Source organism: Telopea speciosissima, chromosome 3 (assembly GCF_018873765.1).
Source record: "Telopea speciosissima isolate NSW1024214 ecotype Mountain lineage chromosome 3, Tspe_v1, whole genome shotgun sequence".
In the NCBI taxonomy this organism is placed as follows: Eukaryota; Viridiplantae; Streptophyta; class Magnoliopsida; order Proteales; family Proteaceae; genus Telopea; species Telopea speciosissima.
The window spans coordinates 39,173,105-39,245,193 of record NC_057918.1 but is presented as its reverse complement, the minus strand read 5'-3'; the positions used below and the strand labels follow the sequence as shown (position 1 = coordinate 39,245,193).

The following is a 72,089-nucleotide window of genomic DNA, read 5'->3' as shown; positions in this document are numbered from 1 at the left end:
GCCAATATAGTTCAATTCAGGCTTACCTTAGGGTGTGTTTGATTGCGTAAATCTGTTGGAGCTTGTATTGATTCTGGATGGTTATCCACAAAATTATCATTTATGTATTCGTTATTGTGGAAAACAAACCGTTTGGTTATCATGATTCTACAACGTGAATCTTCCTGAAAAACTGTTTGGTTACCCTGAGTCTATCAGTTGGATTCATCCTGAATCTAGCTGAAAAACGGTTTGGTTACCCTCAATCTGTAAGTTGATAAAATTTTAGTTTTTAATTGAAATATTAGTTTTTTAATTAAATGTTAGTTTTTTATTTAAACATTAGTTTTTTGATTAAATATTAGTTTTGTATATATAGTAATACTATAGTATATGACTTGAATTCTCTCCTGATTACTCTAAGCATTGATCTACCTATACTCGTTCTTACTGCTAAAGAAACTGACTTAAGCATCAAAGAGTCCACTTCGAAGTCACCTTCGGTCCTCTCTCATGTCCCTTGTTCTTTCTCTGCAGGCCATCACAATGCCACGCCAAGGGCATCACAGTTTTTGCGAAAATAGAGCATATCCATGTTCTTGATCCATTGTGTTCATAATCATTGACTAGAGTGTTGGAAATATTCCAATCTCTAATCATCACTAGCTGGTACGCTTACCTTAATCAAATCCGTTATAATGACCATTAATTCCATCCTATATAGGATGTCTTTAGCATGGTCATCTAGCCAAGAAGGTGATGCCTTTCTATGAGAATGTACATGCTCAAGATCAGCCAGTGAAGGGGCATTCCACAATCTTGATGCGTCATTGATTTCGAAAGAGGGCTATTCATTCATGCGAGCCCAATGCCAAGCAAAGGAAAACAAAATACATAAAACAGATAGAGAACATGATAAACGCAAGGTATGGATATACGGTATCCAAAACCAAGAAGATAACACATAGTGCACTCTAATGGTTTCTTATTCAATACACACCAAATACTAAGCTCTTAGACACACTGTGAGACTTTCTTCCCCTCTCTTTTATTTCTATTACTATTTCATTTTATGATTGTAGAACAAGCTCGCAAACATGCATGGTGCAGGAGCGAATCTTCTCTACTTATTGAAGAAGAAGGAGAAGGGAAAGAAACAAATTAAGACCCACTAAATGACTACATTTTCTCCAATCGGCGGTGCCTCTCAACGGACAATCATTTTGCGAACCTACATCAACAACAATACATAAATAGGAATCATTTAGAAAAGGGAGGGAGGACTGTCCAAATGACACACCTGGATCTGTAGGTATATTTGGAACTTGTAACCATCTTAAAGGGTATTTTAGAAAATACTAAAACCTAGGAGGGTAACCAGGAAAAATTAACCTAGATAGAAAGATTAATATATAATTCTAAGTGTTGATTCTTACTTGGTAAGAGCTTCTTGGTTTGTGACCAAGTCCACCGAAGCAACAGGTTTCTTTAAGAGCTCTTCTCCTATCTTGGCAAGCTTCTTGAGGTTATCTTGGTTTGAATTATCCATGGCAGCTTCAGAATCACCCAAATTATCATATTGGATTCGAAGGTAGTTGTTATCCTTACTAATTTGGTCTTGGAAATACATGGTTGTATATAAGTCAACCATATCCGATGTTGCTGATGAGGCATAAAACACCCCACCTATCAGAGGCTACCACGTGGCCGACCCGCCTCGATCCGAGAACCGAGTTGGGCCGAGCAGGAAATGGGCCGACCCCATATCCAATAAGTCACCGACAAAGCCTGTTTTGAGCGAGCAGCCGTGGCTGAGGCCGAGATTATACGGGTCAGCCATAGACACCTAGCCGAGCTCATGGCCGAGACCAACCTCCCGAGCTCGACCTCCATTGCCGACCCCATGGGCCGACCTCGTGGCGAGCCCTCCTCCATTGAAGCTCTCATAGCCCCCACCGGGAATCTCCGAACCGTCGGCACATCCCGAGAATCACGGGATAAGGACCGAGCCACGATCCCGTAGCGACACGGAATCGTACCACACATGGACTCTTACCTTAATAAGAGTCCGACCCCGAAAAATAACTCTCCACTCCGCTCTACGCGAGAGAACCTTCCGAAAGAAGGACTCCTACCATACTAGGACTCTTCCAAACCGTCTCATCTCCTCCTTACCCTATAAATACCCGGTATGGAGCACTATTCCGCATCTTGCTTTCTACTACGCGATTCTGTTGTCGCGTTGGAGACTGACTTGAGCATCCGAGAGTCCTAGGCCGGAGCCACACCGGCCCTCTTGCGTCATTGCTTGGTTTTTGCGGGTTCATCCACGGCGAACCAAGCACCGGAGGTTTTCACACGCAATGCATTTGGCGCCGTCGGTGGGAGCGACATCGGCAAGCATCGTCGTTTCGCCAATTCCCGAGCAATAATAATGGTGCACACGAGGTCGGGACGGCATGGCTCTACTTCCCGTGCGGAGGAGCCGCAACCCGTTGTGCGAGAGAGGCGATCACCGCCCGAAGCCTCTCGGCAGGGATAAAGCAGAGACCCCTAGGGCGGTGGTGCGCAGCCCATCACGGGCACCATTCCCCCTCCGAGAGCGGGAATGGGGAGGTGCGCTAACCACGGCCGCGGCTAGCCGGGTACAGGCCGAGCCAAGTTTGGACGGGAATGGCCTACCGGCCCGCCACCCTTGCCGGAGAGTTTGGACCCGAAGCCCCGGCAAATAATCGGCGGGTTATGGATTTGCAGCTGCGGTGCTCCACACCAACGAGATGCTGCGCACCTTCATGAACCGATGGCCGAGGCGGCTGATGGGCACGCCGCGATGCTCCCTCCAGCTCGGTCCATGGCCGAAAGAAACTTGCAAGCAAAATGGTGGCCGGCGTAGGGCCGAGCCGAGTCGGGCTGCGTCCTCGCACCCGTCTCGTCGAAGACTCCACCTCCGCGCCCCGAGAGGCGCTCGGCGGGTGAACAAGAACATCGCCAAAGCCCGCGAGCAGGCGAAATTGAACCGGCCGGCTCAGTAGCAAGGAGGTCGGTATTTTACGACGGATCGGAGAGGACGAACCGCCGAGGAGATTCCGAGAACAAAGGAAAGACCCGGTTGAAAGGCGCGCACCGAGACACGGAGAAGGATCGCGTCATACTCCCCGGCGTCGAGCTCACCTCCCGAGAAGAACAACAGGGGAGCCCCAGGAGTCCAACTTCCAAGAAGAAAAAGAACAAGGAAGGATGGTGAGAACCGAGCTGACCAGAATGGCCGACTACACGGGACGACCGACCCTATCGACCCGGGCGAGGAGCCGGTTGGCCGAGCACCCGAAACCGAGCTGGAGAAGCGGCTACGAGATTTGGCCGAGCAAGTGGAGAGGTTGAAGAAACAAGCGACCCGGATGCCTACTCTTTGGTCGGGCGTCACACCGTATCCTCCCGAGATCATGATCGCGCCGCTACCCAACGGTTTCAAACCTCCCCGTTCGACCCCGATACGGCGGACGACCGACCGACAGATCACATCAACTACTTTAATGCGATGATGACCATGTACGGAGGAACCGAGATCGTCTCTTGCCGAGCCTTCCACGCATCCCTCAAGGGCGCGGCGACCTCATGGTTCTCCTGGTTGCCGTCGAATTCCATAAAAGCTTCGCTCAACTCTGTCGAGCCTTTGTCACGCGCTTCCGAGTAGTATGAAACATAAGAAGACCACGGTCAACCTCCTCGGCGTGAAGCAAAGGCCCGACGAGTCGATCCGAGCATTCGTCTCCCGCTTCAACAAGGAATCCTTGGACATCAAGGATTTGGATGAGGCCACGGCCCATACGGCTATGAGCAACGGATTGGCCGACATGGACCTTATCAAGGACTTGACCGGAAGCCGACAAAAAACCTGGCCGAGCTCTTGGAGAGGTGCAACGAGTTCGCAAATATGGCCGAGGTCCTCCAAGCCCGGAAGGGCAACGAAGGTCGTATCGACAAGAAAAGGCCGACAACAGACGATAGAAGAGAAGACAAAAGGCCAAGGACGGATCGCCGAGCTGGGTCGAATCAAGCACGCGAGCCCGACTACATGCCACCGAATGCGTCTCGAAGGAGATCTGATGCAAATACAAGATGGGGGTACATCCGCCGACCCCGACCGATGCAAGCGGGGTCATCTCGGAATCCCAACAAATATTGCCAATTCCACAAGGACACCGTTCACGACACCGAAGATTGTTATCAGTGAAAAGAGAAATCGAAGAGGCGATAAAAGCGGGCCACTTGAAGCGATATGTCAAAGGAGGCCGAGAAGATCGTGGAGGTCGGCTGCCGATGACCGAGATCAAAGAAGAGCCGAGCCTAGGGCCGAAAATAGGTGAGTTGAAAGAGACGATGACAAGGTCCGACCGAGAAGAAGGAGGGCGGATTCGGGCGAGCAATGACAAGGAGCCCCATATACACTATCCTCGGAGGGCCCGGGCAAGAGAGTACTCGAAAGGCTAAGGCAAGCGCTCGCTTCATCGGAGTAGCCGAGATGCCCGCCAAGAAACTCAAGCCGGAGGTGACGATCCCCTTCACCGGCCGACCTCGAAGGTATAAGTTTACCTCATGACGATGCTTTAGTGGTGCGGTAGAAATTGCGAACGAGGCCGTCCACCGTGTATTGGTCGATACCGCGCATCCGTGGACCTTATGTCACTAGAAGCGTGCGGCAATTTGGCTTGGCGATGATGCGCTCAAGCCCGAAGGCACCTCGCTTCACGGGTTCTGGAGCGGCGCGACCATCAAGGGCTCGATCGATCTACTAGTCACAATTGGGCAAGCTCCATGCCAGGCGGCGATCCAAGTCAAATTCATGGTGGTGCGGTCGGTAGTGGCTTTCAATGCCATACTCGGCCGTCCTTCATTGACCGCCCTCCAAGCCATCATCTCCCGACTCACTTGAAAATGAAGTTCCCCACCGAGAACGGTGTCGGCGGTCCGAGGCGTCGAAGAAGGCACGAGAGTGCTACGCTACTTCGTCAAGCAAAACAAGGGTAATGTTCGAGGAATGGCCATGTGCGTCGAGCATCTCCCGGAAGATCAGCGGGATGAGCTTATCGAGAGAAGAGGGCGACCCGTGGAAGACCTGACCCCACTTCATCTCGGCGAAGATGACCCGAAAGGTGGTCCAGCTCGGATCACTACTAAATGAAGATCAAAGGAGGCGGCTCGGAGTTTTCTTAAAGCGACGCCCGATGTCTTCGCTGGTCACGGCCCGACATGTCGAGCATACCCGGACATATAGCCGAGCACCGACTCTATGTGGATCCGGGTCGAAAACCAATCCGGCGAAAGAGAAGGAACTACGCACTTGATCGATAAACGCAATCAAAGAAGAGGTGGAGAAGCTTCGCGATCGAGGATTCATCCGAGAGGAGAAATTCCCGACCTGGTTGGCTAACGTCGTCATGGTCCCTAAACCGAGCGGGAAGTGGAGAATGTGTGTTGACTACACCGACCTCAACAAGGCTTGCCCAAAGATGAATACCCATTACCTCGGATCGACCTCTTGATCGACGCCACGGCAGTCACGAGATCGCCGAGCTTCATGGACGCGTACTTGGCTACAACCAAATCATGATGCATAAGGAGGGCGAGTCGTACCACGGCCTTCCGAACTGACCAAGAGAATTTCTGCTACAAGGTCATGCCGTTCGATCAAGAAAAACGCTTGGAGCGACATACCGGCGCCTCGTAAACTATATATTCCAGCGGGCAGATCGGAAAGAACATGGAAGTCTCGTGGGCGACATGTTGGTGAAAGTTTGAAGGCCGAGCACCACTTGGCCGACCTGGAAGAAGCCTTCGGCGTATTGAGGAAGAACCGGATGAAGCTGAATCCCGCCAAGTGTGCATTCGGGCGTAACCTCGAGAAAAATTCCCGGCTTCATGGTCTCTATCGGAGGCATCGAAGCCAATCCGGCAAAAATCGAGCCATCCAAGAGATGAGTCCTCCAAGGACGATCCGAGAAATACTGAGCCTAAACAGGACGTGTGGCGGCGTTGGCGCGATTCATGTCGAGATCCGGCGACAAGTGCCTACCGTTCTTTAAGGCCCTAAAGAATATCCGAACCCAAAAGACTTTATCTAGTCGTCCGAATGCCGAGAAGCTTTTGAAAAGTGAAGAAATATTTGGAGAACCCGCCTCTTCTCGGCCGACCTGAACCAAAAGAGGAGCTTCAATGTACTTAGCCGCCACTCCCGTAGCATCGGTGCGGTGTTGATCGAGAAGAGAGTCGAACTCAAAGGCTGATATACTATATCAGCCACGTTCTTGTTGATGCTTGACAAGGTATTCGGGTTCGAGAAGGTAGCATTCGCTCTAGTCATGGCTGCAAGGAAACTAAGGCCGTACTTCCAAGCTCATCCGATCGCGATGCGACCGACCAGCCACTCAAGAAGATATTGCAAAAACCCGGCGTTTGGGGCGGCTGATTTCCTGGGCGGTTGAGCTAAGTGAATACGATATAAGCTATCGACCGAGGACTGCGATAAAAGGACAAGCCCTTGCCGACTTCATCGCCGAATGCACGGGTTCGAACATGAGGCCGGAGAAGAAAAAGACAGTCGAGAGGTCGGGGCTACGGCCGACCCTCTTTGGACCATGAATGTCGATGGCTCAAGCAACTCCGGGAGGAAGCGGGGCGGCCTAATACTTGTAAGCCCGAAGGCTTTACGGTCCAATATGCCCTAAGGTTCAAGTTTCCGCCTCGAACAACGAGGCTGAGTATGAAGCCCTTCTAGCTTTGGACTTGAGTCGGCAAAGCTATGGGCATAAAGCGGTTGAAGGTGCGAGGAGACTCCCAACTTGTGGTCAACCAGGTCAACGGAGACTACGAGGCGAAGACGAAAGGATGATAGCATACCGGCTGAGCCCAAGATCGATCTCAGTTCGAGCACTTTGAGATGACTCGAATCACAGAAAAGAGAATGCGCGGCGGACTCCTTATCCAGGTTGGCCGAGGCCGACCTCCAATACCCGAGCAGTCGTATACATAGAAATATTGGAGAAGCCATCCTTACAAGAAGAAAACGTAAAGCACATTGAAGAGGGCGGGCCGACCTGGTTGGACCCCATTGTCAACTACTTGGAGAATGACTGCTCCAGGAACCGAGGCGAAGCAAGGAAGGTCAAGATCCGAGCTTCCAAGTACTCGATGATCGACGGAGTACTCTACAAAAGGGCAATCTCGGCCCCTCTTCTCCGATTCTCCAGGACCGAAGGGGGCCGGTATGCACTAGCCGAGGTGCATGAGGGAATATGCGGGAGTCACATGGGCGGGCGAGCTCTTGCATACAAGATACTTCGGCAAGGATTCTATTGGCCAAGAATGCAAGAAGAGGCCATGAGATACGTGAAGACGTGTGAGAAGTGCCAACTGTTCGCGCCATCCCAAGCCGACCCGCAACAATGTTAACCTCAATCGAGCCCAATCCCATTAGCTATGTGGGGAATGGACATTCTCGGAGATTTCACCCGGCATCGGAAGCAGAAAATACGTAGTAGTAGCGATCGATTACTTCACCAAGTGGGTGAGGCCGAGCCCCTTGCCACCATCACTGAGAAGAACATGGAGAGATTTTTCCGAGATAAGGTCATCTACCGGTTCGGGCTGCAAGAAAGTTCTCATCACGATAATGGCGCGTAATTCAATAACCCGGCCTTCCGAGAGTTCTGCGAGCACTTCCACATTGACTTCCGACCCATCTCGGTAGCTCATCCGCAAAGCAAATGGACAAGTAGAAGTGTCCAACCGAACATTACTCGCCGGCATTAAGAGAAGGTTGGATGAGGCAAAGGGGAGATGGGTGGAAGAACTCCCAAGCGTCCTATGGGCATATCGGACCATTGTAAGAACTCCAACCAGGGAGAGTCCATTTCGCCTCGCTTATGGGACCGAAGCCCTCGCACCGGTTGAAGTTATGGCCTCATCGTGCCGAGTGCTCAACTTCGATGAGAAGACCTATGAAGATGGGCTGAGAGCAAATCTTGACTTCCTCGATGAAGTCCGAAAATGCCCTACTCCGAACGCGGCGTACAAACAGAAGACGGCAAGCTACTATGATTCAAGAGTCAAAGAGCGGCATTTCCGTCAAGGGACCTTGTTCTCAGAAAACTCAGCGCATCAGCCCGAAGCAACAAGGAAAATTAGCACCAAATTGGGAAGGCCCGTACATAGTCTCCAAGCAAATTCGCCTAGCACGTACGCTTGAGACTCAGGGGCAGAAGGTACCGAGACCTTGGAACTCGGAAAATTTGAAGAAGTTTTTCAATAATTGAGCATGCTTGTATTCGGCTTGATTCCGACATGTGATTCAATAAAGTCTTTTCTCCAACACTTAACGTATTGGCAAGCTCCCAAGTTGAAGTCGTAAGACCGGTCCTCATAGACCAGGCCGACATCAATGATCGACCCTCATAGGTCGGCAGCCAAGTCATAAGACCGGTCCTCATAGACCAGGCCGACATCAATGATCGACCCTCGTAGGTCGGCAGCCAAGTCGTAAGCCGGTCCTCATGAGACCTGGCCGACCTCAAAGACCGACCCTCATAGGTCGGCGGCCAAGTCGTAAGACCGGTCCTCATAGACCTGGCCGACCTCAAAGACCGACCCTCATAGGTCGGCAGCCAAATCATAAGACCGGTCCTCATAGACCAGGCCAACATCAATGATCGACCATCATAGGTCAACAGCCAAGTCGTAAGACCGGTCCTCATAGGCCGGCCGACCTCAAAAGCTGACCCTCGTAGGTCGGTAGCAGTCGTAAGACCGGTCCTCATTGACCTAGCCGACCTCTCAAGGGCCGACATCCCTGTTTGGCCGAACCTAACAAAGTACAAAACTAAGCTAAGGCATTAGGCTCGGCCGGGAAGGATACTCGGCCACGAGTCCGCTTATATGATAGCCTCTCCAATTGGACCGAAGGGAAAGGCGAGTTAACCAACCAAAGCGAGGATCACATTGACCTCGGGCGTTGTATGACCGAAACCGTCGACCACATGAGGCATGGATAAAAAGAGGCGAGTTCCTAAGCACGGCTAGTGAAGCGACTCGGCGGCTTGGCCACAAACAAAAGCAGAATACGCAAGGAAAAGAATATCGAGAATCTGGCGCCGAGTTCAAATACTTAGACAAATTCAGCAAAAATAAGTTGTTTTATTCATTGTAAGTAGCGATCGACACGGTTACAAAATTGGGCGATTCGGCCCCACAAAAAAAAAAAAAAATTTTTACATCTCCGTCTCCTCGGCGTGGGACTTGGAGCGACCTCGCGTCCACGATGCTGGGCTCGCGGGAGGTCTTGGGGTCCACACCCAGGAGGGCGTCGGCGGGAGTAGGTGCCTCAAGGGACGAGCTTGGGTGACCTCGGCTCCCTCCTCATCTCCCATCTCCCCTGCGAAGGTAGTCGCATCATCATCAAAATGGGAGAGATTGAGATGCGAGTCACGCCGCCTTAATCTCGGCCAAAAGTTCAGCTCGGCTGCCTCAAAACCCTCGGCGAAGGAGGCTTCCCGATCTCATGGCAGATATCGGCGTACTCCTCCGATTGGAGATAGTCGTCGGCCCATGTCGCTCCGAGCCGTGGCCAGATCTTCCTTGGCCTTCTCCTTCACCTCGCGGCGAGCTGCGAGCCGGACCTTCTCTCTCTGCCAAGCCACCTCGGCACGAGCTCTCCACTTCGGCCTCGGCGGCGGTGAGCTTCTCTTGGGTCTCCCGACGCCTCACGAGCGGCATCCCAGGCGTCTGATAAGCCTTCTTGCCTTTGGGCGTCAAAGAATAGTTCTCGGTCGGAGCCGCTCGAAGCGGAACATGGTCTCCCGCTTTGGCGAACCCCTACAAAAAAGCATGAGAACAAAATTCAAGACAAATTACCCGAGATCATATCTAATTACTGAAAGCCGACAAGAAAACTTACCATGTTAAAATCTTGGAATAGGGTGGAGAGGAGCTCGAGAGTCGGACGGCGCCTCGAGCTTCTCCTTGTCGGTGGAAGCCGACCGGCATCAAGCCATTCTTTGGCGTGAGCGGCCGACGTCGGGCGAGTCCCGGAAAGAGGCGCCGAGTCGGCCTCACGGGGACATTAATGGCGAAGCCCTCCCGAGGATGTATCGGGAGATGTTGGTGGGAGAGGCCACGGGCGGAAGGCCGCCACTCGTCGGAGTTTACCGAGAGCTTTTGATGCTTGATATCTCTCGGCGGGCTCCTCTCGCCTTTTCGGCCTTTCCCTTTCCTCGGAGACCCGGCTGGACCCGTGTTCTTCTCGGCCTCCGGACCGACCACCGCGTTCGGCGGTCCCGGCATCATGGCCTTGCCCTTGGAGGCCTTGGAGGACTCTCCGGGGTTTCTTCTCGGCATTTTTCTTTTTCCTATCTGCGATGGTCTCGGCCCTTAGCCGAGCTGTGTCCATTGGAGGAATGTGACCACCACCGCAAGAGAAACCGAAAACATAAAAAAATGAGTCGAGAAAAGAAAAGAAAACTAAGTAAAGGGGTCGGCTCGGACAACGAGACAAGCTCGGCAAGGGTTCCTACCGGGGTCATATGCCAACTGCAAGAAACCCCTCGCCACGTATTGGAGGACATCGAAGGGCGGATGGGGATCAGGTCGAGCGAGGTCATCTCGTTCTCGGTCAGGGTAGTACCCTATTTACATAGTTCAGGTTCATCTCCTTCCACTCGGTTCGGAGAGGGCTGTTGGGAATAGAAGCAAAGAAAAACGGGCTTCCAATACTTGTTGAAGGTCGGCGTGCCGACCGAAATTTGTGGCCGCCTAGAGCCGCACTCTTCCCGATCGGCGCGAATAATACCACCCCTTCTCGGGAGACTTCTTCGAGGAAGAAGAGTGAGAGAAAAGCGCCACGCTCGCACCTCGGCCCATCTCGCGAACAAAGCGTAGAAGCCGTACGGCCAGCCAAGAGTTCGGCACCGGTGACCAAGAGACAAATGGAAGTGGTCCAAGATCTGGTCCACCAGGTGAGAGCGGGGAGCACTGAACGCATACTTGAAGGGTGTCTCGTCTGAGCCACCTCGCCGGGCCTAATGAAGCGAGGCCATCTCCCGGGGTTAGGAACTTGGAGCGAATGTCCTCGGGGATGGCGTAGGTCGTCCTCGAGATAGTCGAGGTCGGCCTCGTGATTGTGCTCGGGCAGTGCCGACACTGCCTTCCTCGGGCTTAGGGGTGTCGGTAGAGCAGCTACCGAGCCAACCCCATCTCGGACGAATCTCCCTCACTTGATTCCTCATCGGATGAGGACGACCCGGAGTTCTCGGCCCGGTGCTGCTGGTGTGGATTGGGCTGCGTGGTCAAACTCCATGGGTAACGGGGCTCGGCCACCTCGGCTGACGAAGCTCCACTACATCGGGCTGCGTCGAGAGTCGAGCCCAACAGGTCTATGGTGGGAGAACGGACGGGGAGTTCTCGGCTCGGACTCGCGCCTCTGCCGCACACGGCGAGCGATTCGCCTATAGGACTACTACCAAGCGACATCTTTGGCGGAGAAGACTTGGTTGAAGAAGAGCTGGCGGGAGCGAAGCGGCGGCCGAGTCGATCACGAACGAAGCTTGGCCGAGTCGATCACGAGCAAGCAAGCAGCGAGATCTACCGAGTTGACGGTTCCAAACTTGCCGAGAAGTCAATAACTTAGAGCGAGTGAAGAATGAATAGTTAGGAGTCGCCTATTTATAATCCTTGGGTTTTATTGATCCAACGGCCGACCGAGAGATCAACATGATCCAACGGCCCCAGATCAAAGGGCGTTTCGAATTCCCGAGCCCGCCATAATGACTCTGCTGGCGTGCACGAACACCCAACCGTCGGATGCGTGCAACGTCAAATCCGCGACAATAAATAATCTCGGCCCAACCGCAAGAATCTTCGAGAAAAGCACCCGGGAAACTTCACTCATCAACGCCGAGCCGACACCGATGAGTGGGGGGCTGTGATGAGGCATAAAACACCCCACCTATCGGAGGCTACCACGTGGCCGACCCGACCTCGATCAGAACCGAGTTGGGCCGAGCGGAAATTGGGCCGACCCCATATCCAATAAGTCACCGACAAAGCCTGTTTTGAGCGAGCTAGCCGGTGGGCGAGGCCGAGATTATACGGGTCAGCCATAGACACCTAGCCGAGCTCATGGCCGAGACCAACCTCCCGAGCTCGACCTCCATTGTTGACCCCATGGGCCGACCTCGTAGGCCGAGCCCTCCTCCATTGAAGCTCTCATAGCCCCCACCGGGATCTCCGCCACGTCGGCCACATCCCAAGAATCACGGGATAAGGACCGAGCCACGATCCCGGTAGCGACACGAATCGCACCACACATGGACTCTTACCTTAATAAGAGTCCGACCCCGAAAAATAACTCTCCACTCCGCTCTGCGAGAGAACCTTCCGAAAGAAGGACTCCTACCATACTAGGACTCTTCCAAACCGTCTCATCTCCTCCTTACCCTATAAATACCCAGGTATGGAGCACTATTCCGCATCTTGCTTTCTACTACGCAGTTATGCTGTCGCGTTGGAGACCTGACTTGAGCATCGGAGAGTCCTAGGCCGGAGCCACACCGGCCCTCTTGCGCTCATTGCTTGGTTTTTGCAGGTTCATCCACGGGCGAACCAAGCACCGGAGGTTTTCACACGCAACAGTTACATTTGAGAAAGAATCTATTAATGGATAGGAAATAATAGAATCATTCTTTTTATTCACATTGAATAACCAATCCAATAACCCCCAATCTTCCCCTTGAACTACTAGCTTCCCCTCATTCTTTACTTCTCCTGTACCAAGGGAAAGATCCAGATACTTGGTCTGCTTTGAGCACTTATTACAACTTCTTTCTCTCTTGTTGCTTTCCTGCGCCATTTCGCCAATTGCAAGCATAGTCTTATATATGAAAGAGAGAAGGAGCAAGTTCAGTACTGAAAAGAAGAAACATGCAAACATACATATATACATACATACATACATACATGACTAAAGAGATTAATTTACCAGATTATTGGCTGCCACACCTCCATCTACGACGTTGAATTCCTTTGTGGCTGATAGTGTTTTGTTCTCAAAATAATGTGGAGGAAAATACATTGGCGCTGCAGATGTGGCGCTACAGACGTTGGACATCAATGAATCATCTACCTCATTAGCTTTTGCCTGCATGCATTCAATGTGAAAATAATGAATTGTAGAAAAAACGAGAACCTAAAAAAAAGAATAGAAATCACAAACAAACAATCACAAAATTGATTGCATCGATGATGCTGATGATGAGTACCCACCCGTGAGGTGCTGAAGATGGTTGGTTGCATGAGTTTGATATCGAAACTAGTGAGAAGCACATTGGTGAGTGTCTCTCCAATCTTCCTTTCCCCCAATTCCTTCTCGATTAGTGTGCGCAGGTAGATGCCTTTGTATATGGGTTTAGTTGCTTTTTGGAGATAACTCCACCAATTACTAAAGATAATAAGATAATAAGATTAATTAAAGATAATAAGATTAATTAATAAGAACAACGAAGGGTAAAATTGTGCATTTATGCATGCCTACGTACGTACGTACCTTTCTTTTGGTGTGCTTCTGTCACCGAAAAAGATTAAGGGGTTGTGTTGAAAATAGAAGTCGTAAATGTCCTTAGCAGCAATTATTGGTTTCTTGCCTTGGGAATCATTTGGATCCGCAGTTGCGAGCATGACTGCTATGAGGCCTCCTGTGCTGGTCCCGGCGATCATGTCAAAATATTCTGAGATGCTCACATTATCACCGTCCAACTTCTGTTTAATAAATAAAAGGACCGGCGAGAAGTAATTATATTTTAGCCAAAGATAGATTTTAGAATATTGAGCTCCTCTCCTGTGTGACGCGGTGTGTAGGTGCGGCTGGGGAGGCTTGATCCACATGTCAATGCATAGGGATTTGTGCGGCGGTGTAGATCAAAGCTTCCCAGCTGCACGATGTGCTTTGGAGTGACTCAAGCATCTAAAAATTTCTAAGAATAGAGAGAGACTGTGTGTGTGTGTTTGTGGCTCTTCAATTCAACTAAGATAACGAGACATTAAAGATGTATCGGTCGGCCGCATGATCATCAAAACACAAAACAGTCTACCTGGAGCTCAAATTCAAGGAATTCTAGGATTTTCCCCGGGATGATCCCTCTCACTCCTTCGCCATCGATGCTAAGAATAGTGATCAGTTTTCCATCGGAGTAGCACCTCATGTCACACTTTCCGGCCATGAGGTGCATATGCTTTATATGGAGAAAGAAGTAAGAAACCAAGGCCAGGAAAGGAGAAACTTGAGATTACCTCTTATGTTTCTTCACTCTATTATCAGTTTAGCTCAATGAGTGATCCGGCTGAGAGAGGGGGTGTATTTATAGATTGATAAGCAAATCATATAATTAATGCAATTCGACAAATTGCAAAAGATTGCTTGCTTCTTTCCTTGGTTTCATGTGGGAATACATTTATTATCAGGAGCCGCCACGTGTCCTGGCCCAAAAAAAGGTGGGCCGACTCGGGACTAAGGGAGAACTAGATAGGCGTGAACCAAGGAGGGACTAAACAAAGACCACCCACAGGAGTGGATCAAAGACCACCCATAGGAGCGGATCGAAGCCCCAAGAGTGGACTCTCCCTAGGGCGTGAACTCCCCCATGGGTGTGGACTCCCCCCGAATGTGGACCTTGGGAAAAGATCAGCCTCCACAGACCTTGATCTAAAAGCAAGGTACCACCGCCGCCACCAACAAGACATGCACCTACATGAGGACTCTAGGCCACCACCTACCAGTCCCGTAGTCTCGACAGACTCAAACACCGAGGACCTTATCTGCCATGTAGATGAGTCTATCCATTAAGGACACCAACCCTATTGGGACACTACACCCCACGGGAAGACAACCAATCAAGGAGGAACCCTACTACCCAGGGACTCTATCAACTACGAAGGCCACTCTACATCAACTGAGACTCTCCACACTACCACATTCCACTATAAAAGGGAAGGTTCTCTACCCCATCTAGGATCATCTTGAATGCTATTCATTCATCTGTTTGCTCAAGAGATCTAACTTTGGCATCGGAGAGTCCTAGGCCGAAACCACACCGGTTCTCCATTGTCACCCTTGGTCCTTTTACAGGTTACGACACTCGAACGGACCGCCGTATGATTTCTTGGCGCAACAGATTGGCGTCGTCTGTGGGAACAATGCTAGCCATCATATCTTCTAGCTCAATCCCATACTCATTCAATGGCACCACAAAGGAAGACTGCTCTCACCACCAACAACATTGCAAGGAACGGATCACCTCCTTCAGAGTGCTCTCGTCGCAGAGCCAATGACCAAGACCATGTCTCTCTAGAGAGAGAGGTCCCAAACAATGATTAAGTTGTGGTCGTCGAGCCCAACAACGAAGTAGTGGTGGAGGTAGTACCCGACCCCAATGCCCCAGCAAATGTTGGTCAGATCAACAACCTGTGGCAACAGATCCTCGATGACCAATGACTCTTTCGAGACTACCTGAGGCAGCGTGCGACGTCCCACTGCCGTAGGATGTTGCCACCACCAAGGACAGAGCCCATCCCTCGACAAGAGCAAAACCCTAGGAGGTCCTCTCCCAGGGGTGAACCACAACCTAGGAGATCCTCTCCTAGGGGTGAAAGATCGGGGAGAGTCAGAGGATGTGCAAGTTCCATTCACCAACAAGGGGACCCTTCCTAGCATCCCAGGAGAATGGCAGACCTCCCAGTAAGGTCAGATCGTGGGGGGGCACCAACGCATAGGTCCGAGGTACCTAGCCTGGAAAGATCCATCAGAAGGTCCGTGTTCCAAGGTCGACTAGGAGGAAGTCACACACCAAGGCGGAGCCAGACCTATCAAGGTGAAAGCCCCTCACGATTATACTAGGATTCGTCGTAACGTGACCATTCACCATCCCGCTAACGCTCAAGGCGGGAGGGGACTTTAAGGAGAGGACGTGAATGAGGTCGCAGTGAACGTCCTGCCTGGCGTGAGGGACAGACACGAGAAGAGGAGAAAGACATAAGACTCTGAGATTTGGACGAGAAGCTGGAAGGGTTGAAGAAGCAGACCAAGGGCGAGACACATTCAATACCTGGGCAGCACCCCTTCTTGACAGAGATCAAGTCAGCTACATTCCCCTCCAGGTTCAGGTTACCCACCTTCGAACTCTACAGTGGTTCCGCGGACCCTAATGACCACATCAACTACTTCAATGGGATGATGACCCTGTACGGTGGATCGGACGTGGTCTCCTGTTGAGCATTCCCTGCATCCCTCAAAGGTGCAGTGTAAGTACCGTGGTCTTCGGGACGAGGGTTCCTCAGCCTTATGGCGACAAAGATTGGCTTCGATGAATAACGGCGTATCCTTTCGATATATCATCATAGGGATTGGGATCATGCTTTATAAAGAAATGGAGTCGCCACCCAGGGTTAGGGCCTAGGACCCAATGGGTGTAGCCCCATCAGGGGTTAGCGAAAAGGGCTACGTGATCCATATGGTCTGGTCAGAGATTCAGGGTAAGTAGTCAGGTTACGAGGGTGGGAAGGTGTTAGGCACCCACCTCGCCCGGATAAACCGGTCTTTCTACTAGATGCTGCTTTTCGAATATTCTCCCTTAATAATATATCTTATACTAACATGTAAGGCTAAGTTATGATGCACTAATCATGACAAAGAAAGAAAAATCATTTACTATGTACACTAAAATGAGTTACTTTAATTGTCTACATTATGCCAAAAATAATCAGAGGGAAAGAGACAGATGCCTATCTAGAAATGCAAGAAATAAATGAAAGCACACCGAGGGCAAAATATGTGATGTCCCACGGCTCAGGTGGAGACGGACGATCGGCTTGTCTCTCTCTTATCGGACAGAATGAGGCTATATGAGATGAGTTTTGTCACTCAGACTTCGGGCAGAGTAACGGCTATATAAGAGATTCTCGTTATCTGTATACAGACAGAATAACGGTTGTGAAGGGGGTTTTTCGTTATCCGTACACTGACGAGATAACAATACCCAAGAGCATAATCGCTCTATGCTTGGATGGGTAACCGAAGGATCTACCCACGTAGAAGAACTCCACTCACTCATATACTCACGAGGGAAAGACGGAGGAAAAGAGGGTGAAAAAGGGGCAAAACAAGCCCTGGAGGGTCTCCTTACCCGAGAAAAGCTTGAGAAATGAGGGAGGGAGACCCTCCTATTTATAGGGAGGGGTCCCCTCTCTCTCCTGGCCAGATAAGTCCTCCAAGGCTCCGTGGGGGACTTTTCCACCGCGCCGTGGGTGACGTCACCAAGCTGATGTCACACCCCCTCGTGGCGCCGTGGAAATCTGGTACACATCCCCACAGTGTCGTGGGAAGGAGCCTACAGTGCTGTGGAAGGAGCCCACAGCGCCGTGGGAAGGAGTCCACGGCGCCGTGGTGGGGGAGGGTGAGCAGTATCTCCTTTAGCATTTGGTAAAAGGGTCTTATAAGTCATTTTAGGGATGTTAGGGTGATTTGATTTAGATGTAGGGACAAGAGTCCTTCTTGAGAGAGATACCGATCTCTGTCCGTGTCCTGTTGTCATCATCGCCGGGGGGTGACAAAATTCAGTGTCTACTTGCAGCTACTTCATGGTTCTTCAGACTACGATCGAGGTCGATAGGTTTGTTCGCAGAGCTGTGCGAGCAATTTGTCACCCGCTTCCAGAGCAGCGTCAAATAGAAGAAGACCACGGTCAATCTACTGAACGTGGTACAGAACCCTGGGGAGTCACTCAGGGAGTACGTCAGTAGGTTCACCAAGGAGTCCTTGGAGGTTGAAGACCTAGACGACTAGACCCAACATGCAGCCCTAGCTGGGGGTATCAGGGACTTGGACTTGATCAAGGACCTAACACGTCATGAGACCAGGACTATGAAGGAGCTTCTGGAGCGGTGTAATGAGTTCGCCAACATGGCCGAGGTACTACAGGCTAGGAAGAAGGTGATTGTGGCCAAGCCACAAGACAACAAGAGGTCAGCGCCAGATGACCGTAAATAAAGTAAGAGGTTGAGGACTGAACATCGACAAGAGAAGGGTGATTGCCCATTAGGAAGGACTAACCGCAGTCCAGAGAGGAGTGAGAGAGAAAGCAGCCCTGAGTTCACACCACTGAATACCACCAGGTCTCAGATCCTTATGCTGATCCAAGACCGTGACCTACTCCGTTGGCCACGAGCCATGCTAGCAGGACCTGAGAAGCATAACCCTAACAAGTACTGCCTCTTCCACAAAGAGAACGAGCATAATACAGAAGAATGCTATCAACTGAAGAGGGAGATAGAGCAATTTGTAAGGGTAGGGAGCTTGAACAAGTACATAAAAGGAAGACGTGATGGCCATTCGGGTCAAGGAGATAGTGGCCGTGACCGAGAGAGAAAAGATCTAAAGAGAGAAGAAAGAAGGACGGATCGAGAGAGAGACCTCCCAGAAGAAAGGAGAGATGTAGTGGAGCCTAGTGGCACCAAGGGACCTCCCATCCTCACCATACTTGGAGAACCGAGGCAAGAGTCCACCAAGAAGGCCAAGGCCCATGCCAGGTTAGTGGGAATAGCGAAGAAGCCAAGCAAGGTAGCCAAGTCCGAAATAGTGATCTCGTTCTCGGATGAAGACTTGGAAGGATTAAGCTTTCCACATGAGGATGCCCTAGTAGTACAAGTGGAGGTAGCGAACCGACCTGTACATAGGGTGTTGATAGATACAGGGGCATCTGTAGATGTACTCTCCCTGGAAGCCTACCGACAATTCGGGATCAGAGACAATCAACTTAAGCCAGAGCCTACCTACCTCCATGGATTCTCAAGCTCTATCGCCTCCATCAGAGGTACCATAGGCTACCCGTCACCTTTGGAGAGCACCCTCAGCAAGTGACCATCATGGTGAACTTCATGGTCATCCGTGGTCTTTAAATCCGTGGTCTCCTTCAATAGCCTCTTAAGGCGACCATCTCTGATAGCCCTTAGAGGAGTCGTATCACCGCTCCATCTGAAGATGAAGTTCCCCATCGAGAATGGGTTAGGTGAGGTCCGTGGAGATCAGAAGAAACTCCGAAAGTACTGCAGGACCTTCATCAAGAAGAACAATGGCAACACCTGCGGGATGGCACTCTGCATAGAGAACCTGGTCAGTGACTAGAGAGATGAACTGACAGAGAGAAGAGGAAGGCCAGTTGAAGACCTCATCCCTGGCCGCTCAGCAAGGATGACCCTTCCAAGGTCGTACAGGTTGGCTCACTGTTGAGCAAGGAGCAGAAGGATGAGCTTGGACACCTCCTCCAAGCTAACATGGATGTCTTTGCATGGTCGACCTCTGACATGCCAAGCATACCATGGTCCATAGCAGAGCATCGGCTACATGTAGACCCAACCAGGAATCCTATCCAACAGAAGCGGCGTAACTTTGCCCTTGATCGACAAACAGCTATCAAGGAAGAGGTCGAGAAACTGAGCCAGTCTGGGTTCATCAGAGAAGAAAAGTTCCCAACCTGGCTCGCGAACGTGGTCATGGTTCCGCAGCCCAACGGGAAGTGGAGGATGTGCGTCGATTATACAGACCTAAACAAGGCATGCCCAAAGGATGAGTACCCATTGCCCAGGATAGACCTGTTGATCGATGCTACTGCTGGCCATGAGATGCTGAGTTTCATGGACGCCTACTCAGGATAAAATCAGATCCTCATGCATGAGGAAGATGAGTCCTACACCGCGTTCCGGATGGACAAGGAGAACTACTGCTACCGCGTCATGTCATTCGGGCTAAAGAACGCAGGAGCCACCTACCAGAGGATGGTCAACAAGATGTTCAAGGAACTGATCGGACACAACATGGAGGTGTACATAGATGATATGCTCGTAAAAAGCATCCAAGCCCACCAACACCTGAGTGACTTAGAGGAAGCATTCACGGTACTGAGAAGGAGCCAGATGTGGCTAAACCGCACACAAAGTGCGCCTTTGGTGTAACGTCAGGGAAGTTCCTAGGGTTAATGGTCTCAGTATGTGGAATAGAAGCCAACCCATCCAAGATCAAGGCCATCCAAGAGATGGCACCACCTCGGACGGTCAGGGAAGTGTAGAGGTTGAATGAAAGGGTCGCAGCCCTTTCAAGGTTCGTGTCACGATTGGGAGATAAATGCCTACCGTTCTTCAAGACATTGAAGAACCTCCGAAGTCTTAAAGATTTAACATGGACAGAGGAGTGCCAAAGCGCGTTTGAGGCATTGAAGGAGTACTTGGAGAGTCCACCACTGCTTAGGCGATCAGAGCCCAATGAAGAACTGCAGCTTTACCTAGCCGCCACCCCTGTCGCAATAAGCACTGTACTACTGAAGGAAGAAGGCAAGGTCCAGAGGCCCATCTACTATATCAGCTATGTTCTGATCGATGCAGAGACCAGGTACACAAAGATAAAAAAGGTAGCCTACGCGCTGGTAATCGCAGCTAGGAAGCTGCGATCATACTTCCAAGCCCATACTGTCACAGTACTCACTGACCTACCACTGAAGAAAGTACTCCACAAACCAGACATCTCCGGACGATTGATAGCTTGGGTGGTAGAGTTGAGTGAGCATGATATCAGGTTCAAACCTCGAACAGTCATCAAGGGTCAAGCCTTGGCGGACTTCGTTGCCGAATGCACCCTATCTGAGATCGAACCAGAAGCAGAAGAACCAAAGGAGCATGATCGAGGATCGTGGGAGATATTCGTGGATGGTTCGAGTAATGCAGTAGGAAGTGGGGCTGGCTTCATACTCACTAGCCCCAAGGGATTCTGAATCCAGTATGCTCTCTGATTCACCTTCCAAGCATCCAACAATAAAGCAGAGTACGAAACACTACTAGCTGGACTTTGGGTAGCCAAGGCCATTCAAGTAACGCACCTATCCATCTGGAGTGACTCCCAGCTTGTAGTGAATCTAGTGAATGGAGAGTATGAGGTGAAGGACGAGCGAATAGCGTCATATCTAGCATGTGCTCGAGCGTTGATCAGGGAGTTCATGAAGTTTGAGATGGTTCGGGTTCCTAAGATCGAGAATGCCACCACTGATGCCCTATCCAGGCTAGCCAATGATGAGCTCTGAAATTTGGCCAATGCAGTCTACATCGAGATCTTACATGAGCCAACGTACTAGGAGAAGCAGGTTAATGAGATTGAAGACGGGCATAGCTGGATGGATCCTATACTCAACTACCTACAGAATGACGCCTTACCAGAAGACAAGGACGAAGTAAGGAAGATCAGGATGAGAGCTGCAAAGTACACCGTCCTGGATGGAGTACTATACAAAAGGGGGGTCACAGCACCACTACTCCAATGCCTAGGACCTAAGGGAGCTGAGTACGCCCTAGCAGAGGTCCATGAGGGGATATGCGGAAGCCACATGGGGGGACGAGCCCTAGCCTACAAAGTCCATCGCCAGGGGCTCTACTGGCCACGAATGCAAGAGGAAGCAATACAGTATGCCAAGAAGTGTGAGCAATGTCAGTTGTTCGCCCCAGTACCCCATCTACTTGCCACCAAACTGACATCGATCCTCAATCCCATAACCTTTGCCATGTAGGGAATGGACATCCTAGGCGACTTCACGGCAGCACCCAGGAACAGGAAGTACTTGATCGTCGCTATTGACTACTTCACCTAATGGGTCTAAGCTAAGCCATTGGCCAAAATAACAGAGAATGAAATGGAGAAGTTCGTCCACGACGACGTCATCTACAGGTTCGGGGTACCAAAGATCCTAGTCTTAGACAATGGAAAGCAATTCAACAACCCTAAATTCAGAGCATTCTATCAGAGCTATAGCATTGACTATCGGCCTGTCTCGGTAGCATACCCACAGGCCAATGGTCAGGTTGTCACGCACCCATTTCAGATAAGGAATATAATATAATATAAGAGGTGACTAGGACAACGCGTGTCATCTCATTAAGCTGCCAGGATCACTGACACAGTGTCCCAACGTATAGTCATAATCAATATTAAAGTAATATAATATTAGAGTGTGGAAAGGGAATATTACATTCCAAACAATCAATAGTTTTGCGGAAGTGTATAAAATTGAATAGTTACAAGATGTTCAAAGGCTAAATGATAAATACTGTAATTAATACATTTTCCATGACCATCTAACAACTATCAACAAGGGTATAACAGTAAATATTTATACATGGGCTTTAAGCCCTAAAATAATCAAAAAAGGGACCAAGTCCCAGCCATCATTATGCCCTGTAGGCAACATCATTTCGAGGACATCGATCACAGTGCTCCTCCACCACTTGCATCATAATCTAAAAAGTGTGTACACGAGGGGGTTAGCTCCACTGAGCCAGTGAGGGGATGGGGATGCTTAAACACGCAATTCATATAGTCCAATGATGCATGCACATGTTAATTCTATTTTTCCACCTATCACACAACTAAGTCAGAGGTATATGCTACTGTGATAACTCGGAAGACATTGTGGGTCACTTATCTTATTGCCACAATGAATCCTCAATTGTCACCAAGGGACCTACGTCGGTCGAAGCCATCAAAACCACCTAGTGGCAGACCCCGATAACCATTACTACCATGACTGGCCTCTCCCACCTCCTCAGAATCTGGAGTTCTTGTTACCCAACGCCTAAACCCCTGTTGGTAAGGGTCGTAGCATAAGGGTGCATAAATCCTAGCCACAGATATACTACATGCAAGTCCTATCGTCCAGAGAGGTATTCTAGGCGCATCAACTTTTTATTTGGTTTAGCACCCGGGTACCAGCACGGCACAGCGCATACAGTTCAATATGAAATTCAATCAAAGATATTATATATATAATCTGAGGCTCCGGCACCGGCATTCACCGACACTGTAACCCAATAAGAAATGGAAAGTAACCACAATATCATCATATCAATCATTTAATAAAGTATGCAAATGCACAAACATGCTTAATAAATTATACTAATAGCATGATACATAATGCAAATATTAGTAACAAGCCCAAACAACCAAACCCACTCACAGTATATGTTAAGCCCCGATGTTTCAAGTTGTCGTCGCGATTAAGTAACACGTCACAAGATGGGAATTTAAACCTAAAGAAAGAGTGAGAATAAGGTTAAATAAGTAAAGGGAAGGATCCCCAAAAGGTCCCCCACAAATTACCTAAGTTGTAGACTTTAAAGGTAGGGTGGTTTTATGGGTGGTTTCATGCCCAAACCTAAAACCACATGTAAATCCAACCTTAATAGGGGCTTAGGAAGGGTTCTGCTAGGTGCGGTTTTATGGGTGGTTTCTCAGGATATATGAAGCCGCACCTCAAACCAATTTTAACCGAGAGGTTCTTAAGAGGATGGTCTCAGGCTGGTTGCAGGGGCGGTTTCTCATAGGTTCTAAAACCGCAGGTAAAACCACATGTCTCCAAACCCCAAAATCAAAGGATTCTTCGCAAAGGCTTCCATTTTCAAGTAAATTGGAGGAAAAAAAAATACCAAGAGAGCTTCCTCCTTGGCACATTAGGGTCCTAAGACCTCATTAGGCCTATGCATCCCAAGGATTCAATAAAGGAAAGCAAGGAGAACCTCATTTAGGGCATAATAAGGTAGAAACCCTAGGTCTTTCCATTGGGATGGGATTGGGAGCTTTGAGGTTAGCCAAAGGAGTAAGATAGCTCCACCATGATCATGGCCATGAGTTCACATCGATCATTGGGTCTCAAAATAAATCCTAGACCGATTCTCTCCCATCTCCCAACCCCAAAACCCAAAATAAAGAAGGAAGAAGGCCTTAAAGGCTTACCTACCTCAAGGAAGTGGTACCCACGTTGATGCTCTAAGAAGCAAGATCCTCAAGCCCCCTATCAAGCTCCTCCACCCCTCTTCTCCCTTCTCTCCTTCCTCCACGTTTTAGGTTTGGTGAGAATAGTAAAGAGAAGTAAATGCCTTTAGTTCTAAATAGGCAAATGTGACTTTAGGACCCGTTTGGTTGGGTAACATTAGAATAGAAGCTCATTTTTAGTTCATCAAGTCAAATGGGCCTAATGGGCTAAATGGGTCGACCCACTATTTTCAAATAGAAAAGAACCCACTTAGGGATGGGTCCATCCACCATGGGATTATAAGCCCATCACATGATCCCTTAAATAAGTGGGACCCATAATTGAAGTATTTCCTATTCAAGCATAATAGCTCAGGTGGTTCAAACCCCGACCCGTACTTCGAGGACACCGAAGGGAGGGGTAAGTAATTAAATGAAAGGTTAGAACCTACATCTCCCTTGTTATGGTTTGTCACCCATGACCCCGAACAGTCTCCCCACGACAGTGCCAAGCTCATCACTGAACGAGGTGTCCAAGTGAGGCGACGCTCTGGGGTACACTCTCCGGTACTCTTCACTTCCCGGACTAGTACTTGGAGGAAAATCAACGAAGTCGCCATCAACGAATTTCCCCCACCATCGGTTGAGGAATCTGTCCTCCCCAAGCAAGCTCGTACTGTGGTCAATGATTTTATAGCTGGGTTTGACCACCAGTGAGAACAGCTCACTAGCATACATGGCAGCGGTAACTACACGTCACGGGAAAGAAATAATAATTAATTATAATCCCGGGTGTAGGTGTAACACAGGTAGAGGTGACAAACAGAACATTGCTAGAAGGGGTCAAGAAAAGGCTAAAAGGAGCCAAAGGGAAGTGGGTCGAGGAGCTACCAAGTGTTCTGTGGGCGTACAGAACCACAGTAAGAACACCCACAGGGGAGAGCCTATTCTGCCTAGCATATGGCACTGAGGCACTGGCACCAGTAGAGGTCCTCGCCATGTCCCACAGAGTACTACACTTCAACGAGCGTACCTATGTTGACGGACTACGGGCGAACCTAGACTTCATAGATGAGGTCCATGAGAAGGCACTCCTAAGAAACGTGGCATATCAGCAGCGAACAACCAAGCACTATAATGCCAGAGTAAGAGAAAGGCTCTTCCATCAGGGATACCTCATCCTAAGAAGGGCAAGCGCATTACAACCACGGAAGGAAGGAAAGTTGTCTGCCAACTGGGAAGGACAGTACATAGTTTCCAAGCAGATACGTCCAGGGACCTACCGCTTGAAAACTCCGGGGGGCAAGAAGGTAGATCGTACCTGAAACTCAAAACATCTGAAGAAGTACTACCAATAAGAGTAGCAGTAGCAGTAGCATAGTCGGCCATAAGCCATGGTACACAGTAAGACCCATTACACTTTTCAAGGATAATTTGAAATTTTATTTGAGATTTGAAGATTTGATTTTGGGTACACTTGCCTACTCCTACCCATCGATCGGATCACCTCCACAACACCATAGTCTATGGACCACCAAGGCGCAATGCCACCAAGGTCCGTTGACCACCAAGGCGCAATGCGACCAAGGTTCGTAGACCACCAAGGCGCAATGCCACCAAGGTCTGCTGACCACCAAGGCACAAATGCCACCAAGGTCCGTAGACCACCAAGGCACGATGCCACCAAGGTCCGTAGACTACCAAGGCGCAATGCCACCAAGGTCCGTAGACCACCAAGGCACAATGCCACCAAGGTCTGTAGACCACCAAGGTCCGTCGACCACCAAGGCACAATGCCACCAAGGTCCATAGACCACCAAGACATAAGGCCACCGAGGTCCCTAGGGGCAATGCCACCTAGGTTCGTGGACCACCAGCGTTCACAGATCACCAAAGTCCGAGAACTATCAAGGCTCAAGGCCACTAAGGTTGAACGACTACCAAGGCCTATCGGCCATATACGAGTGACGAAGAGCAATACACAAAGGAGCGTGGATCCAACCACAGAAATCCAAAAAGAAGCCTATAGGAGAAGAAAACCTCATAAAGGCAGACCTCATCCACTCGGTGGGAGAAGGCACGATTGACTCCCCAGGGGCGCAAAGCACAGCCTCGGAAGGTATATGGAATTCACGACGAAGTGACGCCAAGTCCAAAGTAGTCATGATACTAAGGATATGAGCCGACTTACTCCTAGGGTGTGCAACAGAAGTCGCCGCCTTAGAGGTGCGGGGGTCCCTACTCGGATCAGAATCACTAGAAACCTCCTCCTCCCCATCACTGGTAGTAGGGGAAGGCAATGAGGGGAGATGGTCCGCAGGAGAAGACGACCCCAAAGAAGACTCCCAGAGGACCCAATCACAATAGTGGTAGGGTCAGAGTCGCTAGACGGTGACATGAATCAACAGTAAAGCAAGCTACTTACTCAGGACAGTAGTCTCCCAAAGTCAAGCGGAAGATACAACAGGAAGGATGTCAATCTGCAACCATCAACGAGTGGACCCGTCAGGAAGGGTACCCAAAAAAAAAAAAAAAAAGGAATATACATACCAAGTACGAACAGGCGTGGATCGACAACGAGAGCGCATCGAAGGACACCCGAATGGGAGCGCCTCGAAGGACTCCCAAGCAGGAGCGGATCGATGATGGGAGTGGAAGGACGCCCAAGCAGGAGCAGATCTAAAGATGCCCCAAACAAGAGTAGATCGACGAAGGGAACGGATCGAGCCCAACAGGAGCGAATGGAAGGATGCCCGAGGAGGAGCGGATCAAAGGATGCCCGAGTAGGAGCGGATCGAGCCCGACCAGGAGTGCGGTGGATCGAAATAGGTGCAAACCCAGAGCATAGCCCCGGCCACAGTCTTGGGCACGAAATCAAAGCACAAGTAAAGAACCAAAGATCAAGACACGAGCACAGCACAATGATGTGACCAAGTGAGCACGAGGCCAGCTAGCAAAACAACCAAAGGCATAAGCAAGCCAACAAAGGGCCAAGGCCAATGAAGGATCACACTATTCTTGGCCACCTAAAGGCAAACACATGGGGGGCACCAAAAAGCAAATGCCAAGTGCAAGGAAGGGAGAAGATTCCAAGAAAGAAAAGTGAAAAGCGAAAAAGCAAGAGAAAGAAGGAAAAAAAAAAAAAAAAAAAAGACAAAAGGTGTTAGAGGGGAGGTTTGAACCCATAACTTCTCCCACTCTACCAAATGATTTACAAGTACAACCTTCGACAAGAAGGAATTCGTAGTAAACCCCCTAGGAGGGCAAAAAATGCAAAATCTACTCTCTTGGGTATTCTGACCTAAGAGAGTGGAGGCCAAATGATGAACCCAAATTCACACGGACCAATCAGGAGCCACCACGTGTCCTAGCCCCAAAAAGGTGGACTGGCTCGGGACCAGGGGAGAACCAGACAGGCGTGAACCAACGAGGGACTCGACGAAGACCACCCACAGAAGTGGATCGAAGACCACCCGCAGGAGTGGATCGAAGACCACCCATAGGAGTGGATCGAAGACCACCTATAGGAGCGGATCAAAGCCCCAAGAGTGGACTCTCCCTTGGGCGTGAACTCCCCTATGGGTGCAGACTCCCCCCGAATGAGGACCTCGGGAATAGATCAGCCTCCACAGACCTTGATCTAAAAGCAAGGTACCACCGCCGCCACCAACAAGACATGCACCAACATGAGGACTCTAGGCCACTGCCTACTACTCCCGTTGTCTCGATGGACTCAAACACCAAGGACCTTATCTGCCATGTAGATGAGTCTATCCATTAAGGACACCAACCCTACTGGGACACTACATCCCACGCGAAGACAACTAATCAAGGAGGAACCCTGCTACCCAGGGACTCTATCAACTATGAAGGCCACTCTACATCAACTGGGACTCTCCACACTGCCACATTCCACTATAAAAGGGAAGGTACTCTACCCCATCTAGGATCATCTTGAATGTTATTCATTCATCTGTTTGCTCAGGAGATCTAACTTTGGCATCGGAGAGTCCTAGGCCGGAACCACACCGGTTCTCCATTGTCACCCTTGGTCCTTTTGCAGGTTACGACACTCGAAGGGACCGCCGGACGATTTCTTGATGCAACAGCAGGTAACACATGAAACACAAGGAACCTTTTCCTTGAGTTATTTAATGTAGAAAGAGAGAGAAGAAAGCGGGTGTTAATGTACAGATGTAAATGAATAGCCAAAATCCATTTTCGTATTCGTGTTTGTATCCGTTTAGCACTTTCCGAATCCCTCCGAAAGCTAAATGGATGCGGATATGGATAGACTACAGCTATTTGAAAAGCAATATTTACATGTAAACGGATAAAATATCCAATCCGTATTCGTGTCCATATCCGTTTAGCACTATTCAAATCTGTCCGAAAGCTATTCGGATGCGAATGCGGATATAGCACTATCCGAACGGAATACGATCCGTTTACATTCCTATTTTAATGTTACATCCATTATTGATTCAGGGAACCTTCAATTTCCTTGAGTGAATTTGTTGTTTTGGGGGGTGACACCATAGTTTGAAAACTAGGTTTTGATTCAGAAGAATCGACTTATTGAGTCAAAAAAATTATAAAACTTCTTGATGACTTACCCAATCTTAGGAAATGATTAGACTCGGTCCTAGTTATACTGGAAATCCATTGACTCGTATTTTTGTCTTAATCATAAACTCGTTGAGTTTAGTTCTTTTGGCCCGTAATGTGTAGAGATTCAGGTAAAGATCACCAAATTTAAGAATTTTTATCCTCTCAATTTGCCTGCCCGTACTTGACGTCAAGTACATCTAATAGAGAGAGGTGGACCCCATGTGGACCCTAACTAGGGTAGTGTGTTCGAGAAGGGGATAGGATAGTCATTTCCGCCCCCTCTATTAAATGTACTTGATGTCAAGTACAGGCAGGCAAATTGAGAGGATAAAGAACCCAAATTTAACAAGAGATAGGAAGGATTATTCCAAGAGTATATGGGTAAGGAGATGCCAAAACTAATTAGGTTATCTGTGCAAAAACAATATTTTCCAACTGCATGAAACTCGTGTGATTTCTACCAAAAAAAGATGAAACCTGTGGGATTTCATCACCCTTTACATCTTAATTTCTTTACCGTTAGATTTGAAAAAGATATTGTTCCTGTTTCCACCAGCTTTAGTGATGTCTTAATTTGGACCGGACAACTATAACAATTGGGATAATTATCTGCAGTGAGGGCCACACAGGGTACGCTCAGACATGGGGGTGGGCAAAGGGTGAGTAAAATGAAACCCTCCCCACTTTAGTGATGTCTTAATTTGGACCGGACAAATATAATAATTGGGATAAAGATATCTGCATTGAGGGCCACACAGGGACACATGGGGGGTGGGCGAAATGAAACCCTCCCTCTGTTGGCTAAACAACGGTCCAGGGATCAAACCATGGTTCCCTAGGGAGACCAAGATATTTATCTTTAGGGTTTTGCACGCCCTGGGTTAGCCCATGGTGTCCCATGGGTGCCCCATTTTAATTTTAGGGTTTCCCATGGTCGCCCATGGGAACCCTGGTGCATCCCTATTAGGGTTTCTCCTTCCCTATTGCATTCCATAAAATTAATTATCACAATAGGGACGGAGAAACTCGTCTCTAGTCCATCACATGGCAAGAGGGATCCATCCCATACTCGAATGCGCAGCGGAAAATAATCGATTCGAGTTTCTTTCGCATCCCATAAATATTAATAATCAATGAACAGAAGGAATTAATAAAGAACTGCTAACCTGGTGAGCCTCAAGTGTTGCTCCTCCAATAGACAGTGGTTCTTCCTTCAATGAGCACTCCAAGCAAACAGATCTGAACCTCCAATGGTGCTACCAAGGTTCTACACGCCAATCCCAGATGCCCTCAAACTCCTCAGCATAGATCTAGGGTTTCACAAACCCTAACTCTCAAACACAGGTGAGAGAAGCAAGAAGAAGAAGAGAGATCACAAGAGGGAGAGAGAGAAACCAAAAATATAGGAGAGAGAGTGTCTGCTCCAAAAACGTGGAGAGCTCCCTTCTGCGTATTTTTGGTCCCCTATTTATAATAATAGGGTTTAATTAAATCCTAGATAGATTTAATAGAGCCCTAGTGAGAGTCTGACTCTCTCTCTCTCAGTCTGGCAGTTCTGTTTAAACTCAAAGTGCTACACAGGTGAAGAAGCAGAATCTAATAGGGAAAGTATTAATTAGATTCTTTATTTAATTATTAATGAATAATTACAATTAGCACCAAATCCATTAATTAAATAAAGAGCCAATTAAATTAGAAAATTCCAAATAACTCCCTATATGATAACAATTTATCATATACAACCCCCCCCACTAATCAACACCATCATTATGGAATCTAGGGCATGTACACATGTACTGCCAAACCCCAATCCATAGTACATGTCCATATAAGAGCGTCTGTGCATCCGATCGGGTCCCACAAAACTCGATAAAACACTTTATTTGAAATAACTATAAATAATGTATCATTTTATGTAAAATAAATTTTGCAAAACCATTTTCAAAACGGTACTGGATCCAGATTCTGATCCGACCATGCATAGACAGTCTCTATCTTGGTGTTCCCCAATCGGGCAGTGGTGACCGTGTTGGATAACTCCTTCACTCACAAAGTGTTCACTCATTCCCAGAACACCGGCTTTGACTCGCTTGAGTCTCAGTCATTGATGAACCAAAGAATGCGATCACACTTTGCAGTGATAGGGTTCCCTCAGGTACAGGGTGTCGGTGACACATGTCTATCCCTTCCTACATCTGGCAGTAATACATGAGGGAATCGACAAAGTAGATTCTTCGCCAATGCACACATCAAACATGTGAGCACTCGCATTCGTACCCTGACATCACATGTCTAGGCATACCCAATGCGACGACCATATGATAAGGGTGCCCAACCCAAACCCTAGTCGTGACTACCATTTTAAGTATAACTTACGGACACATAATGCTCAAAAAGTTTATATCGCATGTGACAATATTAAACTAAAATGTATAAATGTTCAATACAAAGGTGAACCGGGTTGAACCGGACCGAACCGGGTTTGATGGACACACACTTGTCCAACAATCTCCCACTTGTACATCAAAGCCAATTCCCCATATATTTTAAACCCATGCCCTCCATGTGTTTCTCAAACACTCTTGGTGACAAACCCTTTGTCATGGCATTAGACACATTTTCAGTTGTGTCCACTTTGGAGATACTCACGTCACTCTGCTGGATAATCTCTCTAATGAGGTGATACTTCCGCTACACGTGCTTGTTCCTCTGATGAGCCCTAGGCTCCTTAGCTTGTGCAATGGCCCCTCTGTTGTCACATAACAGGGGAATAGGGCCCTTGACAAGATCAGGGACTACTCCAGAAATGTTAGGAACTTCCTAACCCAAACACCTTATTAGCCGCAACACATGATGCAAGGTGTTCATAAAAATAGGGATCGGCTGTAGATTTCTATTTTGTACTCCTCTATACAATGGCACCTCCACTCATTAAACTCATAATGACTCACAATACCTACTGCATAGCAGAGGTCCAGCCTCGTGCGCAATATAGCATACGTTAGACTTCCTACTGCTGAGGCATAGGGAATTCTCTTCATCTCTTCAATGTCCGTCTGAGACTGAGGACATCGAGATCTGGAAAGACTCACTCCATGTCTGAAGGGAACACTTCCCCTCTTGGAGTTCTCCATACTAAATCTGGCCAAGACTTTGTCTATATAGGTAGCTTGTGACAAGCCTAGCATCCTTTTCTGGCGATCTCTTACGAGTTTGATCCCAAGGATATAGCTAGCTTCACCAAGGTCTTTCATCGAAAACGTTGTGGATAACCACTATTTTACTGATGAAAGGAATCCTACATCGTTACCAATCAGCAATATGTCATCTACGTATAAAAAAAGAAAACATACTGCCCTCCCACTAATCTTCTTGTAAACGCATAGTTCATCCATGTTTTGATCAAAACCAAATGATTTGATTGATTGATCAAACTTGATGTTCCAGCTCCTGGAAGCCTGCTTCAGCCCATAAATGGACCTCTGCAATTTGCACACCTTTCTTTCTTCCTCCAAGGAAGAGAACCCCTCTGGCTGTTCCATGTAGATTTTCTCTTCAAGGAACCCATTTAGAAATGCAGTCTGCACATCCATCTGCCAGATCTCATAATCAAAGTGTGCTATGATAGCCAATAAAATCCTGATGGATTTCATCATCGCTATTGGTGAAAAGGTTTCCTCATAGTCTATACCCTCTTTCTGGGTATAACCCTTTGCCACCAGTCTCGCTTTGAATCTCTCGACCTTTCCATCTGCGCCCTTCTTCCTCTTGAAGATCCATTTACATCCAATCGGCTTGACGCCAAGTGGTGGATCGACTAGAGTCCAGACCTTGTTGGAATGCATCGAATAGATTTCAGAGCACATTGCTTCCAGCCACCTAGTGGCATCAACATCCTTTGGAGCCTCAGAGTATGTCTTCGGATCATCATCCGATTCAACCGATACCATGTGGAACTCTTCCACTGTTTCCTCTTCGGTTAGAAGAGTTAGCCTGGTGGGTGGTCTAATAGTCCTCCCACTGTGTCGAGGTTCCTCAGGTGTTGGTATTTCAGCGGGTATGTCAGTTGGTCTCACTTCTGGAAGTGACATTTCTGAGCCATCTGATAGCTCTTTTATGACTACTGGTTCGGACCTCTGGGTCATCATTTCTTTCTCAAAAAATGTGACATGTTTACTTACAATGACCTTTTGGTCAACTGGGTCATAGAAATAATAGCCTATTGTGCCTTTGGGGTAGCCTAAGAAATAGCATCTCGAAGTCCTGGATTCTAACTTGTCTGTCTGTTGCTTTCGCACATGTGCTATGCAACCCCATACCCTAAGGTGTTGAATACTGGGCTTTTGCCCTTTCCACAACTCAAAAGGTGTCTTGGCTACAGACTTAGATGGAACCCTATTCAAGATATATATCGCCGTCTCTAAAGCGTACCCCCAGAAAGAAAGAGGCAGCTCACTATAAGTGAGCATCGTCCTGACCATATCCAATAGGGTCCGATTGCGTCGTTCGGATACACCATTTTGTTGTGGTGTGCCTGGATTAGTTAGTTGACTAACTATCCCTTGGGATATGAGATGTTCTTTAAACTCATCCGATAGATACTCCCCTCCACGATCTGATCTTAAGGACTTGACGCGTTTATCGAGCTGTCTTTCGACCTCGGCTTGGAATTCTTTGAATTTATCAAAGGCTTCCGATTTCCTACGCATCAAGTATATGTAACCATATCTAGAGTAATCATCGGTGAACGTGATAAAGTACTCATACCCATATCTTGCTTGTATGTTTATGGGTCCACACACGTCAATGTGTATCAACTCCAACAGATCTGTGGCTCTAGCACCTTTATTGCTAAAGGATTTCTTGGTCATTTTGCCCTGAAGGCATGACTCATAGGTGGGGAATGGTTCCACCCTCAGACTCTCTAAGGACCCATCCCTCACCAATCTACTGATTCAGTCCACATTAATGTGACCCAATCTTAGATGCCACGAGATATGTTGAGTTCATGAGTCGCTTTCGTTTCAAATCAACATTTGAAACAACATTCGTTCTAATAGGGCAATCTAGAAAATACAAACCACTTTGCATATATCCGGATGCCACAAAGGAATTATTAAAACTAATAATCAATTTAGAATTAAAGGAAAAACTATATCCGTCCAAAACAAGTTTTGAAACTGAAATTATCTTCCTCTTGAAAGAGGGTACATAATAGCAATCCTTTAAAACTAAACTAGCAGAACTAAAATTTAAAATAAAAGTTCCCACAGCCAACGCCATGGTCTCAGCTCCAGTGGCCATCCGAAGATGCACTTCATTTCTTTCCAGGTTCCTTGTCTCCTTGAACCCCTGCAAATCATTACAAATGTGAACAGTGGATCCACTATCCACCAACCAAGAATTGGTCGGTTCAAAAGACAAATTAGACTTATAAAGAACGTGAACATCACATGTACCTTCTTTAGCAGCCTCTGTTTCATCCGGCTTCTTGTCTTTCAAAGTTGCCAGGTAAGCACGACAGTTTCTTTTCCAGTGACCCTCCTTCTTGCAATAGAAGCACTTGCCTTTGCCTTTATTGCCAGACTTCCCACCCTTGGCTTTCAGGGTCTTGCCCTTACTTCCCTTTTTCTTCTTCTTCCCATTTGAAGAAGGCTTTACCTCAGTTGCATTGACCTCAGCCTTGTCCTTTTTCAAGGACGCTTCAGCCTCTACCAGTGCATTAGCAAGCTCGGTGAGCTCCATCTCCTTCTCGGACATCTTGTAGGACATCCTAAAAGGTGCGTAGGCAGAAGTGAGTGATGCTAAGATCACATCAGTCTTGTATCGCAGGCTGAAATCAGTCCCCATGGATTCCAATTTTTCAAACAGATTAATCATTTTCATTACATGAACCATCACTGGAGTCCCCTGAGGCATCTTGGAGTTATGGATTTGACTCACCGCATCAGAATGTGCGTGTGTCAACTGCCTGTTGAACAATTCAGCAAGCTTATCCATTTTACCCCCAGTAGTGCGTATATCCTTGACTGAGTCTACAACTGATTTTCCAACGATCCTAGGATATAGAGTGATGCCTTGGAATCCCTCATGAGGAACCCTTGCATCTCTTCATTTGCCTCAAAATCATTCGGGTCGGGTTGAGGAGGAACTTGTTCATCTAGAATCGTGTCATCCTTCAAGATCGGGAGCAACTTAATGCTCCGGTACCAATCGACATAGTTTGTACCATTAAGTTTGTATTCGCTAATGAGTGTTAACAGGTTGGAATTAATGGTAGCCATCGTATATTAATCTACACATGCACAAGTAAATAACCACATGCTAATTAATGACCATTGAAAATAATAAATTGAGCACACACACATCAATGGTCTTTCATGATTTGGGTTTCCCTCATAACCCAAAAGATGAATTGGATACCTACAACCCTTGCATGCATAATTTACCCTGTCAGGAGTCATTATACACACCATGGTAGTGTGGACTAAGCTGTCCGCCTCATGGGCTTCCAATATTTTCGGCCACCTGGGTGTCATGTCCAGATCCTGTCGACTGACATACACCCAAGTCATGGACTTACCTATCGCATTAGTTAGAATCATGGAATCATGAAAGATGGCCCACTGTCGCAGTGCCCTCTCACTATCCATACCCTAACGTATCTAGATGGAGGTAAATATAGATAAATGCGTGACAGAGGTCCTGGCAATGTCCTGTCGGCTTATGCGGGGTCATGTCACACATTTTCTACATTTATCTTCAATAGGAGGCCATGGACATGTCTACCGATTAAGACTAGTCCATATCATACATGTATTGTGAATAAAGAGGGATTAATTAACTCTCACATACATGGATAGATTTAAACAACATAATTAACACTACAAGAAATTGGGCCTACGACGGCGTTTTTAAACGCCGCTATAAGTCCAAAAAAAGCCGTCATAGGATATAATGGCGTTTATAATTTGTGCCGTTGAAATGTCGGCGAAGGTACCGCCGTTTTTGTACAACAGCGTTTTTTTAGTGTGACTGTGTATGTACCTTTTTTGCGGCGTTTTTTAATAAATGCCGGGAAAATTACTACAACGGCGTTTTCATAAGTGTCGTGATATGTATTGAATTTCTTTTTTTTTTGCGGCATTTTTTAATAAACGACGGGAAAAGTGTATTACAACGGCATTTAAAAAGTGTCGTGATAGGTGTTGAGTTTATACTTTTAGCGGCGTTTTTTTACAAACGCCGCTATATGCATTTAAAAAAAATAAAATTATTTCTATATTCAATCCATTAACCTGTTTCAAAGATAATAGATTCATCATGTCACCTATTTTTATATCCAAACCAAATTCATATATAAAACAGAGATATACCTCATCAAATACCCTACCCATTTCATATTCAAGTGCATCCACAAAGATGGGATGAAATAAGAGATTTAAGTAAATATATCCAAGTCATGTTAAAGTCGATATATTTAAAAAGCAATGGATTGAAACAGAGATTAAGTGATCAATAGTCCAAATTAAACTCAAATCGACCCATTTATAAGCAATAGGTAGAAACAAGGACTGAGCAAGTAATTATCCAAATCAATAGACAAAACAGCGTGTCCTTTTATGCACAAATTCAAAATTCATCACGATCATCTAAAAAGAATTCGGAGTTTGCGATGCTCAAGTCTAATCGATGCCTTAACACACTTGAGGGGATTGTAATCTAATAATTGATGGTATATCTCTAGAACTCACAACAAGATGCTTATAATTGCCTCTTCTTACAAAGATGATTACTTTAACCATAGCATTTCAAGATTCCTAAATCATGTGGATGTACCGAGGAGCACTGCCAAAAAGATCGTCCGGAGTAGATCTGCACAAGGTAAAGTCTACATCATCAGCATTAACTTGAGTCATTTGAAGAGCTCTCTTTGCTGCCTCAACGTACCAAACCCGTCAATCTATCTTTTCCTACCAAGGCACAAGTTAAACCAAGAAATTCAATATTTTCATATGTAGACTATCATAACCTATTAAGTATCAAATAAGCTTCCCCTCACCCAAAAAAAAAGCAAGTAAGCTTCCCAATGATTGTTCACTATGTAAAACATGAAAAAGAAAAAGAAAGAGGGAAGTCCGAATGGTGGGTATCAACGACCGCTGAAGATTCCCATAGTTATTTGAGATCTGAAGATTGTGAGGATGAGGCTACCTGAAAGAACTCATCTTTTAAGAATCCCAATGCAAATAGAAATCCTTTCATCCATACTTACCATCTAGCAAGCCCAATTTCCAATCCCTTTCATCATGAGAAACAAGACTCATGATATGCATTTTGTGGCACATCCAACATACCCCCAAAGATCTGAAAAACACACCCACACAAGTCACATGATCTGATTTTACAACCCCATCCCCAAAATCACCAAACACACACACACATGAGCTCGACTAACTACAATGCTTAGCAAAAGCTTCATCAATTTCATTAGAAGTAAAATCACAAATTTGTTGTCATATTACAATATAGAATTATAAAATAAAGTACAAATTGTAAAAGAGCAATCTTACCGTTGTGCCGAGGCTAACCCTCTTACATTAGCATCTTCAAGTACCCAATCCAATTCTTCAAGCGTAGGAGCTAACTATGACATGAAATGCTACCAATTTCTCATGATCATGCTGTATTTCCTAGAAATTTACCAAACTGTTATAGTCAACTTCAGTTTCAAATTAGTTGTAATGTGGTCATCCCTTACCTGCCATTTCTTGACAAAAAAAAGTAGAGAAATCACATGCCTTGGTTGAAGAGGAAGGGAAAAAAGAAGAAAAGAAACAAAAAAAATGTCCACCACGCCTATCCATGAAGCTTTTCAAAATCCAACATAACTAATCATCCTTGTTCCTATGACTTGACCCATTCTAATGTAATTCCATTATTCATGTAGAAAGGTCAGGGGCCTTTTAGTTAAAAACATGCCATGTTTATGCATGTAGAAAGGAAAGAACTCAATCTTCACATACGAATAATAAAGTAGAAGACAACTAGGAGGAATAGTTTCTGCTTTATATCCCCTTCTCTAATGTGACCAATTCCCCAAAGGAAACTCTAAGAAAGATGAAGAGAAATAGAGAGGTTAGGTTTAGAAGAACAAAACAGAAGAAGAGAAAAAAAAAGAAGAAGAAGAGAAAAAAAAAAAGACATCCACAGCAACTAGTAATTAGAGCTAGGTAATTTCTAATAATGATTAGAATTCAGAACCAAACAAGATATCAAAAATCTAACATCCTAAACACAATTAGAAACAAATAGAACAAAGATGAAAGTAAAACCTATTCTATTTTCTTTTTCCCCACCTTTGTTTGATCAAAACAAATCCAAATTAGCTCAAATTCTAGTGTTTTCACTTTTCACCATCACATCACCAACATAGACACATGTTCATACATATATAAACTACATACACGTAATGAATCGAAGCAAAATGAAGTTGTTATTCCTCAAATGTCTCGCAATGACTTTGCTTCAAAAACTGCTCAAATGGGTTCAACAAAGAACACTCGAAGTGGTTCTTTGCTTAGAGGTTTTGGCGTTCTTCATTAAGTGGTCCTAAATCGACAGTCTCACTTGACTCGCTAATTTTAGGGCCAATTTTGGAGGTGGTGGGGGTGAAACATTGTCACAGATGGAAAATGAAAATCATCTCCAAGATCTAATGAATTCTCTAGCAAATGGTGGTTCCTCCATTTTTGGAGCCGTCAGGAGGAATCCCTACCTTTGGAGTGAATTGCAATAGTGGTGGACATGAACAAGAGACCAATTTTGGTGGATTCAATACAAACAGTAATGTCATTGGAATAACAACACCATCGATACCAATTTTGGAAACATGGAAGAACCCAAGTTGCATCAAAATCTTATAGTGACACTCCCATTACAAAGACACAGAGATAGAGAGAGACAGAGAGAGATTCCTTCATGCACCTTCAAAGGTGGAAAAGAAAAAAAGAAATCTTGGGTGGTTTCTTCGCTTCCTCTTTAAAAAAGAAAGTGTCCTACCCGCTACCTAATAGTAAAGAATATATAAATGGTGAATTTGAATTCTATGGGATTGGGTTGGGTTGACATTCTCGTGAAGACACAAAACCACACTTCTCCTATTGTCACACTTCTCCTATTGTATTTCTACGTTGACTCCTATTCACTAGAATGGCATCTCTCCACTCCACTCCCTCTCCTCTCCCCTCCTCCACCTCTTACCATCCTTTTAAGTTTTATAAGTTTTATCCATCTCTTTAACTCGCTCTACCTTATATTGATTGCTTGCTGAAATGTCAACATCTTCTCTTGGGGTCTCAATCTTTCTCCTCCTCTCCTCTTTCCGAATTGATTCAATCATTGACAGAGAAGTTAGTGGAGGTCGATCCGACTCTATCCATAGTCCATACGACCATACCCAATAGTATTAGTACTGTAGTATGATATATCAACACCTCACAGGCCATAAAGCTCTATAAAGCTCCATAAAGCTCATGCCCTCAAAGCGATGCCACAATCCCATTAGAATTCCGGAAATCAAACCCATCTTTTTTGTGCTTAAACGAAGCAAAAGAATCGAATGAACGAAGACGGAAGAGAGAAGTAGAAAATACTCTCCTCCCTTAAAGATCAAAATCACATGTTCATACATATATAAACATAAGTAAATCCAAAGATAAACACGTAATGAATCGAAGAAAAGAGAGAGTAGGAGAGAAAGGAGAGTTTAAGATAAAAAAAAAATTTAAAAACAACAGAATTAACTACGAAACCTAAACAAAAGAATTTGGACAAAAACTTGAAATACTAACAACAGATCAAACACAAGAACTAACACTTTCGACGAATCAAAACATGTAAGTAAAAAGGAGAGAAGAAGGGTTCAATGGGATCAAACCTTGTGGGACTTGCGAGAATTGGTGTCGCCGATTCACCGTTGCTCTGTCGCTTGAAAGGGATTTCGAGAAGTTTGACGGTTGAGGGGAAAAAGATTTGAGAGAACTTTGAGAGAGAGATGGAAAGAGCGGGGAAACGCAAATGTTTTTGAGATGGAGATGGGAAGCACGGGAAGTGAAAAGATTTTGGGGTTTTTTATCGCTGCAAACTATTACTTTATACGGCGTTTATCTATAAACGTCGTTGTATTGTGACATACAACGGCATTTCTTTGAAAACGCCATTACAAAAAATATTAAACCATTATTAAATAGTAAACTACATGGCGTTTGTTTAAAAACCGCCGTGGAAACTAGTTTATTTAACGGCGATTGTGATAAACGCCGTTATATATGTATATATGACGGCGTTTAAACCCATACGCCGTTATACCTTTATATATGACGACATTTTTAATAAAATGTCGGTATATCTTCACATATGACGACATTTGTAAAATATGCCGCAATAACTCAACCCAAAGTGCCGCCATTGCACTAATTTCTTGTAGTGTAATCAACAATAATTAAAAGTGATTATGGGATGAAGGCATTTTTATTAGAAGCAATTAAAGAACCCTCCCAATAAAAATAAAACTAATAACTTTGGGTGCATTTATCATGCCATGGATGCCACGCCTCGATCATCTCCTCCGCCCGATCACGTCTTCAAAGTAGGTGACTTGCATCTCCATAAGCTTTGAGCACCGCATGTGGATCACCATCTACATGCCCTGGGAGTCCTAACTCCTCTAAAATTACAATGGAAACCTAGAAAAATTCTATACACTTTCCTTTCCATAATAATAAAGAAACCCCGCATGGAGAAACCAGCCCACCATTTGGGTTGCCCATGGGGTGGAGTACATTTGTTTATAAAAAAGAAAGGGGGAGAGAGAGAAAGAGAGAGAAGCATCACATCCACCCATAACCCCATGTATCACATATATAAACAATCCATCCATTTATTAGAATGCCATTCCCATAATCACATCATAATATAATTTCATGCATGGGCATTAAAGCAAGTGAGCCAAAAATTAAAACATGGATTCCTTCAATTATTGAACCACCACATCGCATGTGATATCATGTATCCAAGCCCATAAAATTAAAATCGCATTTTAATTGCTAGTGGGTAAAGAGGGAATCTCTTCACCCATCATCATCCTCCAAAAACAAAACAAAATAATAAAATTCTGTTTTGAAAAAACTGTTTTTTTTTTTTTTTTTTTTTTTGTTAAACTGGAGGGAAAACAAGAGGGGTGCATGCAGCCCACTTGCGCAGGCTGCAGGCACTCCCTACGCAGCCCATAGGCACAGGGCCCACTGACAGCGTACTTGGGCTGCAGGCGCGAGCCCACGCCCATAGGCTAAAGCCCACGGACAGCAGCCTACAGGCCCGTAGCCCGCAGGCAGCAGCCCACAAGGGGATGCGCACAAGGGTAGGTTCATGGGGAAGGGCGTGCACAGAGGCTTGGTAGCGTGCGCTCCCCCCCCCCCCCCCCACATATAGAACATGATTAAAAAATTTTAAAATAAACATTAGTAATCACAACCTAATTGGATACATGCTTCAATAATTGGAATAAACAAAACAAACCAAATCCATCATCACATGGGTAGGTTGTTACACTAACAACCTTGTAACTACCCATGTGCACATGGGAAGATTGTTACAACAACCATATCCTAACCACCCATGTGCCAACTTGCATCCCACTCATGATAATCATATTAACCATTAATTATCTAATATTCATGGGTGAAAAAGGTGGCTCTGATACCACATTGTTGGCTAAACAACGGTCCAGGGATCAAACCATGGTTCCCTAGGGAGACCAAGATATTTATCTTTAGGGTTTTGCACGCCCTGGGTTAGCCCATGGTGTCCCATGGGTGCCCCATTTTAATTTTAGGGTTTCCCATGGTCGTCCATGGGAACCCTGGTGCATCCCTATTAGGGTTTCTCCTTCCCTATTGCATTTCATAAAATTAATTATCACAATAGGGACGGAGAAACTCGTCTCTAGTCCATCACATGGCAAGAGGGATCCATCCCATACTCGAATGCGCAGAGAAAAATAATCGATTCGAGTTTCTTTCGCATCCCATAAATATTAATAATCAATGAACAAGGAATTAATAAAGAATCGCTAACCTGGGAGCCTCAAGTGTTGCTCCTCCAATAGACAGTGGTTCTTCCTCCAATGAGCGCTCCAAGCAAACAGATCCAACCTCCAATGGTGCTACCAAGGTTCTACACGCCAATCCCGATGCCCTCAAACTCCTCGCAGACAGATCTAGGGTTTCACAAACCCTAACTCTCAAACACAGGTGAGAGAAGCAAGAAGAAGAAGAGAGATCACAAGAGGGAGAGAGAGAAACCAAAAACGCAGGAGAGAGAGTGTCTGCTCCAAAAACGTGGAGAACTCCCTTCTGCGTATTTTTGGTCCCCTATTTATAATAATAGGGTTTAATTAAATCCTAGATAGATTTAATAGAGCCCTAGTGAGAGTCTGACTCTCTGTCTCTCAGTCTGGCAGTTCTGTTTAAACTCAAAGTGCTACACAGGTGAAGAAGCAAAATCTAATAGGGAAAGTATTAATTAGATTCTTTATTTAATTATTAATGGATAATTATAATTAGCACCAAATCCATTAATTAAATAAAGAGCCAATTAAATTAGCAAATTCCAAATAACTCCCTATATGATAATAATTTATCATATACAACCCCCCCCACTAATCAACACCATCATTATGGAATCTAGGGCATGTACACATGTACTTGCCAAACCCCAATCCATAGTACATGTCCATATAAGAGCGTCTGTGCATCCGATCGGTCCCGCAAAACTCGATAAAACACTTTATTTGAAATAACTATAAATAATGTATCATTTATGTAAAATAAATTTTGCAAAACCATTTCCAAAACGGATCGATCCGATTCGATCCGACCATGCACGCATCTCTATCTTGGTGTTCCCCAATCGGGCAAGTGGTGACCGTGTTGGATAACTCCTTCACTCACAAAGTGTTCACGCATTCCCGAACACCGGCTTTGACTCGCTTGAGTCTCGGTCATTGATGAACCAAAGAATGCGATCACACTTTGCGTGTGACAGGTTCCCTCAGTAGCAGGTGGTGTCGGTGACACATGTCTATCCCTTCCTACATCCGGCGCAAGAATACATGAGGGAATCGACAAAGTAGATTCTTCGCCAATGCACACATCAAACATGTGAGCACTTGCATTCGTACTCGACATCACATGTCTAGGCATACCCAATGCGACGACCATATGATAAGGGTGCCCACCCAAACCCTAGTCGTGACGACCATTTTAAGTATAACTTACGGACACATAATGCTCAAAAAGTTTATATCGCATGTGACAATATTAAACTAAAATGTATAAATGTTCAATACAAAGGTGAACCGGGTTGAACCGGACCGAACCGGGTTTGATGGACACACACTTGTCCAACACCCTCCCCCATAACGCAAACCCATACCTATCTCGCCCCATGTGTATGGCGCACCCCCGAACATAAAACTTTCAGCCATAATAATTAGTACAAAATGCATGAATTTTTTACTTGATTGACTTTGTGTGTCGTCGGCCATGAGATTTCAACAAGTGTGGACATAAAAGAGATTTTCTTTCTCTACCTCTCGGGGCTATGGTTAAACAAGCATATAATAATAGAGTGGGGAGAAAAGAGGGGGATGGAGTAATGCTGTCAAAATCAAACGAAGACCGTTTATCGAAATCGAATTGAACGGTTTAAATCAAAACCGTGAAATCGCTTAATAAATGGTTTGATCATGGGTTTAAATTTGAGACCGTCTAATTAAATGGTTTAAATCGAACTGGACCGTTTAACATTCTTAAATATTAAACGAAAGGGTGAGAATTTGTGGTTGGTAAGGGTGTCAAAACCAAACTGAAATTGTTTACTGAAACCGAACCGAGCCATTTAAACTAAAACGGCAGACCGTTTAATAAATGATCCGGTTTTGGTTTTAGAAATAACACCATTTATTTAATCGGTTCGGTTCGGTTGGGTTGAGATTGTTGAAATCCAACTGTTTCAAACCATGTAATCCAATTAAAACCGATTATAACCAGACTGTCTAATCGTCTAAAAACCTAACAACTTTTTTTGTGATAAATAAAATGTCAAAACATAGCAAGTAGCAACTACTAAGTAGTCACGTTTCTTCAATAAATGATTTTCTTTTTTCAAAAAAAATAATTTAATAACTTAATAAGTAATAAGTAATAACTAATAAGTAGTATTAGTAAATAGAGTAGTAAATATAAATCGGTAAACAGTTTTCTATTCAAAAAAAAAAAATGGTAAACAATAAACCCTAACGGCCTAACTTCTTATGGAGAACAAGAGAGGAGAGGAAACCAGTGTAAATTAGTTAGTAGCTGTCTAACCGAAACTGTGTAAAACCGTATAGAACCATTTAATCAAACCCTTTAAAAATTGTCTAATTGAAACCGTTTACTAAACAGTCCAGGTTTTGACGATGAGACCGTTTAGTTAAACGATCTGATTATGATTTTTACCCTCAAGCACCCAAAACCAAATCAAACCAAACTATTTAACCAAAAACTAGACCGTTTGAACTGCTTGGGGAGTAGAAAGGGTGCATGTGAAGAAGCAGATGAGGGGCTGGACCTATTTGTGAAGGTAGAACGAAAAAAGTGGCTTTTAGAGATGTAATTTTGAGAAGGAAGGACAGCTTTTGAAGGACCCAATATGAAAAGAGTTTGGAGAAAAAGGAGGCTCTTGCCTTCCCTAAACACCAAAATAAGTTCCATGGTCCAAAGCCTCAGATGGTCATGACATTGTCTATATTGAACTTAGCTTGTCACCATTGTCACAAAAATGCATGGCAAACATGAATGTATTGATGTGGTTGCATTGATGTCAGACAAAACCTCACATTCATCTCCACTTGTCTAGCAGGGTTCAACCGCCATCCTTATACTGAAATAAGGAGGCATACATTCATGTCATAGAGAACCTCACGTTGAAGACAATTTTCCTCCACTTTTTATTTTTTTGATGAAAGTGTAATCACATAAACCATACACCAATCCCAAAAGGTTAACCGACTTGTAAAATAGGGTTCAACCATAACCCTAGGGTCATTAATGTCCACCCCCTTATATATAGTAAGATGTTTACAATACCCCTACCCATTGTACAACAGTTTTCCTCTACTTGTAAAGTAGGGTTCAACCATAATCCTAGGGTCATTAATGTCCGCCCCCTTATAGTATGAAGTTTATAATACTCCTACCCATTGTCCGACAGTTTTCCTCCACTTGTAAAGTAGGGTTCAACCACAATCCTAGGGTCATTAATGTCCACCCCCTTACAGTACGAAGTTTATAATACCCCTACCCATTGTGTGATACCATCTCAACATCATCCGAATCCCTCAATCAAAAGATTCCCCCTTGATTGTGGGTGTGGGAAAACTTGATCCTATTTCAACTCTGACAATAATAAGTGAAATGGTTAAAAGACCGACCGTAGTTTAAAATTGGTCCAACATATTGTAATCAAAGCGGTGAAAAGATGTCCCGTTCTTTTGATTACCATTTTCTTATCCAATTTTTTTTTTTTTAAGTCAAGGGTAAAAAAAAAATGTTCAAAATAATATGAAAATGACTTACATTATTTTCATTCTTAAGGCTGTCATTATTTTGCCCATTTTTTAAAGTACACAAGTGAAATTGTAGGATTTTATCCTCATTGAATAAAAAAACAAACAAAATATTAAGGTCGATATAATTTCTTTTTCACCAATTTTGATTACAATAAGATTTTCCTTTTAAATTTGAAGAGGAGGTAAGTCGTTTCTCTCTTGAGGCTAGAACAAAAACATATGAAGCATCAATAGATGTTGTAGCCACAACTCTTAGCTATAACGTCTAGCCTTAGTTACTAAATATACATATTATACACATATATCTAGACATTGCATTTTGACACTTTCTGGCGATGATGATCAGAGCCCACCAGGCTCCCGTGGTAATCGTATGGTGAAAATGAAAAATTTTACCATTCGTATAATTTCAGTGTCCAAACCCTCCCAAATAGAGATAAAACTCCTAGGATTGCCTTATTTAACCCTTTATAACCTATACACAAATTTTCAATCGAGTCCAACCGCTAACACCATTTGCAAAAATGACCATTTTGCCCTTAATATTATCTCAGTATCTGAAACTTCTTGGTTTGAGCCGAAACTATTAGGATTTTCATATTTATCTATTTCAAGACTCTGCGATAAAATTTCAATCAAATCCGACGACGTTTGGCCACCATTTAATGTGGAATTTTCATTTTGCCCCTAGCATCATTCTGGTATCTTAGGATAGCTTTACTTATATATTTCCAGATTGTATGTAAAAGTTATTCAAATTTGATGACGTTTGATCTCCATTCAATGCAAAATGACCCTTTTGCCCCTGGCATAATTTCGAAGTCTAATTCTTCTCGATTTGAACTAAAAGTCTTTGGATAACCTTATTTAACCATTTTGAGCTCATGTGTAAAACTCCATCCAAATCCGATGCCATTTGACCTCAATTGGTACAAAGAATCATTTTGCGGGTATCAAACACTTGCCAAACATTTTTTTGCTACATCCTCTGCCAAAAAAAATTGGGCTTTATCACTCTATGGATGAAAAGCACTCAAAAGGAGTTTCGCTACAATATAACTTACGTCAAAATCACGGATTTTTATCGGCTGCTGTAACTGCAGTATTGCTGTACTCATAGTGCGATGTTGCAAGTGCCATGTGGGGCCCGCTATGCACACATGGCACCTGTTACATCGTGCGGCGCTACAGTTACAACAGCGAATAATAATCACCTTGTTTTTTTTGGTACGATGATAATAATCACCTCGTTGATTGAAAGATATTGATACTTTAATTTTACACCTTTAAAAAAAGAAATTCAAATATGACGGCTTGGGGGCTGCCACACACGTTCGGCAACACCCGAGCCACTCCCACGTTAGACCAGCAAGCCCAACCCACATCGAACCCCATACAAACCCAGCCTGGTTTGGTTGCGTGCACGCCACACTTGGCTTTGCCAGTCCCATACTGATTGGATCAGCCCTTGCATGCAGGCTTACCCATTCCGTGCGTCCAAGCCAACGCCCAGCTACCTGCCCGTACGGCCCACTTACTGGGCCCATCCGCTCAAGCTCGTTTTGGGACCTAAAATAATGATTTTTTGCCTATAACACCCCATTTGGAGAGCTAAGAGCTGGCCTCTTGAGCTGAAAATTTTTCTACAGCTACAATATCTTCCCCTATTCCATTTGGCAAACTTCCTATCCATAGCCTCCTCCTATATAGTTTGAAAAAGGGAAATTATCATCGTCACCCCTCGAGTTACACCCTTATTTTAATGCAACCCCACTAAGTACCCAAATATCAAAATGAACCCAAAATCTAACGGGGTTTACCTTTTAACTGTTAAGTAGTGATGTTAGGAGGTTAGTTTTTTTTAAAAGAAAATTTTGCCATTGTTAGTGTATGAAGAATTACACTAACAAGGAATTTGACTAAAGCACTCAAAATCAATCATGATCAAGAGGCCCATCACCACTTGTGGGCCTTGATAACCATAGTTCAAAATTTCGTCTCATCTCACCATTCCGGTTTGGCAAAAAATTCCGAAATTTCCAAAATATTATGAAATTTCGGCGAAATATGATATTTTTTCTGCCATATTTCGGCACTCCATCTCGGTGGCTTTTTGGTCATATTAAGGCCTGATACTTCATGTACACCCTTATTTAAGTTAAATAAACACATTTAAACTTTCATATTGCAAAAAAATGAACTCAAAGTGGTGTTTTGGGTTTGCACCCTTGATCGACAGTATACGGTCGGACCCTGATGTATAAATAATTAAATACACATTGTTTAAGTACTAAAAGACATAATAAAAAATTTAAACAAAATAATGAAACAAATTTACGAAATTTCATGAAATACTGACAACAGTACTGTGGACTTTATCTTCTTAAGATGAATTCAAAGTTGTATTTTGCTAGCCTTGATGTTCTCTCATCTGAAGCACAAGATCCCAGCAATTGAGCGAGTTGCCTCCTTTTTTTTTTTTTTGGAAAAAGTAAAGATATATTAATGGGAAAAACAACTCTCTCCGGGAGTGCGGCCTACACTAGCACTCCCATGAGTCTATCTCTCTCTTCCCCATATGAAAAGACATCTTTACCCCCTTGTTTTGAAGAGGAGAGAGATAGACACATGGGAGTGGTGACGTAGGCCAAACTCCCGGACAGAAAACTACTTCCCTATATTAATATAGGGCAACCAGAAACAGGGCCATACGAAATGACTGGAAAGATTGAAATCTCTTGGGGTGTGGCAGTCTTTTTGCGCGGCCCTATGTCTGGGCGCAAGGGATGCGCATTGCACGAGACCAGATAGCGTTCTCTTTTCCATTAATATAAAACAGAAGTTACATTGTCCGATAGCTTGGGTAGATCGAGTGTCCATTGCTTCACAAATTAATCTGGAGGGGAAAGAAACCACAAGAGCATTCTCACGGGCATCTGGCAATGCGAGCTCGACACGTGGAAGAAGCTCTATCCAACAGTGAGAACTCGATGTAAGGCAATTTTGTGGTTTTTTTTTCCTCTCTTCTTTCTTCTCAAGTTTGGCACCGTTGGATGTCGCATCTTCTAGGTGACAAGCTCTCAAGCCCGCACTATAGTGCACTGCAAGATTAAGGCATTGTAGAGGATTTTTTTCTGCCTGAATTCCCTACGTCCATTCTTTTATGGACGTGGGCCTCATAGTAAAGTTCATTGATTCATTGGGATTGGATCCTTGTAGAGGATTCACATCCATCTAGTTGGTCATATTTCAAAAAATAAATGAATAAAAAAAGAGATAAGGTTTTCCTCTGTCGGGCTGAAACATTCATTGTACCACTAAGTTCACAAACCCTATGGCGTTTTAGTCTTTTCCCAGAATTACCCTCGCAATGCCCCTTTACAGGGTTTTAATCTTTTCCCAAAAATACCTTTGCAATGCCTCTCGATAGGGTTTTAGTCTTTTCCCAAAATACCTTCGCGATGCTTCTCTATAGGATTTTAGTCTTTTCCCAAAATACCCTCGCGATGCCTCTCCCGCACATCCAAGATTGAATGTGAATGGATTCCCATTCATCGTTGGGAAATGATTAAAAGGTGAATTGAAAGTTTTAATTTTGCAAGGCAGATATATCTATACGAATTGGCCGACATGGCTGATCATCTAGTGTCGATACAGATATTCATTCTCCTTAGACAAAGATGTGAGGTGTAGTGAATGAATAATCTATCCTCACCCTCTCATTGGTGCGAATATTAAGGGTGTCAAGAAGTTAGGCTCGAAACAGAAAATCAGAATGAAAAACCGTTGTTGCTTTAAAATTTAACTGAATTGAACAACGAAACCGCCCTACCTACAGCAAGCATGGTGTGGTCTATTTACAACCGTAGCCCTTAAAATCTGCTTTTGGATATAATTGGACCTTATTTATAGGCAGGAGAGAGAGAGAGAGATGGTGATGCGGCTAGCTGCTAATGTCTTGATTTCTAAAGAAGGGTGAAGGGGTAGCTAGTTTTCTACTAGACTTGTCTCCTCTTTGTGTTCTTCAGCAGAAGGTGTAGGAGGGAGTTTGTGTGTCAAAATCCAATAGCAGCTCTCTGGATCAAAATATTTAGGGTTCCAATGAATTTGTCATCTATGTACAAATCTGGGTCAGAGAGAGTGATATATATGCATGGCAAAAAGATGATCAATGGCCATTAATTAATTTTTGGGTTGACGCAACAATTTTTCTTTGCCTAATCCAGATATGTACATATATGAACACTGGAACTCTGATATTGAACTGGAGCTGTTGTAGGATTTAGAACCAGAACCCAACCCCATTACCTCCTTATGAAGATTACAAAAAAGGAGTATTATGTCTACACTTATTATTTTTGCTCCTCATCTCGATGATTCCGGCCTCTAGATCGATCAGGGGTACGTACGTGATGCAGAGGATTAATATATATTGCTGATCATGTTTGGGTTCAATTTTCTTTTGTTCATCATGCTTAATTATGTTTTGTTCTTCATGATTTCAATTTCTTTTTGGTGTCTAGCTATGTGATTCTCTGTTATTCACATTAATATATATAGGTAGGTCCATCTTGTTTCTTATATTTTACTCTATGATTAGAGTGCATCATGTGCATTATAGCTAGCTAGGGTGATTTTACATGATTCAGGGTATAATTGTTATCATGATTTTTAAGATCTCAATTTCAGTAAATTTTTTTACCCCAAAAAAAAAAAACCAGTAAATTTGTAATCATGATTATTAAGTTCTTAATTTCAGTAGGATAATTTTTTTAAATTATGATATTTATCCGCCTGATTTATTGCATGTATACACGTAATTTAGCATTTTGTTTTAAGTAAAAATGTTTTAAATGGTGAACCGATGAGTGTTTAACAAAATTGAAATCTGATTCGGTCGTGATGATCCCGATTTTAGATGTTCCAGAAAGACTAATTCTAGGGCTTTTTCTTTGGACTGATTTTAGCTTAGATTCCATATCGGAGGTATTCTGTAGTATTCAATGGAAGATCTAGTGAATGAGTTATTCCATTAGGTTACAAAGAGAGCTGCAACAGGGTTGGATTGGGCCAGGCCTTTTAAAACCCCAGTCCAACCCTCAGTTTCCTTAGATGGGCTTGGGCCGGGCCTTTTAAAACCCCAGCCCAACCCTATGTTTCCTTAGATGGGCCCAGGCCGAGCCTTTTAAAACCTCAATCTAACCCTAAGTTTCCTTAGATGGGCTTAGGCCGGGCCCGACCCTGCCTCAAGACTAGACAAGTCCAACCCTGACCCGCCCTCAAAGTTGGGCCAAGCTAACCCTAATTGCCCTTGACCATGGGGGGGAAGGGAGATGAATCCAAAGAAAGGGAGTTGACAAAAATCGGGGTCAAAAATCATTTTTATGTTATGAGATTTACGTGACTACCCTTAATATCCGAATGTCATATTTACCCCTGTACATATAATACGATTGGAGGTGAACACGGGGGTAAATATAGGTAGTGTAAATTAGGTTATAGCGTTATTTTTAGCCAGGTAGGTTACATTTAGACAGACACTAAATGCTTTGATGTCCATCAAATTTTTAAAGCTATGGCTTTGGATAGTATCAAATTTATCAAAAATAATTTGATCTCATTAGTCATTAAGTACTGGTTTATCCCTAATTGTCGAATCCTACAGGCATGAATTCTTTATTGAATCTACAAATTATCCTAAAGAGAAAGACAACTGCTAGCGCACTTGGTGGCAAGGTTCAAAATCCAGGTATCGGACTCGGGATCGGTCATGGCCGAAACCTTTTCAGGTCGGGATTGGATCGGTCCAAATCGGTCAGGATAGGTCAAAAAACCCCCCAAAATCGTTTTTTTATGGATTGGGTCATGTATCGGCCAGAGTTGATGGGCGTTGTGATTTCAGGATCGGATTGGCCGATATTATCTGGATCGGATCAGTCAAAATCGGTTCGTGTCTGGTCGGTATCGATCAAGATAATATAAAAAACTAAAAAAAAAACTTAAAAAACTTTGAAAAAATAAAAAAATATTCAATTGGATTGATCAAGGATCGGATCGGATCAACCGATCCAACCGAGTTGAGCGATCCAATCAACGATCCAGTCAAACCTTGTTGTATCGGTCAAATCTCGGGATCAGCCTCAACTGATATCGACCCGATCCGGCCAATATCGGCCGATCTGGTCCGATACCTCAAACCATGCTCTATGCACGTTAAACCCTTGCTCTTTATCATATGGGAGTATGTGAATCATTGAATGCTCAAAGTTAATGTTTAAGATATGCAATATTCAGTTTGTGATTCAAAAGTAAAGATTACTGGCAATTTTAATTTCCTTAATTTTAGTGTACACATGTAGTTTTTGAAATCACAGACTCTTGAGTTTCAAAGGCAACTAAAGTTAGTCTAAATTTAACAACGAGTTTAATTCAGAATTGACCATAGGGTTGATTCTATAAAGTTTAAACTCACGATAGAAAAAATCATTTTAAAAATGACAACTCATCATGATTTTGTATGAAAATGCACCACCATAATTCATGAGTCGAAGTTTTCATTTAGAATGTATAATATTTTTTAAGGGATTAATTTAGTTCAGTATGACCATACATTTATTCTAGAACTTACAACGTGTACTAAGTTTTAATTTTGAATGTATAGTAATTTTTTAAGGGGTTACGTTCAGTATGACCATACATTTAGTCTAGAAATTACAACGATTACTTGGCATATGGTAATATAGGCCAAGTGAGGAAAAATAGTCAAAGCATTGGACAGAAGATGGTGGGTTGTGTTGGTCCATAATAGGGCATATTAGGTCCTCATTGATGTTAGTACTCTAGTTTTATTTATGCATTAAAGTGAAGAACATCAGATCCTATGAGAACCATATATAGAAGCCATGTGGTTGATCCCAACTCCCAAGGGGGTAAGGGGAGTCGTATGCAGGACGCATGTCGACTTAGGCATGCTCCCATGCCAATTGATCTACACTATTGAGGCTGAAAATACTATGATGCAGAATAGATAAAAAGAAAAATAAAAGTGTGAAAGCACTGGATGTCTACATCATATCATCTACAACTTAAGTTCTAGGTGGTATGTTAGTTTACAGAAGTGCATAGGGCATACCGTATAACCGTTATTTTTTATTCATATATAGTTAATGAGATTTTCTTATTGTTATCCCTCAAGGTGTCAAATAATTTATAATTTTATTATTTTACCCTTTTAAAATAACATAATTTTTTTTCTAACAAGGGTAATCCAGTGATTTTACATGTATAACTTGAAAATGTGCATGAACCTTCCACGGATCCATAGATCTCTCAGGTTGATCTATGTTGCTCAAAATGAAATCGTTTGCCAGTTTTGGACAATGCTTCGTGCCCAAGTGTTGGATTTTGATACAAAATATACCGTTGGATTCGTCTTTCCGAGCACTATCCGAAGGTATAAGTTTTAGTCCAAGATTAGGTCAAAATAAAATTTATTTTTGAACAAAGTGATTAACCCTAATTTGGTGACGAAAAAATTCCTGACAGTGTTTCCAATCATTGTTTCTGCACCCTTAGCTATCATTGAGTATTTTGCACTTAAAAACACTTGTCCGAACCTTATCGGGGTCAAGGTGAGGTAGGTTAGGTGGTTGAGCCCTTCTTGAGAGAGAAACTTCATCAATCCACGTCCGATTGTCATCACTGCGGAAGGGGTGACAAAATTCAAGGTCTACACTTCAGTTTGCAGTCAATTGTTTGGTTATGTAGTATAGTCAATAAGAAGTGGATATATTGGTTCTTGACTTGCAGAAATGAATGGAGCCTATTTAGCTATAGCAAGGGTTTTAGATCTCCAAAATCCCCTGCTTACCCTATCAAATACCAGTTGATCTCCAATCCGGAAAAAAAAGCAGACCCAATTCACTAGGTTCCCACTATTGTGAGAGTTTTATTAATCTGAAACTACTCCTCTTGATCCAAAAGAATGAGAAATGATTTAAAATTGAAAAGTCATATTGGTTTTAAGTGTTCATGAAGGCATGAGATATTAGAATTTAGTTGCAAAAAAATCACTTTGCTCTTTGATATTTATTAGGATAAACCCGTATTTTTGGTCCTACAATTTTATAGAGCAACCGTATTAAAACACATATTAAACGAGTACTCTATCATCGCCATAAACGTTTTATTACGTGGAATTTTTTTTAAAACGTAATATTGTTGTATAGATCGATTAATTGTCGTACGTATCTATTTCGTATTATTGCCGTACCAGAACTTACTAACTATGGTCTTGACTTATCATGAATATTTCTATCGATCTCTCCCTCTTGTGGTGTCCTCTCCCCTGCCTGTGCTTAGCATAACCAATCTCCCACTGCTGCGCAACATGAGAGAGCCCACTCCCGAGAAGACCCGCTGCTCTCAACCTACTCTCCTTCACTCCCTTCATTTTTCTCCTCAGTGCTTCCCCTTCCACTTCCTTTACCATCACCAATCTCACCAGCTTCTCTATCTCTTCCCTTCCCATCACTCTCTTTGTTGGCAACTCCTTCGTTCTTACTTACACACTCTACTTCCTCCTCCAGCATCGCCGCATTCATCATCTGCTCTGCGTACAGCGGCCACGCGATCATTGGCACTCCGTTGAGTATGCTTTCCAGCGTTGAATTCCACCCACAGTGTGATAAGAACCCTCCAATCGATGGATGGCTCAACACCTCCACCTGCAGGGCCCACTTGTGGACCACCAACCCTACCTCTCTGGTCCGAGTCAAGAACCCGTCCGGCAGATACCTTGACACCTCATCATTTCCGTCTGGGCCTCCACCCAATGCGGTGAAGAAAGCCCCAACCTTCCCTACCGGTGGACGCACCACCCAAAGAAATCGTTTCCCACTCAGCTCCAACCCTAAAGCCAACTCAGTGAGTTGCTCCTCCGACAGCGTTCCACCGCTCCCCAACGATATGTAAATCACCGATTCCACGGGTTGTTCATCCAGCCATGCCACACACTCTACACGTAATTGGTCACAAGGTGGGCCCAATGATCTCACTATTGGGCCCACCGGATAAACAGGCAGGGGCAAGATCCGACGTAGGTTTGGATCCTCTCGGAGGGCTCCGAGTGTTGTTGGCTCTAAATCCTCCCACATGTTTATTAATATCGCATCTGCAAAGGGTAACGTGCACCCCATATATCCACCTACTTGCCCTTTATCTGCTTAAAACTTGGGATGTGGACCATCTCGTGCATATCCACGTACTCGCCCTTTATCTCCTCATGCAACGTCGGCAGGTACACCGTCAATGCCAAGAACGTTGCCGTGGTCAAAATGTAAAGGTATTTGGGGATGCCAAGCTCGTCTGCGATGGGGATAGCGTAGGTGCCGAACATTTTGATGACCAGCACAGTGGGCTGCAGTGACATGGTAACAATAGCAGCTCATAAGGCTGGGATTGATTCTCTGACTGTGATACTTATACGGGAGAAGTATCCTGTTTGGGCAGTGACGAAGGCGGAGATATCTGGCGGCGAGAGATAGACGATGCGGATGGTAGAGGGAAGGCGTAGGGAATGAATGAGTTGGGATTGAGCAGTGGTAGTGAAGGCTTCGACTAAGGTGAAAAAGATGGTGGAGTGGAAGCCATGCAGGGAGAACAAGCCCTTGGAGAGGGCTACCAGAGGGATGAGATGGCCCATTCCAGAGCTTGCAAATAGTGCCAAGTGTGGATTTGGATTTTGTAATTCCATGGCTCCTTTCTTGCTTGCTTGCTTGCCGCAATTGGGATATGTTGAACACACAGTGCAGATGGCAGTGTCTGTGTGTTGGTTGTCATTGTTGTCAACACAGTGCATGTGTGTTGTTGTGGTCAACACAGTGCATCTTGGTGCATTACATGATAGAGGCAGTGTTCATAGTGGCAGTAACATCATTATAGGGGCTTGGTAGTGTATACACAGGCCCCATAGTGTTTGGGAGTTATCCATGGGCATTTCTATTATTATCAGGCATGGACAACATTACAGTGACATTTCTATACTTTTACAGAGTACTAATGGCCTAGACAGGTGACAGTGAGCATCCAGTAGTATGTTGGTGATTTTGTCAGTCACAGAGGTCTATAGAGTGTTGACACAGCTCACAGGGGCATTTTGGTCATTTGACAGTACTGTGACCTGTTGGCAATGATGCTAAAGCATTCATGCTTATGTGGCAGCATGAGATTGTTCACCCTAGGTTTATGAAGTGTTTGGAAGCCTTAAACCGTCTTGGGTGAAAGCTAGGTACATTAAGAATGTTGATTTCCTAGGTTTCCGCACTGGCAGCATGTTCGTCGGCATTTTCGGAGGGTATAATGGCAGCTACATGAGTATTTTAGTTCATCGAATCCTCTTCGAAACGCAATTGGAATCGCACAATTCCGAGTTCGGACGGCGAAGTTACATCGATTCCCGTTTGGTCACCTAAAATGAGGGGCATTTTAGTCAATCCGAATTATTTTTGGGTTCCCTGAGAAAACCAGTAAAGACTTTGCTGATGTGGAAAATTTTGATTAGTAGTGCTCATCGCCACGGACACGTGGTCGCAAACGGCGCTCAAAACGGAGCTAAAATGAAGAAGTTATGGCCTAGATTCCATTTTGGGTTTTCTAGTTGGTCAAGAAGATAAACGATTCTAATCGTGCGATCTACATCGTTCTAAGTTTTTGAAATTTGATTATACGGTCATATATAATCCATATCTGTAGACCCTGTGGTCCCTGATTGAGTGTAGCGCCTGTGTAGGGATGCACCCAAGAAAGATTTTGTTTCAGAGGATCTCATAAGCCCTACCATTTCAAGATGAAATGGATGACTATCGAATGGCTGAAAAGTATTCCCGCTTCACCGACAGATCTGACGGTTCACAGGCCGCCCTACGATACAGCCAATGAGAGACCAAAACGCGTCTCTGACGCGTCAGACGGCGATCCAACGTCTGTCAGTTGGTGTGATCTGGTACACCCCTATGCTCCCCTAATCCCATATGTCATCGGCTCACCATACACCAGCGCAGGAGATTCTATTTCAAACTCTACGAATGGTCTAACTTCAAAACGCGATATCTCACTCATCCAATGGCCAAATGGGGTGATCTTTTTTTCGATTTTAGGTGATTTTTTGAGGAGCATCCAATGGGGTGCTGAGAGAAGCGAGAAGAGAAGCAGTGTTTGCCGAAATATGGGTTGCAGCCCTAAATAGGTGTTGTATGCATCTATGGTTTGAGTCTCCCTCTCTATCTCATGTGTCCAGCCTTCCTAGAAGCCATTGATGGTCTGAAATCATAGAACCAGAACCTCTTTTCGTGGTTGCAGCCAAGGAAGAAAAGGGAAAGAAAAAAGGAAGAAGAAAGAAGAAGGGGAAAAGAAGACAAAGGAAAGGGGAAGGAGAAAAGAAGAAGTTGGAAGCTCATCTCAAATTCCGTGGAGGTTTAGTGCAAAAAGAAAAAAAGGAAAAAGGAAAGAAGAAAAGGGAAAGAAAAGAAAGGAAAAGAAAGAAGACAGGGGAGTTGAGTTGTGGTTTCCCACATTGCCAGGAACCACTCCGGGACACCAATGACAGTGCACACTTGAAGATTCCATCCAGTTTTTCATCAAATTGGGAGAAGTTTAAGATTCCAGTGAGCCACCAGAGTTGCCAGATTCCATCTCTGGACATCAGTGATCAGAGACAGTGCATGGTTGTGAGATTTTCTACACTTTGTTGCCTGTTATGTTTGATTTACTATATTTCCATTGCATACGCTAGCTAGGTTATACTGCCATAGACCTATGCTAGGTGGATTTCATTGTAGGGCATTGTATAAGCCCAAACTTTATTTTGTATTGGGTGTAACAATGGCTGCATTCAAGTGATGGGTCTTTAGCTAAAATTGGTAGAGCACTTGGAACATGAGAATGTTTCAGGGATGGTGGTTCGAATCCACCAAGGTCCTTTTAAAGAAATTGCTGAGATAAATCTATAGAAATTAACAGAGATATTTCTAATATATTTTTTGGTTTTTAAAAAAAAAGAATTTTATCATTAACAAGGAACATTCCTTAATAAAAAAAAATTAGGAGTCCTGGTGGATTTGAACCACCATCTCCTGGGAACAAACCCAGATGCTCTTCCTTTTTGAGCTAAAGACTCACCTATCTCCATAAACCATGTTAGTTTAATCCAATATAAAAAATAGGAGAAAGAACTCTACTTGGTTACGTAGGTGGCACATTTTCCACGCAGTCAATTTTCTTACTGTCGGATTAGGACTATCCATTTAAGACCCTTGATATAATTAAACCAATAAAAAAAGACCAATTGAATTAAATAAGTATTCCATTTGTAAGAAGACTGCCTGTTAAATCAATTTTTTTATTATCTGGATATAATCAAAGGTCTAAAGTGGGTAGTCCTAATCTGACGGTAAGAAGACTGCCTGCGTAGAAAATGTGCCACCTACGCAACCAAGTAGAGTTCTTTCTCCCGTAAAAAATTATTAAAAAAATAATAATGACATATTTCGGATGCAAGGAAGAGTATAACGAGACATACCTTGGACCTCCATAATTGACCAATTTACCGGGTAAAACCAGGCAAAACTAATAACTTAAAAGTTGTTCAATAACATAATAGTATGCAAAGTAGAGTTGAACTCATTAAATTAGACAGTTTAAACCACATACATTAGCTAATCAAAATTTTAATTTATACAAGAGGAGACAATTACATGTTTAAAAATTGAGAAGAGCACAAGGAAGACTGATAATCAAAAGAACCCTGCACAAACATACATACATGCAATTAGCAAACTCGATAATACACAACTTAATGAAATGAAAATTTTGTTTCAAGACTTCTTACCGTTAATAATGAAGTAAAAGATTGGGAAGTATGGAATTGTGCGCTTGGTTGAATTGGATGAGAAGATCAAGAAGAATTTGTTTTCACCCCGTTTTGTTTTTCTTTAGAAGGTTTTCTTCCCAACCCTTCAATTGCTTTCCACCTTTGCCATGCTCTTTCTTCTTCAACCCTTTTACTATGTTCACATCATGATACCCACTTGAGACACCTATATGGGGGGCATCGACTGAAATATTTTGAAGTTGTGCAAACAAGACATTGGCAGCCATGTCAACCAATGCATATCCCTCAGATGAATTCGATGCTTCTGAGGCTATCCTTACTAGTTTAGGGCAAAGAAGCCTATAACGTTGTGTACAATCCAAGTTAACATCTTGTTCAACTTGGATTCCATCACTACCTTCCACTATCATGTTCCTTGCTTCCCATGTCCATCTCCTCAACACATAAGTTGCAGATATAAACTTGATATCTAACACATCCAAGATTTTCAAAGCATGGCAGCATAGAATGCCGAATGTCTCAAACTTCCTGCAACTACAAGCAATAGTAGGGCCAACTGGGTTACACATAACATTAAAATCTCCTTCTTTATTCACAACAGCAACTATATATTCATGAATGGGTGGATTCCAGTTTCGATATTTGATGTAGCAAGCAGTAATCCAGCCAAACTCCTCTTGAAATTCTTCAAATGTTCTAGGAGTGTAAACTTCTAATTCTTGGGTCATAACAGATGACTTATCAAAGATATTTCTTGGAGTTTTATTTCTTGCATCAAACTCCGCCTTCAACTCATTATAACGCTTATATCGTTCACCATTGTCTTGAAGTACTTAAAAAAATGCACAAGATCCAAACTGGATTTCAAGTAATCCTTTAAATCCCCATTCAAATTTTCACTGAGTTGTGTACTTCGCATACCTATGGTGAAAATATTCTTCATAAAACACTTAGCCCATTTCTCTTTCAGCCCATAGATACTATCTAACCATGAAGAGTCTTTAACTGGATAATCACTACGCAACTTCTCCTATGCATTTTCAAACTCTTGTACTTCCTCGTAATGAAACATACAAGTTTTAAACTCTTTCTAAAAATTTGATCCATCCTTCATTAAATTTCCTAGATGCTTGATCCCATTTTGCATTATGTTCCAAGTACACAAACCATGCCATGTATCGGGTAACACCTCAGATATCGTCTTTCTCATTGCAGCATCTTGATCAGTAAAAATAATTAATGGATTCTTTTGTCCATGGGCTTTTAGGAAAGCCTCAAATAACCATTTGAAAGATTCCGAAGTCTCATCATATAACAAGGCAGCCCCAAAAATGCATATACCTCTATGGTGATTAAATCCAGCAAATACATCGAATGACCTATATTCTTTGTTGGTGCAAAATGTTGTATCAAAGGTAACAACATCACCAAACAGGGCATAGTCTATTAACATCTTCAGATCAACCCATAATACATTTGTTATCTAATCCTCACTATCCAACTGCAACGTATATGTAAAAGAAGGATTTCTCCTTGTTTGTTTTTCAAAGTAGTTCAAGGTTTTCTCTTCCACTTGCCTACCGACTCATGTAGTCAAATACAGCCTTAGGTCTTATTCCGGAATCATCGCCCAAAACAATCTCCAAACCATGTGCATCTAAAAATTTTCGTTGCGACCGCATCATATGCAAGGTAGCCGGCATATGAAGAAGATGAGTATGCTATTCAACAAATACATTACACTTATATTGTCCATTTTCAACCATGACAATTCTCATGTGTGCGTGATAATTAGTTCTTGTATCTGCTCTAGGTTTGTTTGTATCACGATCTCGGTTGTCCTTCTGTCTCACACCTTGTTTAGAACATACGAATTTCCTCGAAGTTAGGATTGACTTATCGGTTCTACTCCAATGTGCATAATTTTTCCTCACACTAAATCCCATTCTTCCCCATAAGAATTGTAGAATTCATACGTCTCTTTCTCTGAATTAAATTTCATGCTGACCTGAGGCTCATTCTCAACATCTTCACCTATGTCTTGATTTACCATCGTATTATCTCCTTCCATGGTAAACTACAAATGAATGTGTAAAAATCACATGAACAATCAAAAGGAAATTCTTACATTGAAAACTTTAAGTGCAGTAGCAGATTAAACACAAAATACAACATCAAGTCATACTTACATCAATATGACCAAAGTAATCAAACCAAACATGGATAATGAAAGAAAAAAGAAAAACCAACTTAAATTACTGCAATGATCCTTTGGATGAACTCTTGATAAAAAAATAAAATAATAAAAAACCATAGCATAATAAAATAAAATAAAAGGAATAACCATACTTACATCACTATTGGATCCCCATATCGCAGCATGAAATCCAACAATATAGTAATTGCCCTTATAGTTCATTAGAAGGGAGAGAGAGAGAGAATGTGAATATATAATGATGTAACAATTTTCATTGAAAGTGAATATCAAACACTTATAGTTCAGAAGAAAATAAAATAACCATAACACCTTTTTTCTTTCAAACTTTCTTGCCTCTGTTTTTATTTCATTCAAACAAAATAACCTAAACAGTTTGATAAACATTTTTGTTGGATCTGAACAAGAACAGGCCTTTCAGTCTATTATTGTGTTAAGTCTCATTTTATTCCTTTCTTACAGCTTCAAAGAATTTGACTTCTGAATTGGAGCCATAACAAAACAAAGTAACACTAAAATTTTTCTAGTATTTCCCAAAGATGCCCTAGTCTCGAACACAGGTGGTCAAGGGATGAGGGTGGTATCTTAGCAATTAGAGTTAGCAAATTGGGCTTATTGTGGCTACCTAATGATAAGACCTTGGAGCCATAACATAAGAGAGTGGATCCATTCCCTTAGCAAAATGATTCAAGAACACCTCTGTTGTTCCAGCAATGATCATGGCTCCCCCACTTGCACCAATAACTGCTTTCAATTGCTTGTCCTAAAGAGCCAGAACACAAAATGGTAAATTAAAGGGAGAGAGAGAAAAAATTGAGTTGAGAATTTGCATATTTTAAATCAATTTAGAGCTAACTGATTCTCCACTTAGAAGTAATCCATTGGTTTAAAAAAACAGCCCAGTAGACAATCTGAACATGGAAATAGAAACATATTCACAAACATCTACTACCTTGAGGACGATGGTAGGAGTCATAGCAAATAATGGACAAACTTTAAATTCATTCCACCTTAAATCACTGCAATGATCCTTGAGGTGAACTCTTGATAAAATAAGAAAAAATTATAGCATAATATGATTTTTTTTTTAAAAAGGAATAACCATATTTACATCACTAAACCTAGAATGCCTCATCGAACCGGCAGTAAAGGGGAACTCGCAAATGAAGGAGAAGAAGAGGGATTTACAACTCTTCGAATCGCAGAGGGTGCTTTCGATTCTGGAACGATGGAGAAGAAGAGGTCACGGTTGTTGCAGAGAAGCCAAATCCATAGTCTCAAACGAAAATGAAGAAGGGGGAAGACTGGCAAACGAAGGAGAATATCAATTTCTGCTTCACAGCTCTTTGAATCATAGTGAGTAAAGTAGAAATCCAGAATCACAATTGTGCAAACGGAAACGAAAAATGCAGAAGAGAGTAAAGCTGCGAACGAAGGAGAAGAAGAGAGGTTTGGCGCTAGGTTTGATTCAAAACCAACATTATCTTCTGGTACATCGCATGTCCAATCCTCTTATCAACTCCAAAATTTTTCTGTCCATCAGATTTGAAGTTGTCCGCATGATAAAGAATCAAGCCGCGCTACAAGATCTGTAGCTCACCTCCCACGCTACAGAGGAGCCGAATCCGGGCCTTGGTACCATTAGATTGTTATAGGGGAGGGTACTTTTGACTTTATCAATAAGTAGTGGGAATGTAATGATGATTTAAGAATTCTTCATTTTCTATTGGTGAAGGAAAAACTTTGACCTTCTCTTATTTATATTTCATGAATTGAAGTGTCAAATAATTTTTAATCTTGCTTTTTGTCCTTTATATAATGGACCGAGTTTTCTTCCACCTACGGAATTCCATTCACCGAGGGGCGAGAGAGGGTGGGAAAGGGTATCGAGAGGATATTTTGAAACATACTAAAACCGTACGAAGGGTTTGTGAACCCTAGGATGGTGGGTGAACGGTCCTCTATGGTTGAAGAAAATTTTGTTCTTATATTATATATAATATATACTCTTTTCAATAAAAATGAATCTTGTCATTTTATACATATAAATCTGCCTCATACTGCTACTACCCCCTTAAAGCCTGATGCTAAGTTGTTGGCTGTTAGTCATTTTAAAAATGGTAATGATTGGAATCTTGATCTTCTCAAGAAATGTCTTCCTCCCTTTTTCGTTCTTCATGTTCAGTCAATTAAGTTTTCTGCTTCTGTTGATCAATGGTGGTGCTTTAAGACAAAATCCAGTCTTTTTACCACTAAATTTGCAGCAAGAACTTTATCTTCCACTACAGGAACTTCTGATAATTTTGTTGGTTGGTGGAAATTTTTTTGGAAACTTCAGCTTCATCCTAAGTTTAAAATTTTCTTCTGGCGTTTGCTCAATGCAGGGCTTCCCCCCAAGGATATCTTATCGAAATGGTTCCAGATTGACTCTACCTGTGCTCTCTGTGGAAATGGTGTTGAATCTCTATGGCATCTTTTCCTTTCTTATGATTGGGTTAAACGCATCTGGGCAATAGGACCACTGGGGCTAAGGCCTGAATCTCTGGGATTTGCTAATTTCAATCTTTTTTGTTGGTTTTTCTACTATCACTTTCGGTCTGGTACACTTATGTTGTCTTAGTTTTTTAGTATTTTTATTATTACTTTCTATTATATTTGGACAAATAGGAACAAGGTTGTGGTTGGGTCTGAACAACCTAACCCGTTAGGGGTTTTAAAGGTTGTTCATAAATGGATTGTGGATTTGAATCTATATCCCTCTTCCTTTTACTCCCAGGATTTTATGGTAAATGATTTATAGTTGTGCCTACATCTTTCCTCGCTTCGTTTGCCGAGTTTTGATTATCCTATCTTAATTTGTACAGGCTTCAGTTCCCCTGGACTGACTGAGGCTGGATGGGGCTATCTCATTTTGGTAAATGGACAGTTTAAGTTTTTTTATGCAGGAACGTTACGTTTTACAGAGGATTTGGTCGACTAACTTTTTGCTATCCACAAGGGATTAGACCATGCTGCCTGCATTAGGTTGCAGATTAAAGAAGTTTGGTGTAATAACATGTGGATCACTCAATCTCTTCCATCTCCAACCAAATGCCAATGGCCGTAGAACTTGTTTAATAGTTTTCTATATATATCTGATCTAACCCAAAATATACATTTTAGGTTTAGTACCAATACTTTTTGTACTACTATTGCCTAAACCTTGGCAAAAAATGCTTGTACTGTGGCCCCCATCCCCCCTCCTTGTCTAAAATATTATTTTCCTGGTTTTCATAAAAAAAAAAAAGTCACTTTGAATGAATGAATTGAATCAAGGGATTTAATTAGCATGACACAAATGACAATGACAGTCCCAACCAAATCTGACAAGTCCTTAGCTTTTAAGTTTTCTTTTTATAGGCATTTTTTATTATGAGATTTATTAATTGCCATTTTGCCCTGTATGCGCTGTGTCGTGCTGGTACCGGGGTACTAGATGGAATGGGACGTTGATGCACCCGGAATATCTCTCGGGATGATAGGATTTGCATGTAGTATAACTGCGGTTAGGATTCATTTTCCTATGCTACGACCCTTACCAACAGGTGTTTAGGTGTTGGGTGATCGGGGCGCCTTGTTGCCTATGGGGGAGAGAGGTCAGGTCAGGGATGACCACTGATCATCGGGGTCCACTACTGGGTGGTCTTGTAGGCTTCGACCAGCGTAGGCTCCCTGGTGATAATAAAGGTTTCATTATGGCAATAAGTTAAGTGATCCACAGTATCTCCCGAGTTATCATAGTAGCATATACCTCGACTTAGACTGTGTGTTAAGTGAAAAATCTATTAATATTACATTCATCATGGACTATGTGTGATTGTGTGTTTATGCATTCCCCTTCCCCTCACTGGCTCAGTGGAGTTAACCCACTGTGTACACATTCTTTTAGATTTTGATGCAAATGGTGATTATCTGGCTGGTCTCGAGGCCCAGCCAGCAGATTATGATGGTATCGACAAGGAGGAGCCCGATGCTATGTTGGAGGAACACGGTGATAGATGCCCCTGTGACTATTGGGTCTACGGGCCGTGATGATGTTGGGGATTATCCCCTCTTTTAATCTTTTGGGGCTTTGTGCCCATTATGAACATTTGTCTATAATACTTTATATTCTTTTGAGTAGTCATGTCATGGTCAATCGGCAAACAGTGTTAAACTTTATTTGTATCACCTAGCCAGCTAAACATATACTAACTGCTATCTAAATCGCTTTCGCTTGTAATTAATCTATCTTGATATGGAATTTCCCTTCCTCTTCTGCAAAATTGCAATTATTATGTTTAACCTTGACTGTTGACTGTGGACTGGGACACTGTGTCAGTGATCCTGGTAGCGAAAGGGGATGACGTGTGTCATCCTAGTCACCCCTTGACTGTGATTTATTCCTATCTGGAAATGGGGGCGTGACAGCATGGTATCAGATCTACTATAGGAGGTTCATTGAGAATTTTTCAAGGATTTCATCTCCTATGACTCGACTGACCTAGAAGAGAGTGAAGTTCGAGTGGTCCGATGACTGCGAGAAGAGCTTCCAGGAATTGAAGCAGCATTTAGTTTCGACTCCGGTGCTCACCATTCCAAATGGTACCGGAGGGATGGTAGTTTATAATGATGCTTCAAAGATGGGCCTCGACTGTGTTCTAATGCAGGATGGAAAAGTAGTAGCCTATGCTACCCATCAGTTGAAGGATTATGAGAAGAATTACCCAATTCACGACTTGGAGTTGGCGGTTGTGGTCTTCGCTCTAAAGATCTGGAGACACTACCTGTATGGAAAGAAGAATGAGATCTACAATGACCACAAAAGCCTTAAGTACTTCTTCACCCAAAAGGAACTTAACATGAGACATAGGTGATGGTTGGAGCTCATGAAGGACTATGGTTGCACCATCCACTACCATCTCGGTAAGGCAAAGGTTGTGGAGGAAGCTCTTAGTCGAAAGTCTCAGACTTTATTCATCGCGTCCTTGGCTGTCAGTAAGGAACTTGTTGAGGAGGCTAGAAGGATGGATCTGGAGTTATTGGTAGAGGGTGTTACTCTATCTCTAGCAGCTCTATCGGTGCAGTCAACTTTGGTGAGAAGGATTTAGTCTGCCTAGGCCTCCGATGAACGCTTCCAAGAGATCATTGAAGCTATTCGGGATTTCACATTGACTGAGAGCGGTGTCCTCATGTTCAGGGATTGGGTATGTGTTCCCAATGATGATCAACTAAGAAAGGAAGTGTTAACAGAAGCCCACGATTCTCCTTATTCGATTCACCCAAGTAGTACTAAGATGTGCAAAGACTTGAAGGGACACTACTGGTGGAGTGGAATGAAGAGGGATGTAGCTGAATTTGTGGCCAGGTGTCTCACTTGTCAGCAAGTGAAGGCGGATAGACAACGGCCCCATGGCCTTTTACAATCTTTGCCCATGCCAGAATGGAAGTGGGAACATGTTATTATGGACTTCATCACTGGACTGTCCCGTACACCCAGGGGTGTTGATGCCCAATGGGTTATTGTGGATAGGTTGACGAAGACAGCTCATTTCATCCCAACCAAGGTCACCTATTCTATGGATAAGTTGGCTCGCTTGTATATTGATAGCGTAGTTCGCCTGCACGGAGTTTCAGTTAGCATCATCTTAGATCGGGACCCTAGGTTCACATCCAAGTTCTGGGGCGGATTCCAGAGGCCTATGGGTACCTTATTGAGTTTCAGCACTGCCTTCCATCCGCAGACAGATGGGCAGTCGGAAAGGAAAATGCAGACTTTGTAAGACATGCCCGGAGCCTGTGTCATTGATATGTGTTTGAGTTAAAATAATATTGCAAGCGTACGGGTCAATCGTAGCTACGGGTCAAACACGAGGAGATATACGCCACTCTATTTAACTAACTTAAAAGTAATGCAAAGTGAACCGAACCGAACTGAATTGAACTTGCTTGCATGGATACTTGAATAAACCTACCATGGCTTCCTCTTCTAAATCTTCACGTCTTGTCATCAACATAGGAACTTAGACTAAGAAGCTTGAAACTAAACTAGAATCATTACAACCATATTGAAGACATAAGATTAAAGCATGAATCAAAAGCATTACAACCATGGAATTGAAAGCATAAAATCAAACTAGAATTTAGAAAGCAAAAACTAGAAGAAGAGAAGAAGAAATTTCACTAATGAATTGAACTAAAAATTACACTAAAAACTGAATTAAAATTAAACTAGAAACTAACTAAGAATTGAACTAAAAAAAACTTAAAAATTAACTAGTTACAACCCAAAGGGCAAGGGGTATTTATAGGGGGAAGGGGAGAAGAAGGGAGAAAAGGGAAGAGGGAGAGAAGCCTCCACGATTTTGGGGGCTCTCTCCTTCTAAAAATCGTGGAGGGGAGAGAGAGAGGGAGAAGAGGATCCAAAAATAGAGAATATTCCCTTCTCCTTCCTCCTTTACAATGCCTTGACTCCTAAGAAAAAGAAAAAAAAATAGAAAGAAGAAAATACAAAAAATCCTAGCTACATAAATCTTCTATTTCTAGAAAAGTAAACTTCCAATTCTAATAAGTGCTTCCTTTTCTTTGTAGATATCTTCTCCAAGCAATGAGATCAAAGCATCTTTGATTTTTCAACCTTCCATAGGTGAGAGAATATCTTTCAAAATAAATCTATCCCAAGTAAAATTCCAACAGTGCCCTTCGAAAGTTGTAGGAGAGAGAGAGAGTGATGACTAGGATAGTGATGACAAGGATTCCACTCAACCAAATAACAAAATCCCCAATGTATCCTCTAAAAATCTTGGGGCATTAGATGCAACCCAAAAAACTCATGGACACCTTGTGGGCCTTCAAAACTATGGAATCTAGTGGCAGTGTGGGTCCCTCCATGTGGGTAGTAGTCCTTCTCTCTCTTCAAGAATGCAAAATTGCCAAAATGGCTCTATACTTGCAGTAGATCTCCACCATTGCTTAGAAATATCTTCTATAATGCCAAAAATGTCCTTGGGCAGTGGCAGAATGACTATGGGCTTGCACTACCACTCCTTTCTAACCCATTATGCTATCTTGGGCTGAAAAGAATAATCAACTGCATGGAGGCCTAAACGAATGCTTACTTGCGTTCTGTCACGTCCATCTTGCTCTGAATTTAGTCCTCTTTACAGCCATGAAAAGAAAAATGGTAACTTTATGTGTAACTTGGGACATGCAGCTCCCGATAGTCCAGAATAGCCCAAAATAGCCCAAAACCTGAAAAGCACAAGAAAACACCAAAGTAACTCTGTCCAATGTGGTAAAATGTATGCTTTATGCCCTAAGATTTCACACATAAATGTGCTCATCAGATTCCCCACACTTGAGCGTTACTTGTCCTCAAGTAAAGCAAAAGAAAAACTAACCTAGAATGCAAAAAATCCTAACTCACTTTCGTAGGAATCACGGTTGCACTTAGCGTGTGCAACAAGCCTTTAAACCCGTAGGATACCCCAAGTGGACGAGTTGTGTCTCGTGGGTGTTTGCAGTGAATATACACCCAAAATTCAATAGTAAATGAATGCTGTAAATTTTGATCATGGCATAAGTAGGACAGTGCACATAATCCCAAAAAGTGCTCAACTAAAGATCAAGGAGCCAAAGGTTCCCCCACACTTGAATTTTATCACCCCACATCAATTCAAGTAACAAGCATACATCAAGATTATGGGATCTCCTCATATCTTCTGAACACTACTCACCTTCAGGTAAACCACTCATAGCATCGATGGAACCAAAGACTTAGGCTTTGAGTATTTTTTTATCATACTTTCTTTTCAGGCTTTTCAGGCATTAAACTTTTCTTTCACAAAAGAAAACTCTATTTCTACTCCACTACTGTTCTCTGAATGACATGGTGGAGCATGCACCAGACACCCAAATACTTGGTAGCTTCGTTTTTTGCATATATCCATAAAGACTTTGAGACATTGATGCAAGAGTTTTTTTGAGTTTCCTTCCAAGGAATTTCGATCAAGTCACCTTACTTCATGAGGCACAGTGCCCTGTCTAGTCCCAATGAATTCCACTTTCTTTTCTGTTTCTTTCTTTTTTCTTTCACTTTTTTCTTTTTTTTTTTTTCATTCACTTTCATGCCTTGCCTTGCCATAAACAAATTGGTCTCAACTACTAGCCAAAAGATCAAGGGATCCATAAAACACATAGAGGAATCTAGCCATCAAATGAAATAACGTTCATATTTTTCAACTTAATCCCTCTCACCGGATACAAACCAACTACCGTCCTTGAAAAGGGATTTCTTATTATTTCAAATGCTAGGACACCTAATTCCCTCTTTCTCTCGCTTTGCAATAAAAAAAAACATATGCACAACACCAAACTACCGTCATAATCAAAATTCACCAATTAAGCCCAAACACACCCCCCATACTTAATTCATGCAATGTCCTCAATGCATGCATAAAAGAAAGAATAAGGACAAGGGAGAAGATGAGGGGCTTACCAGATATAATCAATAAAGAGGATCATGAAGAGTCATGAACTCTACAAAAAATGCTAGGAGCAGCAACAAAAATCTCAATCCATGGCCAGTAAATGGAGAAATAGCTTCAGAACCAGAAAATACTCGACCATGAATTTTAGTAAAGCAGGAAATAATATAGAAGTTAAGCACAACTGAAAAATATCCAAAAGAAAAATCTGTCATCATGGGACAGTGGAAAATGAAGGCATTAAAACTCATGCCATAAATCCTCCCCTTCTCTCCCATTTGCAATGTAGAACACATGTCATGTTTAGAAAAACCAACCAAGAATGGATCACAATAAGCATAAAAAGGATTATGAATAACCTCATCAAAATAATCATAAAAAATGGGAGGTTTACTCAAATCAATCCTAGCAATAAAACTATCCGCTCTTTGTAGAACTTGGTTTGCCAAATAAGGATCACTATAATATGCTTGAAAAGCATCATGAGTAACATTGTCCTCCTCAATAAAATCATCAAACCTAGGAGGTTTGGACAAATCAACATGTGAGACAATGGAATCCTCAAAATGACAATTATCTGGGTTTTCCAAAGGGAGAGGGGGAGATCGAATTTCCAGGGTTTCTATGCTATCATAAAAATCTGATTTTAAATCAATGGAAACACTAGGCTCACTAAAATCAGAAATTTCAGGCAAAAGTTGTACTTCCCCAGGTGGCTCATCAAACTTCGCTTCACTAATATCTTTAGGAGACTCAATCTCAACAAATAAATCATCATGAAAAGCATCTTGTTGAGAGTGACTCTCATTAGCCTCAAATTGGGGTGGTAGACTTTCAATATCATTAAATTGGGGATGGGGCGGTTCAGGCTGACTAGATAATGTACCCGTTTCCTCCTCTTGCACCATGGTGATCAGTTGAGAGAGTTGCTTCTCTATGGTATTTTGGCTTGTCGTGAGAAGGGCTATGTGTTTCTCAAGCTTACTCAGTCTGGCCTCCTCACCCATGTTCTGAAACTCAGGGGGTTGGTGATATGGTTCAAGGAGAGGTGGCCCATTGAGATTCAATGGAGGGTTGGGCATTTAAGGACCAAACTGACCATGATATTGTAAATTGGGTGGTCCAGCTTGGTTATTCCATTGATCCCACAAGAAATTGGGATGATCACTCCACCCCTGATTGTAAGTGCCAAAAGAATTGTATTGAAATTGAGGACTCACATTCTCATCACCATAGCTACCCCCATAAAGATTAGGGCATCCTTCCATAACATGGATTGTTTGGGGATGTGACCAATCAAAATTTCCCGAAAGCCCATAGTTGGGTTGGGGAGCAAAATTGTACTCTATCTCACTACTTTTGGCTTCCCTAGCCTGTTTAAACATTTCCTCCAAAGTCATGGTTGCCTTAGCATAGTTCCATCTTTCTCCCAAAGTCATATGTGGAAGTGTATCTCCCATTATTCTAAACTAACCACCTGTCCTAAACTGAGGTCTCCCTTAGAAAAATTAAAGAAAAATAAAAGACGAGAAAAAATTCACTAAAAACATGAGGGAATAAATAGACAGTTGGTGCATTGCCCTCAAAAATCGAAACAATGGTTCCAAAGCTGTAGGGTTGCCATATAGGTTGACAGCAAGGGAACCCGTATAGTCTTCAAGAGCCACCTACAGGCGACTCCAATTGGATTCTAATGTAGAGTGGAGGACTACTATACGTTTCTGTTTCCAAACCACTCACTATGTCGCTTTCCTATTATCAAAGTTGGTCACCTCCAAAGATAAGTCATATGTCATTCCACTCAACCAAGTCAAGATGCAGCGTCATAGGCAACTTAATCCTATGAGGGACACCAAAAGAGGTTGGGTTTGAGCATAAGAAGAACTTTAGATTGGGCACACAGTCTTTGAAACAGAAGAGAAACAAGATGAGGTTTTCAAAAACTGATTTTTTTTTTTTTTTTTTATAGAAGAAAAGGTAAAATAAAATAAAGCACTTCGAATTACTTAAAAATCAGAAAAATAAAGTGGACAATAATCTCCCCGGCAACGGCGCCAAAAACTTGTTTGAGTTAAAATAATACCGCAAGCGTACGGGTCAATTGTAGCTTCGGGTCGAACACGAAGAGATATACGCCACTCTATTTAATTAACTTAAAAGTAATGCAAAGTGAACCGAACCGAATTGAACTTGCTTGCATGAATACTTGAATAAACTTATCATGGCTTCCTCTTCTAAATCTCCACGTCTTGTCATCAACATAGGAACTAATTAGACTAGGAAGCTTGAAACTAAACTAGAATCATTACAACCATATTGAAGACATAAAATTAAAGCATGAATCAAAAGCATTACAACCATGGAATTGAAAGCATAAAATCAAACTAGAATTTAGAAAGCAAAAACTAGAAGAAGAGAAGAAGAAATTTCACTAATGAATTGAACTAAAAATTACACTAAAAACTGAATTAAAATTGAACTAGAAACTAACTAAGAACTAAACTAAAAAAAACTTAAAAATTAACTAGTTACAACTCAAAGGGCAAGGGTATTTATAGGGGGAAGGGGAAAAGAAGGGAGAAAAGGGAAGAGGGAGAGAAGCCTCCACGATTTTGGGGGCTCTCTCCTTCTAAAAATCGTGGAGGGGAGAGAGAGAGGGAGAAGAGGATCCAAAAATAGAGAATATTCCCTTCTCCTTCCTCCTTTACAATGCCTTGACTCCTAAGAAAAAGAAAAAAAATAGAAAGAAGAAAATACAAAAAATCCTAGCTACATAAACCTTCTATTTCTAGAAAAATAAACTTTCAATTCTAACAAGTGCTTCCTTTTCTTTGTAGATATCTTCTCCAAGCAATGAGATCAAAGCATCTTTGACTTTTCAACCTTCCATAGGTGAGAGAATATCTTTCAAAATAAATCTATCCCAAGTAGAATTCCAACAGTGCCCTTGGAAAGTTGTAGGAGAGAGAGAGAGTGATGACTAGGATTCCACTCAACCAAATAACAAAATCCCCAATGTGTCCTCTAAAAATCGTGGGGCATTAGATGCAGCCCAGAAAAATCGTGGACACCTTATGGGCCTTCAAAACTATGGAATCTAGTGGCAGTGTGGGTCCCTCCATGTGGGTAGAAGTCCTTCTCTCTCTTCAAGAATGCAGAATTATCAAAATGGTCCTGTACTTGTAGTAGATCTTCACCATTGCTTAGAAATATCTTCTATAATGCCAAAAATGTCCTTGGGCAGTGGTAGAATGACTATGGGCTTGCACTACCACTCCTTTTCGACCCATTATGCTATCTTGGGCTGAAAAGAATAGTCAACTGCATGGAGGCCT

General features: G+C 43.5%; 1 protein-coding gene and 1 long non-coding RNA gene across 2 annotated transcripts; both read right to left on the bottom strand.

Moving 5' to 3' along the window:
* Positions 1–13,669: 13,669 nt before the first annotated feature.
* On the bottom strand, positions 13,670–28,776 carry LOC122654045. Its single transcript, XR_006331869.1, has 3 exons — positions 28,766–28,776; positions 14,115–14,255; positions 13,670–13,782 (listed from the first exon to the last, which is right to left on the bottom strand). It is a non-coding gene; the product is annotated as an uncharacterized LOC122654045 (long non-coding RNA).
* Positions 28,777–53,575: 24,799 nt separating this feature from the next.
* LOC122655162 (anthocyanidin 3-O-glucosyltransferase 5-like) lies at positions 53,576–54,301 on the bottom strand. The gene has a single exon (XM_043849383.1). It carries the CDS (start codon positions 54,299–54,301, stop codon positions 53,576–53,578), a length of 726 nt encoding a protein of 241 aa, XP_043705318.1.
* Positions 54,302–72,089: the final 17,788 nt, after the last annotated feature.

Excerpts from the sequence above, each read along its gene's own strand:
- LOC122655162 (XM_043849383.1), bottom strand. The coding sequence starts at position 54,301 with ATGTGGGAGGATTTAGAGCCAACAACACTCGGAGCCCTCCGAGAGGAT.